Source organism: Xenopus laevis, chromosome 8S (assembly GCF_017654675.1).
Source record: "Xenopus laevis strain J_2021 chromosome 8S, Xenopus_laevis_v10.1, whole genome shotgun sequence".
NCBI lineage: Eukaryota > Metazoa > Chordata > Amphibia > Anura > Pipidae > Xenopus > Xenopus laevis.
The window spans coordinates 87455487-87513257 of record NC_054386.1 but is presented as its reverse complement, the minus strand read 5'-3'; the positions used below and the strand labels follow the sequence as shown (position 1 = coordinate 87513257).

Here is a 57771-nt window from a genome sequence, read left to right as displayed (position 1 = left end):
GCGATGCCCATTTGAAAGCTGCAAAGTGTCAGAAGAAAAAGGCAAATAACTATAAAAAAAATAAATAATGAAAACCAATTGAAAAGTTGCTTAGAATTGGCTGTTCTATAATGTAATAAAAGTTACCAAAAGGTGAACCACCCCTTTAAAGGAGAAGGAAAGCCCCAGGGCGCAAAAACCCCTCCCCCCCTCCCCTGTGTTGCCCCCCTCCCTCCTCCCCCCTGGCCTACCTGTCCCCCTGGGCAAATGCCCCTAACTTGTTACTCACCCCTCTGCGCAGGTCCTGTCCACGGAGTTCGCAGTCGCCATCTTCTCCCACGCGCGTCTTCTTCCTGCTCTGACCGGCGTCTTCTGGCGCATGCGCAGTAGGAACAGGTACTGGTACAGCTCTATTGCGCATGCGCCGAATGTCACGAAGTTTTCCGATTTCACTTCGTGACATTCGGCGCATGCGCAATAGAGCTGTACCGGTACCTGTTCCTACTGCGCATGCGCCAGAAGACGCCGGTCAGAGCAGGAAGAAGACGCGCGTGGGAGAAGATGGCGACTGCGAACTCCGTGGACAGGACCTGCGCAGAGGGGTGAGTAACAAGTTAGGGGCATTTGCCCAGGGGGACAGGTAGGCCAGGGGGGAGGAGGGCAACACAGGGGAGGGGGGGAGGGGTTTTGCGCCCTGGGGCTTTCCTTCTCCTTTAAAGGAACAGTTTAGTGTAAAAATAAAAACTTGGTAAATAGATAGTCTGTGTAAAATAAAAAATGTTTCTAATATAGTTAGTTAGCCAAATATGTAATGTACAAAGGCTGGAGTGACTGGATGTCTAAAATAACAGAACACTACTTCCTGCTTTTCAGCTCTCTAACACTGAGTTAGTCAGCGACTTGAAGAGGGACCACATGGGACATAACTGTTCAGTGAGTTTGCAATTGATTAGGGATGCACCGAATCCACTATTTGGGATTCAGCCGAATCCCCGAATCCTTGGTGAAAGATTCGGCCGAATACCAAACCAAATCCTAATTTGCATATGTAAATTAGGGGCAGGAAAGGAAAAAGTGGAAAAAAATTCTTTTGTGATGAAAAGTCACGTGATTTCCCTCCCCGCCCCTAATTTGCATAATCAAATTAGGATTCGGTTCGCCCAGGCACAAGGATTCGGCCGAATCCAAATCCATCTGAAAAAGGCTGAATCCCAATCCAAATCCTGGATTTGGTGCCTCCCTACAATTGATCCTCAGCATTCAGCTCAGATTCAAAAGCAGACAGTTGTGACCCATGTGCCCCCCCCCTCGAGTCACTGGCAGTGGACCTGTCACCTACACACAAAAGTTGCATAATGAAAGTCCTTTGCAAATTAAATATGGAACACATTTTTTTTCCCTAAAACATCCATACCTGTTATAAAAGGTGTTTAAATATCTGAACTGTCATATCAAATATTACCTGCCCCGTCTCTATGCCCGAGGCATAGAGGTGGGGAAGTCAATTACTTTCAATTTCCATTCAGCAATTCCTAGATGTCACTGCTCTGCACACATTCCCCCTTCTCTCCTCAGGCTCTATAATTGTGTAGGGCACTGCAGATGGGTATTAGGTCCCCCATTCTGGTGCATACACAAGATTTTGGGGTGATACACAATTTCCCTTAATAACCGTGTCCACAAAATGGCTGCTGCCTGCTTGCTGTGATTGTATAATTCCAAGACAGAAGGAAACAAAATGTAAATAATTAACAGTGTAACTAAAGTTTATTTTGCTCAACTAACATGATAGAAAAGAATTTGGAATTATTTCTTAGGGTGGCAGGTCCCCTTTAACAGTCTGTATTTGTGCATCAGTGCAAAGCTACAGTAACCAGACTCCAGGGCCCTCACCACATTTCCATGTCAGTCAGATGTGAGAGAGCCACCAGCACTGCTCTAAGGTGTAGCCACATTCACATACACTGGATTTATGTGCTTCCCTAAATTACCTCACAGATAGGACCCCAGGGCCCACCAGCCTTTCTCACTCTATGATGTGCACTCACAGGCCAGCTAAGGCCCAGCTACTCTCACTTCCCCAGGGAGAGGGCCCTCCTGCCTTTCTCAGTGTAAGGTGGTGTCATACGCTAATATTTCTGTTCCCAAAGCTCTACTTCACAGAAAGAAAGGTAGATACAGGGAGCAACCTTCCAGCACTTTATCTTGAACCATTATATACCATCATCCCCTTTGGCTCAAACTGCTGTGCATGGGCTAGATCTCCCCTTCACAGCCCACAGCCTGGAGGCCAGTGAACCAGGAATTGGGAGTGAAACATGAGAGTGCTGACTCTCTGCACACAGTTGTTATTAGAAATCTCTGCAATCAAAGCCACAAAGCAAATGAAAGGAAACACTGCTATGTGCGTGGGATAAAGCTTCCCCCATAGAACCTGTCAAATCCCAGTAGCAGCCACAATATTTAGCAAAGAGTGAAATGACAGCCTGTGAGACTTTTGGGGTCTATTTATCAATGATGGGAGTGAAAGCTTACGGATAAATATTCCCCATGTTACTTTTCTGACTGAAAGTGGAGGAGCAGCTATGGATTACTGCACTGCTGCACAGTTACAGGAAGATTTGAGGGAAATGCTTATCTACGCCTCCCTGACAATTCAGCTTAAAGGAGACCCTAATTTTGTAGGCAATTATAAGTAATATATGGTGTTGCTTTTACATGGTGCTAAAAATGTATATTATCTTTAAAAATAGCCCGTTTATTGGAGCTCCCTATAGATGTTCTCTGGTCCCTGTCTGTGTTTCAAATGAGGGCCGGGCATGTCCCAACGGTCCCTGCCAGAAGCACAGTAGGAAGGGGACAGCCAATCACAGCCCTGCAGTCACACAAGCACAGACAGGCTTCAGTGCCCCATCAGGTCCTGCTAGCTGCTGATTGGTTCCTGTCCTACAGTGCAGTGAGCTGAGTGTTGCTGGCTCCCCTGCACAGCCTGGGAATTCAGGGAGCAGGAGCCGGAAGAAAAGAGAGGGATTATTAGGGTTTTTGCAGAAATATTCAATAAATCAGCCTGCTTTTTTAAGCACAATTCTTCTATATCTAAATGAGTAGAACGCACTGGTACATTCTTATTTTTTAAACAAAATGTCTCCTTTAAAAGACAGTTGGGGTGATTTCTGGGGTTAACGCCTATTTGCTGACCCAAGGTTGGAATCTGAAGGGGCTTGAGCTCAAAGCAGGGGTGCAACTACAGAGGAAGCAGACCTTGCGGCTGCAGGGGGGCCCCATGAGGCCCTACTTAATGAGCAATTTCAATATATATTGGTAAAACAGGACAATATTTTGGGGGCCCTAAAATAAATTTGCTGTGTGACCCAATAACATCTAGTTACGCCACTGGCTCAAAGTCTGACATACACTGATGTTGCAGGTAAATGAGCAAGGACCAGTATTTGTGGGCCCCCATAGCTGGCAGCCATAGAGAGAATGCAGCACATTGTCCCTCGTGTAAGTGGGGGCTCAGGTTTGGGGGACACATGGTCCTGCAGCATGTGTTCGTTGGTGCCATAATTGCTCAGATCCAAGGGAAGAAATGATACCTTGCATCACTTTATACAGAGAATGTGTGCTTTTATTAAAAGTGTGACATAAAGTGCTACTGGGATGGATTCTGTGCCAGTCTCCGTTGGCAGGGAGATTATAGGGCAGCACAGCAGGGGAAGGCCCTGTAAGAGGCAAGAGCCGCCATATTATCAGTTTCTGTAGTAGTTCCTGTGACCTGCGCATTCTCCCATGAAGGGCAGGCTACTGGGCACAGAAATGTCCTGGTCCAACTAAGAAGGTGCTGGAGGATATTCCATTTCCTGGGCCCACATCAGGCCCTTGAGATTCCAGACCCACCCATTATGATTTGTTGGGGTCCTCATGAAGAGCCATATCCCTGAGAGATTAAAATGACAACTCTCTACTCCCAGGAGGGGTTAGTGCCCACATGCCACGTCAGGCACCGGGTTCCCACTTTATAATTCGAACAGGTCCCGCATTGGCTGTCCCAGACTCCTCGTGGGCGGGGCCTGATCCAATCAGCAGCAGGTCACACGGGCAGGGCCTTGGTTACCCCTTTCCGCAGAAAGCTCCCGCACAGGCTACCGATGTAGCGCCTGCCAACGGCCCCGCCAGGAATCAAGCCCAAGAGCAGCCCGGCGGCGGTGATGATCTGAGCGGCTGCCCCGAGCACAGTGAGGCCAGTGCTGCGCATCCCCAGCGCGGCGTACAGAGTCCCTCCCAGGGCAGCCACGTACATCATACTCCACGGCTCCGGTTCCCGTAGGAGGCGGCTGGGGCCTTTCAGGAGAGCGGCAGCAGCGAGGCCCAGCACCGAGCCCAGGGACCAGAGCAACGCGAACTTGCGCGCCCGGAGCAGGAGGATGGGCACGTAGATACCGGACAGACCGAAGCACAGAGCGGCTACAGCCACGCACAGTCCCGCTCCGATCAGTCTCTGCGAGCTGGATAAACCGGGCAGAAGGGGGTCGGGCTCTAGAGCGCTAAGCGTCGGTACGTGATGGCCAATCCATGCCTTCCACGCAGGCTCCGCTCGTTCCCCAGCCGGGTTATTGGCTGCTGTTACCGGAACCGAGACTTTTTTCCCCGATTTGCTTTGCGCCACGTACTCCTGCAGCTGCCGGCCCAGCTCCGCCATCACAGCTTTCGTTTCCGTCAACGTAACGTCATCAATCGGCGTCTGAATGTAAGACTGCTGTCTTGGCAACGCGTGGCTGCGCCCCCAGCATTGATTGGCCCGGCTTCACAGTTTCGCCATTTCCTCCCTGGACTTTTTTCACGGCGGAACTCTACCTGCTCAAGGGTCTTGCTTTGCTGCTTGTGGCAAGTTAGTTCTTGTTGGTAGGTTCTTATTCACCGGAGTATTACTGACCGATTCTCCAGTTCCCTTGCTTTCCCCGCTCTCCCGACTCCCCAGCCAGTACTGCTGGGGTTGCACAGACACGTGTGTATAGAGATGACAGAACTGCATGAATACCTGCTGTATATGGGCCAGTGCCGGCCACGTTGCGCCCAGGACGAAGACGCGCGTGCGCACAACGCTAACCCTAACACAGGGTTCCTTTAAATGGGCAGGTGGCATTATACAGTTGGGCCCATAAATCTTAAATGAAACAACTCAGATGCAGTTGAACTGCAGACTTTTAGCTTTAATTCAGTGGGTTGAATAAAAAGATGGCATAAAAATGTGAGGAACTAAAGCCTTTTTTTAACACAATCAGTTCGTTTCAGGGGCTTTGCATCTGAGTTGTTTCATTTAAAATTCATTGTGGTCATGTACAGAACCAAAATTAGAAAAAAGTTCTCTGTCCAAATATTAATGGAGCTGCCGGTGCGCCATTGCCATTGCTTTGGCTGATGCAGAGTTTCTGTATATAGGGCAGGAGGCATGTACCTACCCGTGCACCGCTGTGGGGCTCATAGCTGTGTGTATGTTTATCCCACAGGCACAAACTGCCCAGCATGGGTCGCTCATCCAAGGACAAGAGAGATATATATTATCGTCTGGCCAAAGAGGAGGGCTGGAGGGCCCGCAGTGCATTTAAATTGCTGCAGCTGGACGAGGAGTACCGCCTCTTCCAAGGTATGTACCCCAAAGACTGGGTTTTACTCAAGCTTGTAACAGTTAGTTTGCCCTCTCCAGTTGCATTAATCCATCGGCCTGTCCCCCAGGGGTGCAGAGAGCAGTGGATCTGTGCGCAGCCCCAGGGAGCTGGAGTCAGGTGCTCAGCAGAAAGCTCCGGTAAGTATCCCATGTCTGTTTGTGGCTGGGTACCTACCCATAGTATCCGGCTGTGCTGGGGTAACTGGCACCGTTCTCTCTCTCTGCAGGGGCGGTGATGAGCAGAGCAGGGGGGTAAAGATTGTGGCAGTGGATCTACAGGCAATGGCGCCCCTCCCAGGGGTCATTCAAATTCAGGGGGATATCACAAAGGTCAGTGCAAAGAGATGACTGGGAATTGGGCCCTCTCTGGATAATGACACTTCATCTTTCTTTTGTACTCTCACTTTTCCTTCTGTTAGCGCCTGGTGCACTGCTCACTGCATGCACGCCCATCATTTAGTTAACCCGTGCATGGCTGCATTAAACGAAGGGCCCACATCTCTGTAGAATAGGAGGTAATGCTCGTGTTATGGGGTCCTGGGCTACCCTTAGTCTGGAGCTGATCCTATCAACACAATATAACTAGAGGGGAGGCTATTCTGTCTGTACCTGAATGGAATGATATGTGGGACTGATGGTCACTTTGTACCCCACAGGTCTCCACTGCCCATGAGATCATCGGGCACTTTGAAGGACAGCCGGCTGATTTAGTTGTTTGCGACGGCGCCCCCGATGGTAATGTAGAGAATTCCTATGGACCAGGGATATTTATTTTCCCATTTCTGCTCCCAGATTAGACTATGTTGTGTATATTCTATACAGGGGCGGCTTCAGGCACCTAAACCTTTCTATATGGCAGCACTCTGAGTCTCCCAGTTGCACTATCCGCATTAGCAAGTCCCATTTAAAGGGAAAGACTTTGAATAAAACTATGCCCAACATCGGTCCTGATATAAACCAGGGGTAGGCTGTATAGACACCAGAGTTCTATACTTGGTTATTTACAGGGGAAGATAGAATTTGCTTACGTAGGGGAGGGGTTAAGGTTGCCTGACCATGGGAAAGAGAGCAGCCCAGGAAGTGCAGAGAATCAGAGATCTATACCTGGTTATGTACTGGGGTATATAGACTTTGCTTAAGGTGGCCATACACGGGCCGATAAAAGCTGCCGACAGACCGTGTCGGCAGCTTATTGGCCCGTGTATGGGGCCCCGCGACGGGCTTCACCGATCGAGATCTGGCCGAAAGTCGGCCAGATCTCGATCGGATGGGACAGAAAATCCCGTCGGATTGCGGCCGCATCTATTCGTTGATGCGGTCCCGCGATCCGACCGCCCGTTTGGGCATCGTTAGGATCCGATCGTCGGGCTCTAGGGCCCACGATCGGATCAGCCCGATATTGCCCACCTCAAGGTGGGCATATCGGAGGGAGATCCGCTCGTTTGGCGACATCGCCAAACGAGCGGATCTCTCCATGTATGGCCACCTTTACACAGGGAAGGGCTTCTTGTCTGACGATGGGAAAGAGAGCAGCCCAGGAAGTACAGAGAATCAAGAGATCTATACCTGGTTATGTACTGGGGCAGATTGGATTTGCTTACACAGGAAAGGGGTTCTTGTCTGACCATGGGAAAGAGAGCAGCCCAGGAGTAGAAAGAATCAGAGCTCTGTACATAGGTGAATTCTGGGGGGTGGGGTTCATGCAGAAGCAGGTGTCACTGCAACATGACTTAACCTTGAACTGGTTCAGCTAAAAGCTAAAGGCCTGTCTTTCACTTGCAGTGACTGGATTACATGACATTGATGAGTATATTCAGGCACAGCTCTTGCTGGCGGTAAGTGCTCCCCCATGTAATGGTGCAGTGCCAATACCCCCATCATTGTGTATTGGAATGTTCTTTCTTCTCCTGTCCAGGCCCTGAATATCACCACTCACGTGCTCAGAGACGGCGGCACTTTTGTGGCCAAGGTGAGACACACACTGCTGCCCAATGGCACCACTACCACTTGCCCTCCTCCCTTCCAATCTAAGCCAATTGGAGCTGTGCGTAAGAGCAGTTTTATCCTCCTTTAGATATTCCGGGGCAAGGATGTGACCCTTCTGTATTCCCAGCTGCAGATATTCTTCCGAGAGGTGACCTGTGCCAAACCCCGGAGCAGCCGCAACTCTAGCATCGGTAATAAAGTGCCCAATTGTACCGGGGGCTTGTGGGCTATAGGGTACCCTCCCCCACGCATTGACAGTATCATGTTTGTAACCCCCTTTCCCTGCCTCTTTGTACAGAAGCCTTTGTCGTTTGCCAGGGTTACCACCCCCCAGAAGGGTATATCCCAAATATGTGCAACCCCCTGCTGGACCACAGCTACGGTAAGAGGAAATTGCAGGAGAGGGTGATTGACTGTAGCTCTGATGAGCCATATAATGGCCTGGGGGGGAATGATGGCCAGGCCCGGACTGGCAATCTGTGGGTTATGGCAAATGCCAGAGGGGCTGCTGTATGGTTCCATAGAAAGTTACCAACCATATAGTGGGCTGTTTGGGCTGATAGGGAGCTGTTTGGGCATCTGTGTACTTTGAATGGCAGGGCCTATTTTGACTCTCAGTCCAGGCCTGATGGTGGCTGCACTAAACTCTCTGCTCCCCCCCTCTATTAGATGTGCAATTCAATCAACTGGAGGGCCCCAATCGTGTCATCGTGCCATTCTTGGCCTGTGGGGATCTGAGCGCATACGATTCTGACCGAACCTACCCACTAAAGGTATGTTAGTACTGGGAGTCTGGTGTATAGGAATGCATAGGGGTATCATGGGGCTGTACCTGGAGGTGGTGCGTACTGTATATAGAGTACCCCTGTATACAGTACATAGCTGCCTCCTGCTGATCCATACACTCACTCAGGTGTCTCATTCCATGCAGCTGCAGCCTGATAAAGACTATACCTATGTGCCCCCCACACAGCCCCCCATCCGCCCCCCATACCAGGAGGCCTGTTTCATGAAGAAAAACAACCTGCTGGCTAAAGAGAAGCTTCCTCACCAGGGGCAAGAGGAGCAGAGGGGCCCCACATGCAGCAGTATTGGGAACGCAGAGGCCACAAATTGCACCGAACCGACAGAACAAAACCCAAAAGAGGAGGCAGTAGAACAGATTCAGAAGCTCCATATATCTGCTAGTCAAGAAGGGGCTCACAGGGGGTTTCTTCCTAATGCCCTACAGTAATACATGCAAACATTTTAGTGAAATGAGAATTTTTATTTCTTCCCAAAGAATCGTCTACCTATTTATTAGCATTTTATTTGTACAAAATAAACCGATTTTATACTGGACACAATCCGTCCAATCGAGTCTCGGCTTCATATCATTTAACAATGGGACTGTGTCGGGGGTGGGAGCGTGTAAACGAGTAGAGTGGGGGTGCACAAAGGGGCGGGTGCTACTGAATCTGGGAGTAGAATGGAGTGTAAAAAGGGGGCGGTTGTAATGAATATGGGAGTAGAATGGAGTGCATAAAGTGTGCGGGTTCTAATGCATGTGGGGGTGTAAAAAAGGTGGTGTATGCTAACAAATCTGGAGAATAGAATGGGAGTGTAAAGGGGTGCTTCTAAATCCTTTGAGGAGTGGCTACCATAGCAGACCAGTTCTTCCCCATTGGCCAGTCCAAGAGGCTCATACAACAGTTGCCTCATTGGTGCCCATATAGTTGATCTGGGCCTGTACCTGCATGCCGCCATTATCCAGGCGTCTGTCCTTCTGTATTTCCTGTGCTTGTGGTGGGCCTATGTGCCCCAGAGCCAATCCTTTGCCTTCCCTATGTGCCTGCGGGTGCCCCCCTGCAGAGGCATGCTCTGGACTACGTGGCCGTTGCTGCAGGGACTGCATGAAATCGTACTTGTCCAATGGGGCATGTTCAATATGGCACAGAGTCTCCTCCCCGTCACTCATGTAACCACTGTTAATGGCCGCTGTATCCTCCTCAGACTGACCGTAAAGCTCCTGCAGGGGCGTCTGCGACGACTTATTCCGGGTTACCAGTTGGCTGCGCTCCTCTCTGTCTGCGCATGGCTCTACCCGCCGGAAACAGTAACGAGCAAACAAGCTAATGAAGAACATCTCCAAGGTGACGGAGTAGTTAAAGATTGCTGCGGAGAGACAGGGGCAAATAAAATTCACATAGCCATGATCTAATACCCCAAGGATAATAAGTGATAGGCATGGGCCAATGGCTTGTATACTCAGGTAACACTGCTATGATACAAGGGGGGCCCTGAACAAATGCTGAGCCCCAAAGCTCTGACACCCCTATGGACACCTTGCCCTGTGTACTCACTTTGAGATCGAGTCTCCACTGTAAATGGTGGCACACACGGAATTGCTCCTAGCGCCCCCATGGTCTCCAGGATGCCATTCTGCAGGCCGCACAGGACCAGTACCAGGGTGATGCAGATGAATTTGGAGCGAGGACTGTAGCCCTGGAGGGCCTTCTTGGTGGCCTTGTAGAACAGGAGGTAGCCATAGAAGGATAGGAAGGTGGACAAGCCAATGATGACATTGATGTAGGAATTTGGGTTGGTGTAGCCAACCTGTTGGGGAAACCATGATTCGTTATTGGGAAAGCGTCAGGCTCGGCTGCCAGTCAGACATACACCAAAAGCCCAGGATGAAGTGGGCGCAACACTCACGTCTCCATAGTCATACTTCTCTTCTGTCCACAGGATGAGACCAATGAAGAACAGGAGGGTCCTGATTGCCGACAGCTGATAGACGGCAATGTTCATCCATCTGAGAGTGGACCTGAGTGGGACAAAGATGGTCATGGAGTGCACAGCCTAGTACCACTTAGCTAAGTAATAGTTATTGCAGCTAAATCCTGTTCACCTGTTCACTTTGATGTTGGGGAAGCAGCAGCAGCAACAGCAGGGCATGGGATTGGGAGGAACCATCTGCCCCTCCAGCTCCTCCAGCATTTGGGCTTTGCCCCCAAAGAAATCTGTGATGAGGTCCAGGAATTTCCATAGGGTTATGGAATGATATCTGGTGGGTGAGAGGAACCCCAGTGTAACAAAAACAAAATACCCATCCTCTCTGTCCTGGGGCATCTACCACATTGATCTATAGATAAGCCCATACCGTGGAACATCTCCCCGAATCCAACCATAGTTAACCCGCTGTCCTGGGCATCTCCCCACATTCATCCATAAGTTAACCCCCTGTACTGGGGCTTTTTCCCACATTCATCTGTAGGTAACCCCCTGTCCTGGGGCATCTCCGTGAATCTATAGGTACTCCTAATACTGGGGTATCTCCCTACATCCGCCAATAGGTACCTGCCTGCCTTGTGGAATCTTCCTGCATCCGCCAATAGATACCTACCTGCCCTGGGGTATCTCCCTGCGTCTACCTATAGCTACCTGCCTGCCCTACGGTATCTCCCTGCGTCCACCTATAGGTGCCCGTCTGCTTTGGGACTTACATGGATGCCACAAAGTTACAAATAGAGGAAGAGCGAGGAATGTACAGGCCGATAATGGAGGAGATGCAGAATACCTGAAGGGAAGAGAGGAAAAGGTTAAAAACATTGTACCAGAACCTTGCACGGCACCACTTAACCCTGTCCCTACCAGAGCACACAACATCATTTAAAGGGGACCTGTCACCCAAAAAAATTATTCCAAATCCTATTTTATCATATTAGTCAAGCAAAATGAACTTTAATTACACTGTATAAATTATTTGAATCTTGTTTCCTTCAGTCTGGTAATTTATAATAATAGCAAACAGGCAGGAGCCATTTTGTGCCCACTGTTATTAAGGCAAGCCTTGTATCATCTCAGAATCTTGTTTGTGCACCAGAATGGGGCACCTGATGTCCATCCCCATGCCCTGGTTACACAATTAAATGGTGAAGAGAACTGGGGGAATGTGGGGAGAGCAGTGACATCTAGGAAGTGCTGAATGGAAAGTAAAGGCCTAAGGCATAGAGGAGGGGCAGACAATATTTGATTGACCACTGAGATTTTTAAATGAGCTTACAACAGCTATGAATGCTTTAATAAAAAAATAGAATTTGGATTTCATGTTTAATTTGAAAAGGACTTTAACCCTTTAGGCCATTGATAAGTGTGTTTACCCCCCCTCCCCCCATACGTCTCACCGGATAAACTCCAAGTATCCAGAGGTAGAGACATATTCTGCGGTTACTGCGAAGGTTCCTCAGGAAAAAGCCCATCTCCTCCAGGAACAGAGCCAACTGGATCAGCGCCACAAGCACCGGGATAAGGAATATCCATAGTTCCTTTTTTATTACTAGAACAAAGGAGCCAGTAAGTGATGCACAGGAATTGGGGTTGGCAGGGAGCGGGTGATGCACAGAAATTGGGGTTGGCAGGGAGCAAGTGATGCCCAGGAATTGGGGTTGGAAGGGAGCAGGTGATGCCCAGGAATTGGGGTTGGCAGGGAGCAAGTGATGCCCAGGAATTGGGGTTGGCAAGGAGCAAGTGACGCCCAGGAATTGGGGTTGGCAGGGAGCAAGTGATGCCTAGGAATTGGGGTTGGCAGGGATCGGGTGATGCACAAGAATTGGGGTTGGCAGGGAGCGGGTGATGCCCAGGAATCGGGGTTGGCAGAGAGCTAGTGACAGACTGGGGCTGTGGGAAGCTCCTACTTACCATCAAAAAACTCAGAGGAGAGTGGGAAGTTTCCGCCATTGAGGGAGCAGTTAGACCGCTTGGCCATGAGACTCGCCATGATTTCCTAGTCCAGCTGGGCACCACCTTCCTCCATCTTCTTCCTCTTTTCCTCGCCTTCTGCTCCCAAACCATCGTCTTCTTACCAACCCTGCCCTGCCCACAGGATCTGACTCCCAGCCCATCCTACATTAATCATTAATAGAGTCAATAGCTCCTGTCCTGGGGCCCGACTGAAGTCCACAAGGAATTCTCACCTGCCACCAATACAATACTGTTTCACAGACGCACAGGGTATTGCACTGCCCCTATGTACCTGCCTGGCACATTGGCAGATTAAAGAAACAGTAACAGCAAAACAAGTTTCTGTGTAGTCATGGGGGCAGCCATTCAAGCACAGGATACACAGTAGATAACAGAAAAGTACTACTATAGTTTATATAAACAAGCTGTTGTGCCGCCATGGGGGAAGCCATTCAAGCACAGGATACACAGTAGATAGATAAGTACTACAATAGTTTATATAAACAAGTTGCTGTGTAGCCATGGGGGCAGCCATTCAAGCAAAGGATACACAGTAGATAACAGAAAAGTACTACTATAGTTTATATAAACAAGCTGCTGTGTAGTCATGGGGGCAGCCATTCAAGCACAGGATACACAGTAGATAACAGATAAGTACTACTATAGTTTATATAAACAAGTTGTTGTGTAGCCATGGGGGCAGCCATTCAAGCACAGGATACACAGTAGATAACAGAAAAGTACTACTATAGTTTATATAAACAAGCTGTTGGGCAGCCATTCAAGCACAGGATACACAGTAGATAACAGATAAGTACTACTATAGTTTATATAAACAAGCTGCTGTGTAGCCATGGGGCAGCAATTCAAGTACACAGGTCTAGGGTGCTTTGGAGAGGGGGATAGGGTTGCCACCTGGCCAGTATTTTACCAGCCTGACCGGTAAACTGACCCAAATCTAAATATACAGGACGGCTTAGGTCTCCCTATGCCGCCGCCTCCCCTATTGTCTTTTGACTTTCTGCTCTACGAATGGTCAGTCTCTCAGTCCTGTCATTGGCCCATATGCCCTTCAGTTATGTGTACTCTGGGAACCGATTGGCTCTTAACGCCCATTGTTTAACCTCTCCGAGAGACCTTTCCCAGTGCTGCCTCGCTAATGGTTAGGGTCGCTGACTCGCTTGTCCCATTTCATTTATGTTATTGGTTCTTTGCTGCAGGGTCACCGAGCCATTGGCTGAATTTATACAGGTGAATCGTGATTGGTTGAGCCTGGGAGCCCTAATCCTTTGCCAGACCCCCGAAAACGAGAGGCTGTAAGGAAGTCTGGAGTAGCAGGAAGTGCTGGTAATAAGGGGTGGGTTTGTATGGGAATCCTGGGCTTAATTCTCTCCCCATCTCCTCAGGAGGCCCTTGTACCCCCATATCTACAGGCTGTGTGTTTGTCCCCCAATATTCTCTCCCCCTTGTAACCATGTATTGTACCATCATTCTCCCATCAACATGTACAGTGTCCCCCCAATTGTACAGTGTCCCCCATTGCCCCATATCCCCTAAATGTACAGTGTCCCCCATTGCCCCATGTCTCCCAAATGCAGTGTCCCCCAATTGCCCATACCCCCCCAAATGTAGTGTCCCCCTATTGCCCCATACCCCCCTAATGTACAGTGTCCCCCCCCCATTGCCCCATACCCCTTCAAATGTACAGAGAGAAAGAGACAGTGCCCCATTGCCCAGTGTCTCTCCCAGTGTAGACTGGCTGGTGCCAGTTATTGCTATGTATGTGACCTATTCAAACACCTCCTTGTTCCACTTCAGCAATTACTTTGTGGGCTTTCTGTCGGAGGTCACCGCCGTGCTGTCTGGGGTGGGATTATCCGAGTAGAATGATTGCGTTCGCTGGCGAGGGCGGCAGGAGTCATGGGGGGCACAGAGATCCCACTGGTAACTCTCCTTGCTCTTCTGCTTTGTAGGGATCTGATGGTCTCTCGCCCGCTTAATGTGGAGGTGCCTCATTCTAAGGTGGAAGTTGTGACCAGCGGGATGTGCAAGTCTCACTGGTTGCATAAGTGTAAGCTCCTCCCACAAGTGCCAAGTTCACTTGTATCAGGGTTGCCAAGTTGGCTGGTTTCTTGCCAAATTGGGCTACTAATTTAGAGTCCAGGCGGGTTTTGAAAGTACAAACTAGCCAAGGTACGGATTTTGGCTACTTTTTGGGCCTTTGGCTGGTTTGTACTTTGGAAAGTTTGGAAGTTTTTTCTTGCCCTAATGTGCCAAGTCTGTCTCCCAATGCATGTTGGGTAATGTAGTTTTTGTTTAACAATTTGCAGACTGCCAAGTTTTATGTAAGACTACAATATCCAGCATGCAATCAGACTGACTTGTGTAGAAGTTGGGAATTACCAGATTTTGGGGTCTGTATTCTCGCATTTTCCGGTGACTTTCCATAATTTCAGACAATTTTGGGGCAAAAATCTGCTGGCCACCAAAATGTCTAGAGGTTGAATTGTTTTACCAATATTTATTGAAATTGTATATGTATTCGGGCCTCATGGGGCCCTTATACCTCCTGAGCCCCCCTCTGTAGTTCCACCCCTGGGGAAGGGGGCAAATCTTTCCCAATTAGCTTCATGGAAAAATGTGCAAATCAGTGAAAATTTAAAAAAGGTGCATTTTAACATATATTTATTTAGTTTTTAGACTTTTTTTTCCCACTGCACATGTTGTGTTATTTTAGGCTACTTTTAAAGTGCCTCTTGGCTAGTTATGTGCTGGTTTTGTAGCTGACTTTGACTGGTTTTGAAAATTAGACCTGGCACTCTGTATAGTTAGTGTATAGGGGAGACCTGCCGGTGAGGAGACTGGGCTAAACAGAATCAGACCAGTTTGGGGCCAATACACTTACACAGGGGCATTTATCGGGGATCCCTGGCTATGAGTGTGTGGGGACCCCCAGATACAGATGTTTTCAATAATGCCCTAAACCGGGGAAGTTCCACGCCATCATTATGACCTATGCCGCGAGCACCCTGCTCCATGTAAGTGCAGCTCGTTTACCCCTGTAATAACCCCTGAGCTGCCTTCCGGTGACTGCCATGTTGTGTGTTCTAGGGGGGATAAGCTTCCATTTGGCGGCTGTGCTTCTGTCTGAAACCTTGGCCAGATCCGCCAGCACCTTCCTGCCCTGTTCCACCAATCACCTGTCTCTTTCCCTCACACTCCTGCGCAAGAGATTGGCCGAGATATTCAGCGCCTATTTCCTCTCCAAGAAATGCCCGGACGGCAGTAGACACTGCAATAAAAAGGTCATTACCCTGGAGCTACAAAGTACTCCGTCGGTCTGTCCGAATGACAGGGGTGCCATATGACGCCCCATGCGGAAATGCGGGTGCCGGGTGCATACACTGTGACTATCTTGTGTTCCTCCCTGCAGGGGCCCCTGGTCTTCTTCTTTAACATCATTTAACATCATGTTTGGAGCCTTGGCTCTCTTCCAGCTCACCTACCTGGGTTCCCTGTTTGAGGAAGAGCTAATTCACCTGCATGGTTCCCTCCCACCCTGATCTAATGCCATCATACCTCCCAACTGTCCCGTTTTGAGCGGGACAGTCCCGCTTTTGACAGCTCAACCCACAGACCCGGATTTGTACTGAAATATCCCGAGTTTCACTATCTGCGGCACTGAACAGCCATAAAAAGATCAATTTTTCCTTTTCACTACCTGCTCCCAGTGCCTCGGACATCATTGTGCATCTTGTCGGATTACATGCCATTGCATCACTATTTCTGAACACTGTTCTGTGAAGTTTCTTCCACCGTTAACCCCTGTGACAGTAAACAAGACACAGCTCACAGACTCTTGCATAGAGAAAGATTTATTACATCACCGCTGTACAGATGATCCTGCCTGCCATAGTTGAAAGACCTAGGAGCTGGGGAGCCGGAGGTGCGTGCGGGTGAGTGGAGAATCTCGGGGAGCTGCTGTAATAAAGAAGTGCAGGGAGTGGGGGGGCCATCAGAAGTGGGTGAGAGCTGGAGGAGAGGAGGGAGTAGAAGAAGAGGGGAAAGAGTGGTAGAGAGCCAGAGAGATATAGCTGAGAGCAGGAGCAGAGGGAGTCAGTGGAGTGGGACAGCACATTAAAACACGCAGTGTGTTTTTGTACATATGATGTTTGCTCCATTGTACTGTTTTTTTTCTGATTGCACATGGCTACCTGTGTCTTTGTTTTGTAAAATGCTAATAAAAATTATTGAAAGTAAAACACGCAGTGTGGAGAATCGGTAGGAAAAAACAACATTCCACTGCTGGTATATGAGCTGTGGAGGGGAAAAAAAGGCACTGGCTAAAGTCACATAATTCTGCACGCTGGCTTCAAGCCTTCAAGTAAGGGTAAATCTAACGTTGGCATCCTCCCGCTTTATGACGTTAGATTTTGTAAGACAGCTGCAAAATATACAATCAGGTTAAGAATCTTCAAAAGGCTCTACTTGCAAATGTAGACAGTTTGTGAAAAAATGGCCAACATGACTATAGGTCATTTTTGATGTAGTTTCTCATTTCGAGAATTCTGGGTGTCAGTATCACTTTAAAAGGCGATTCACCTTCATTAGCAAAAGTGTAATAACATATAAAATGTGTTTGAACTTTCATAACTTTCATGTTGTATAATGGACATGCTAATAGGGGGCGTGGCCAAAAATTGCCGCAATACACGCAGTGAATATTTTTGTCCCTCTTTCCAGAATGTTGGGAGGTATGTGTCATTGTCCCTTGCAGCAGGTCTTCAGGATGTCCCACACCAAACACAAGTGGTCGTAGCTGGCCCGGGCCAGTCACTGGTGCTGTTCTACCGTTTGATTGGCTGGGAGAGACGAGACGTCACGGCTGTGTTGCCGCCCCTCATTCCCAATCAGCTCTCTGTGCCTCTGGTGTAACCTCTGGAGAGGGGGGCTTATCACTTACTGGCTTTCACTGGGAGTTGCTCAAGGTTTCTGCAGTTTGTGCCCCAGCCCCACCACATGCAGAAGGGAATTGAACCCCCGCCCTGTGTTTGGTCATGGGCTCAGCCTCTTGGGAGTACAGAATCCAGGCGGCTTGTGTCCCTCGGGGCCCAGTGAATTCCCGCCAGAGGGTAGGGTTGCCACCTTTAATGAAAAAAATAACCGGCCGGTGGGGGGGCGGGTACAAAAAGGAGGCAGACCATGACACAAAAAGGGGCAGGGCTACGCTGTGCACCACAAAAAAGGGCGGAGCAACATTGCAGCGATGCGAAGAAGACTACAAAAAGGTAAGTTCTGCGCAAATGGGGGCAGGCCGAGGGCTTTTGCCGGTAAATTTGTAATACCGGCCCCGGCCTTGGCAGGTGTTTTACCGGCTAGGCTGGTAAAATACCAGCCGGGTGGTAACCCTACCAGAGGGATAAGCAGCCTCCAGGGAACCCATTGATTCTGCCACTGACTTCCAACACTGGGGCATATTGATAAACAGTGAGCAAATATGCACCTGGGCAATAACCCATGGCAACCAATCAGATGATTGCTTTCAGTTCTCATCCTGCAGCTGGCTGAAAAAAAGCTAATCACTGATTGGTTGCTGCCCAGGTGCAACTTTGCCCACTGTTTATAAACGAGCCCCAGAGTCCGGCCCAGAGGCCATTGAATGTTAAAGAAATAAATAACATGGGGCCCAGGCCAATGTGCTGCCACTTCCCAGCCAGTCGTGCTGGATTTTACTAACCAGCCAGCTCACGGGGAAGAAGCAGATTAATCTGCCAATGCTGCCTCCCCCAGTCTCTGGCACTTGGTATGGCCCTTGGCTCCTGCTTAGTGGGGCGCCAGGCACGTACCTCATATGCAACCTACGCATAGTCTGCCAAGCGTTACCTCAGTGAAAAGTAGGTTCGCTCTCTAACGTCAAAGGTTGCGCACTATTGCGGCAGGGGACGAAGTGACCGTCCCGGCGGTGCTGAGGGGGAATGGAAATGGGGCTCCCTGCGCTTGCGCACTACCCTACATAAACATTTGACGGTGTCAACTCTGCATAGGTATCCAAGAACATGGCGGAGTACTCCTCTACACACAGGCCTCATATTTTTTTTCTCGCGGTTCAAAGTCCGACGCGCTGAATAATTGGTGACTTGGTCTCCAAAGCGACCCGATGAGCAGCTAGCCAATCAACGTCCATTTCTGCGCGCTCCGGCCAATGCGCCGATATGAAACGAGAGTCTTCCGATTGACAAATATCGGCTCAGGGACCGCCTCCTGCCTAAGTAGCCAATGAGAGAACTCGTAAAGGTATTGATTTTCTATCAGGGCGGGAACTCCTTGCTAAGCTAATTACTAAGACCGCGCCCAGCAGAATCGTTTCTCTCGGTGATTGGTCGCTGTGTGACAGAGGCGGGGTAAGGCAAGTGCGGGGAGTTTGTACTTGAGCTGTCAGGGCAGAAACAGAGAGAGCGCCGGGAGTGTGACATATCTGTAAGTAATGCGGGTGCTTCCTGCTAGCGGGGATCTGTAGCTGAGCATGGGGGTCATTACCAGTATTTGGGGGGGGGGTACATATGTATTGGGGGTACAGGACTGGTCCTTGTGCTTCTCATATAGACTGATATTGGGATGTTTATGATATGTATGGGGGTTCATATGCATTGGGGGTACAGGACTGGCCCTTGTGCTTCTCAGACAGATTGATATTGGGGGGGTTTATGATATGTATGAGGGTACATATGTATTTGGGGTACAGGACTGGTCCTTGTGCTTCTCGGACAAGACTTATATTGGGGGGTGCATATGTATTGGGGGACAAATGATCAACCCTTGTGCTTCTCAGACAGACTCATTTTGGGGTTCCCAATTGTCGCTATGGCTTCAGAGTCGCCCCCAGCCATGCCGCATCCGTATTGGCCCCGTGAGCTGCGCCTGGAGGGGTACCGACCCAATGACCGCTCCATGGGAGAGATCCTGGCCTTCCTCTTCTCCGTGTCGGGGGTGCTGCTGGCTTCCATGTGGCTCCTGACTGGAAGGGCCCGTGGGATGGGCACCGGACGCAGATTCGCCGTTTGCTGGTTCACCGTGTGCGCTTTTATCCACGGAGTCATTGAAGGCTGGTTCGCCCTGTACTACCAGGACCTCCCCCGGGACCAGGCCTTCCTCTCCCAGCTCTGTAAGAACCGTGTCTCTGGGCACTGCCATGTGGGGGCATTACTAGGGAAATGGGGGGAAGAGCATAGGTATCTGCCAGTTGCACCTCACACTGGGGGCTTTCTTTGACCTGGGTGGGTGGGAGAGAGGGAAGGGAACTAAGTAAGTAGCCTCTCTGCCCCCCATTCTTGCACTGATGGGGTCTCTCATCTGTCTCTTTATAGGGAAGGAATATTCCAAAGGGGACAGCAGATATGTCGCGTGAGTACTTGTGTTGTGTGCCCCCTGAGCACTCTCTCTGTGTGAGTGCCTGCACCGCCTTCTTTCCAATATCTTCACTTCTGTGTCTCTCTAATATCTTCCCTTCTGTCTCTCTAATATCTTCCCTTCTGTCTCTCCAATATCTTCCCTTCTGTCTCTCTAATATCTTCCATTCTGTCTCTCTAATATCTTCCCTTCTGTCTCTCCAATATCTTTCCTTCTGTCTCTCCAATATCTTTCCTTCTGTCTCTCCAATATCTTTCCTTCTGTCTCTCTCTCCAATATCTTTCCTTCTGTCTCCCCAATATCTTCCCTTCTGTCTCCCCAATATCTTCCCTTCTGTCTCTCTAATATATTCCCTTCTGTCTCTCTCTCCAATATCTTCCCTTCTGTCTCTCTGTCCAATATCTTCCCTTCTGTCTCTCTCTCCAATATCTTCCCTTCTGTCTCTCTAATATCTTCCATTCTGTCTCTCTAATATATTTCCTTCTGTCTCCCCAATATCTTCCCTTCTGTCTCTCTCTCCAATATCTTTCCTTCTGTCTCCCCAATATCTTCCCTTCTGTCCCTCTCCAATATCTTCCCTTCTGTCTCTCTAATATCTTCCCTTCTGTCTCTCTAATATATTCCCTTCTGTCTCTCTCTCCAATATCTTCCCTTCTGTCTCTCTGTCCAATATCTTCCCTTCTGTCTCTCTCTCCAATATCTTCCCTTCTGTCTCTCTCTCCAATATCTTTCCTTCTGTCTCTCTCTCCAATATCTTTCCTTCTGTCTCCCCAATATCTTCCCTTCTGTCTCCCTCTCCAATATCTTCCCTTCTGTCTCTCTAATATCTTCCCTTCTGTCTCTCTAATATATTCCCTTCTGTCTCTCTCTCCAATATCTTCCCTTCTGTCTCTCTGTCCAATATCTTCCCTTCTGTCTCTCTCTCCAATATCTTCCCTTCTGTCTCTCTAATATATTTCCTTCTGTCTCCCCATATCTTCCCTTCTGTCTCTCTCTCCAATATCTTTCCTTCTGTCTCCCCAATATCTTCCCTTCTGTCCCTCTCCAATATCTTCCCTTCTGTCTCTCTAATATCTTCCCTTCTGTCTCTCTCTCCAATATCTTCCCTTCTGTCTCTCTGTCCAATATCTTCCCTTCTGTCTCTCTCTCCAATGTCTTCCCTTCTGTCTCTCTAATATCTTCCATTCTGTCTCTCTAATATATTTCCTTCTGTCTCCCCAATATCTTCCCTTCTGTCTCTCTCTACAATATCTTCCCTTCTGTCCCTCTAATATCTTCCCTCCTGTCTCTCTCCAAAATATTCCCTTCTGTCTCTCTCCTCAATATCTTCCCTTCTGTCTCTTTCTTCAATATCTTCCCTTCTATCTCTCTAATATCTTCCCTCCTGTCTCTCTCTCCAATATCTTCCCTTCTGTCTCTCTCTCTCCAATATCTTCCCTTCTGTCTCTCTAATATCGTCCGTCCTGTCTCTCTCCAATATATTCCCTTCTGTATCTCTCTCCAATATCTTCCCTTCTGTCTCTCTCTCCAATATCTTCCCTTCTCTCCCTCTAATATCTTCCCTCCTGTCTCTCTCCAAAATATTCCCTTCTGTCTCTCTCCTCAATATCTTCCCTTCTGTCTCTTTCTTCAATATCTTCCCTTCTATCCCTCTAATATCTTCCCTTCTGTCTCTCTCAAATATCTTCCCTTCTGTCTCTCTCAAATATCTTCCCTTCTGTCTCTATAATATCTTCCCTTCTGTCTTTATAATATCTTCCGTTCTGTCAATCTTCAATATCTTCCCTTCTGTCTCTCCAATATTTTCACTTCTGTCTCTTTCTTCAATATCTTCCCTTCTATCCCTCTAATATCTTCCCTTCTGTCTCTCTCAAATATCTTCCCTTCTGTCTCTCTCCAATATCTTCCCTTCTGTCTCTCTAATATCTTCCCTCCTGTCTCTCTCCAATATATTCCCTTCTGTCTCTCTCCAATATCTTCCCTTCTGTCTCTCCAATATTTTCACTTCTGTCTCTATCCAAAATCTTCCCTTCTGTCTCTCTAATATCTTCCCTTCTGTCTCTCTCTCTCTCTTTCCAATATCTTCCCTTCTGTCTCTCTAATATCTTCCCTTTTTCTCTCCAATATCTTCCCTTCTGTCTCTCTCTCTCCAATATCTTCCCCTCTGTCTCTGGACTGGTGTCTGCTGTGTCTCAGTGCTTCTACCCGTGGGTGTCTCACTCATGTGCCCCTCAAATTGCAAGTTTCTTTTTTCTGCCCCTCTCTCTCCTGCCAGTCGCCCATATCAGTCAGTGTTTTGTTCTTTCCTCCTCCTCACCCACTCCCCTGTGCTCCTCCCTAATGCCCCTTGTGTGTGCTCCCCAGGGCAGATAATTTCACTGTGTGTATGGAGACCATCACGGCTTGGGCTTGGGGCCCCCTGAGCGCATGGACTGTAATTTCCTTCCTGCAGCAGAACCCACAGCGTTATGTGCTCCAGCTCATTGTATCTCTAGGTAAGTGCTCCTCAGGGGTGGTCTCATAGATCACTTATCCAGCTGCTTTTCCTGTGGGTCAGGGCACCACGGCTGAGCCTAGTGGGGTACAAGCAGGGGTGATGGCAGGGGCTGTGGCAAAATTAGGCAATGGGGAAAGGTGGCAACACTAGGGCAGGGTGGGGAGACAGGGGGAGGGCTACATTAGGGTATTTGTCTACTTTATATGATTGGCTGCTTTATGTTCCGCCCCCAGGCCAGCTGTATGGAGATGTGCTATATTTCTACACGGAGTATCGGGAGGGGTTCAGTCACAGTGAGATGTGGCACCCGCTCTACTTCTGGTTCTACTTTGTCTTCATGAACTTCCTGTGGATCATCATCCCCTCCATCCTCATTGTGGATTCCTGGCTCCAACTGAGTCGGGCACAGAGGCTGTGCGATGCCGCCTCTTTGGCCAAGGCAAAGAGGAAGTGAAGAGCCCCCTGCTGGAGCCTCTGGCACATTACACCCAATTACTGAGCATTATCCTGATTGGGCACGGGAGTCACCGGCTCTGCGGGGTCATGTATGTACACGCCCACCTATGCTTTGGGCCCCCCAGCAAGGCCAGCTGCACCATTTGCCAATGACTTGCTGCAGTTACTGGTGGTAAAATGAGTGCTGATTTGCCCTTTAAAGGAAAAAACAACCACCTTGGGGCTTGCTCTCATAGACTGGAGTCCAATGGGAAAGCTTTGCACCTTTTCTATAGGGGGGGGGGGTTACTTTGCCCTTGAACCACACAGGGTAACAATCTGCCCTATGGCCATTCATTTCCCACAATTCCCAGCACTTTGTCGGGCTCTGGGGCCCCTGCTGCAAGTTTGTGTTCAGAAATAAACTTGGAGTGTTGTGTATTCCTTGCCCTTTATTTGGGGATGGGAAGCCTCCCGAGGGCACAGTATGGGCGTTACAAAGCTGAGAACAACTGGAAATAGGGGAGCAAAGAGAGGGAAGTGGGGGGCACATCGTAATGGAAGTGGAGATAATGAAACACTAGCCAGGGACCCCCCAATTCTGACTTGGGGGAAGATGTTCATCAATTGGCCCCAACAACTAATGGGGTGGGGGGGAAGAGCAGTCAGGGTCCAGAGAGCAAATGTTGGGGAGAGACAGTTTCTCCTCCAGGAATTGCACCCCAAAACTTGTAAATTAGTTGACAGGACCAGAAAACATGGAACAGTAAGCCCAGCTCACCCCTGATTAACAGTACGGGGGGGTGATGGTATCTCCAAGGCAGTAATGGGAGTACGTAACGGTAAAGGGGAGCGGATGGTTTCTTTAGGGCAGTAATGGGGGTATGAACGGTACAGGGGAGCTGATGGTTTCTCTGGGGCAGTAATGGGGGTATGAACGGTACAGGGGAGCTGATGGTTTCTCTGGGGCAGTAATGGGGGTATGAACGGTACAGGGGAGCTGATGGTTTCTCTGGGGCAGTAATGGGGGTATGTAACGGTACAGGGGAGCTGATGGTTTCTCCGGGGCAGTAATGGGGGTATGAATGGTACAGGGGAGCTGATGGTTTCTCTGGGGCAGTAATGGTGGTACAGGGGAGCGGATGGTTTATCTTGGGCAGTAATAGGGGTACGTGATGGTACAGGGGAGCGGATGGTTTCTCCGGGGCAGTAATGGGGGTACGTAACGGTACAGGGGAGCGGATGGTTTCTATGGGGCAGTAATGGGGGTAAATAACAGTACAGGGGAGCGGATGCTTTCTCTGGAGCAGTAATGGGGGTACGTAACGATACTGGGAAGCTGATTTTTTTTTTTGCTGTGGGTAGGTTTGCCATCTTTGCTGATGGCTAAACCCAAACGGGGGGTGGGCAGATAACATTGGGGGTGGGGCAGTGATGTGGGAACAGGCATGATGACATCAGAGGTAGGCACAATGTTGGTGGAGTTATGACACCAGGGCAAGGTTATTGCATCACTTAGATGCAACTGGCTGGGTTTCTATCCAGTTTTCTCAATGTTTTAAAGTGTTGATGCCCAGTTCAAAACCACACAGGTGGCAACCCTATCTCTAGCTGTTATTCTGCTTGATGATTAAGCCCAATGCTTTAATTACAGGTATGGGATCTATTATACAGAAATCAGTTATCCAGAAAGCTCCGAAATACAGAAAATTTAGAAAAAACACTTTTTTTTTTTATTGATTTTCTTTTTTATGTATCTGTAATAATAAGAAATGAACTGTACTTGACAGTCACTAAGCCATGTTGAGGTATCTTAGTATTTAAATGGTTTTCATGTATTGGCCAGATTGTTGGGATTTCATAAGGCTGAAAACCGAACAGAAAGTTCAGACCAGAACAGGCCTTCAAGTAACTGAACTGCTCGGGTCACAACAGAACACGTGGCAACCCCAGCTGTGGGTCGGAGCCGCTCCAGGATTCAGAGGAGGCGCTGACGTTACCCAGAGGCTCCAACAAGTCCCACAGCCCGACAGACGCTGTTTATATAGTTACCCCTCCCAGGGGCGGGGCTAGGGGATTCAGCTAGAGTCACACTTTGGGTATCAGACACAGGGAGGGAAACATTACGAGGGCAGCGGAGCCAATGGCATCTCGGGGACAGAGGAGCCCCGCAGCGCGTAAAATGTTTTACAGCCGAGGGTTTTGCCCTTCCCACGGGACTAGAGCGCTCAGTGACACGCTGACGCGGAATGGATAGTGTTGCCGGAAGTGACATACCAGAAGTGACATGCCGGACGGGAGGGCGGACATGGAGGAGGAGGAACGGGAGGTGGTTCGAGTCCGTGTCCGGGTGAGTGAGGCTGGGAGTGAGTGCGGAGATGCATATCTTATCAGCTGCTTCACCGTAATCACGGGCATCTCTCCCCCAATATCCCACCCACCCTCATAATCCCACCCCTGCTTTATTATCCCTCAGGTATCTCCCCCCAGGTGTCTTACATTTCCTTAGCCCCTCCCACAGGCACCCCCCCAAACACACACATATCCCCTCCCCCCATCTTTCCTCATCTCACCCCTGTGTCTCTTCTTGTCTCCCCAGAAGTGTGAGGGGCTTCAGCAGCCAGAGTTACGCTCCTTCGCCGTCGACCCCCAGATCACTTCCCTGGATGTCCTGCTGCACATCCTCATCCGAGCCTTCGATCTCAGCGGGTGAGACACCGCCCACTGCCTAAGGGAACTCCTGTCTGGTGCCCCTGAGGGGAGGGACTCCTTCCTACACAGGAGATATGAGACCCTGCCCACTGCCTATGGGAACTCCTGTCTGGTGCCCCTCAGGGGAGGGACTCCTTCCTACACAGGAGATATGAAACACCGCCCACTGGCATGGGAAATATGATTATCTTGGATGCCCTTACAGTAAAGAACCCCATCCTATGCTGATGGTGAAATCTCCTTTCGCCCCACAAATGAATCACTCATTTCCACCCTCTTGGTAGAGAATCCATTACCTGACTGCCATAACAGTAAAAAGTTACTGCTTGCAAATGAAAGTTCAATTAGGGGATTAGGTAGAGGCTCTAGCCACTCACAGTTAATACACAATTTGAAAAAGATTGACGCCAATACCTTGTCTGCTGCAAATGAAGGGTTCCCAATCTTTATTCCATGGTGCTCATGACACTTCACAGTGATCAAACGTTTCGGGACCGCATGGCCCTTCCTCAGTGACCATCAAACAGAGAAGCTGTGCAAAATTTATAGACAAACCAATTGTGACCCCTAGTAATTACGTAAAAGGAGAAAAATTTTACCATTTGTGCCCATCTTGTTACAGTCCATAAGTGTTATAGAACATTTTGCAATACGACACCAATGTCATGCCAAAATTGTAATGGAATCATAAAAGGAGACACAGTGCTGCACCCGACACAGGGCAATAAAATTAAGGGGCCCATTTACTTAGCTCGAGTGAAGGAATAGAGGAAAAAAAACTTTGAATTTCGAATGTGTTTTTTGGCTACTTCGACCATCGAATGGGCTTCTTCAACTTCGACTTCTAATCGAACGATTCGAACTAAAAATCGTTCGACTATTCAACTATTCGATAGTCGAAGTACTGTCTCTTTAAAAAAAAACTTCGACCCCCTACTTTGCCACCTAAAAGCTACCGAAGTCAATGTTAGCCTATGGGAAAGGTCCCCATAGGCTTTCTAAGTATTTTTTGGTCAAACAAAAATCGTTCGATCGATGGATTAAAATCCTTCGAATCGAACGATTCTAAGGATTTAATCGTTCGATCGAAGGATTTAATCGTTCGATCGAAGGATTTTTCGATCGAGCGTATATCGCTAAATCCTTCGTCTTCGATATTCGACAGTCGAATATCGAGGGTTAAATGTTGATAAAAAACTTCTCCAAAGAGAGTGCTTTTGGATCTGGAAGCTAAGACACACTGTCCCCGAAAGGCTTAAATGAAAATTGGGGCCTGAACTGCTTTTTATAAATGATGATAAGTTAGAAATGTATTAATATATGATATATCTTGCAGTGTCAAGGTAGAACCCCACATATTTCAAGTAAGGTAGAGACATCTTTTTGTATCCTTCTTATCCTTGTTTATATTCAGTGAGTAATTATCAGTAAAGTAGAAAACACATATTGATTGTATTTTATATTGATATTTATTACAGGTGGAATTTGATGCACTTTATACACGATAGATATTCACATGAATGAATTTTTAGTGGCAAAGATGAAAGAAAATTGATCATGATATATTCTCTCGTATTGCAAAATGTTCTATAACACTTATGGACTGTAACAAGATGGACACAAATGGTTAAAATTTTCTTCTTTTACTTAATAATTGGGGACCACCACTAGGGGTCACAATTGGTTTGTCTATAAATTTTGCACAGCTTCTCTGTTTGATGGTCACTGAGGAAGGGCCATGCGGTCCCGAAACGTTTGATCACTGTGAAGTGTCGTGAGCACCATGGAATAAAGATTGGGAACCCCCCGTTTGCAGCAGACAAGGTATTGGCGTCGATCTTTTTCAAATTACAGTAAAAAGCCCCTTCCTGATAGTGAGATCTCCTTTCCTCTCCACCAGTGAATCACTCATTCGCTCTCTCTTGGTAGCGAATCCCATAACCTGACTGCCCTTACAGTAAAGAACCCCTACCTATGCTGATGGTGAGATCTCCTTTCCTCCCCACCAATGGATCACTCATTCCCTTCTCTTGGTAGATATGCAGGTAGTTTTGGATCGTAAGCTCATAGACAAGGTGTGTGTGTGGTACAGGTGGTGCTGATCATGTGTCTCTGGTGTCTGTGCAGGAAGAGTTTCGGGATCAGTTACCTGGGTCGGGATAAGCAAGGCCATGAGATCTACCTGTCACTGGTGTCAGAGTGGGATTTGGGCAATGCCTTCTCCACAGCCTCCAAGCCTTACCTACAACTCAAGATTGATATCAAGCCCTCTGAGGACAGTAAGTTGTTCCACGTGTTTATGTGCCCCTCGGGTTTCCTGTACGAGATCCCATCCAGTGTGGGTGCTCTCTCTTAACAAGCATGAGGCAGTGCCCTCTGCTTTATGGACCAATCATCTCCTGGGATCTCTCAGATTGCTCAGCAGTCTAAATGCAGGTACCTCCATGAGCTACATACCCCTTGTTGTACAGAGTGAGAGGCCTCATTTAAGAGAAACCTACATACAGGCACTAAAAGTTGCTCAGTGCATGGAGTGGAATATGTAGATTGCCTGAGGCACAGGCTGGGGGTTTGTGGGTAGCCTGAGGCACAGGCTAGGGGTTTGTGGGTAGCCTGAGGCACCGGCTAGGGGTTTTTGGGTAGCCCGAGGCACAGTCTGGGGGTTTGTGGGTCGCCTGAGGCACAGGCTGGGGGTTTGTGGGTAGCCTGAGGCACAGGCTGTGAGTAGCCTGAGGCACAGGCTGTGGGTAGCCTGAGTCACAGGCTGGGGGTTTGTGGGTAGCCTGAGGCACTGGCTGGGGTTTTGTGGGTAGCCTGAGGCACAGGCTGGGGTTTTGTGGGTAGCCTGATGCACAGGTTGGGGGTTTGTGGGTAGCCTGAGGCACAGGCTGGGGGTTTGTGGGTAGCCTGAGGCACGTGCTGGAGGTTTGTAGGTAGCCTGAGGCATGGGCTGGGGGTTTGTGGATAGACTGAGGCACGGGCTGGGGGTTTGTGGGTAGCCTGAGGCACAGGCTGGGGGTTTGTGGGTAGCCTGAAGCACAGGTTTGGGGTAGCCTGAGGGCATGTGGAATGATTAAAGGTCTGTTTCCTTGATGACATATCTGCTCCACTTGCAGGCCCCCTGCTGGAGGACTGGGACATTATCAGCCCCAAGGATGTTATTGGGACAGATTTGTTTCTGGGGGACAAACGAGCACTGGCCTCAGCCCTGCCATTTACACAGTCCATCCTTTCTCAGGTGAGTCAGCACCACCAGTCGACAGTCTCCCAGTTCTAAGAGTAAGAAGGGTAACTATAATCCATATTGCAAAGTTGGCAAAGTGCCATCTGTTCGCCCTTAATGGAAAAAAGCAGCACCTGTAAGAAACTTAGAGCGTAGGAGTCTGTACCTGCTGGACCAGGTGCTATTGCCGTGTTCCCCATTGTTATCAAATAAGCCCTATGGGCTTCATCTAACGGGCCCGATGCCTGGTTTTGCTCGACACCCCAGGGGGCCCAATACCACAAGTCTTAGCCTCATGTATTGCAGGTGGGCCGCACCTTAACCAGAGTGCAGCAGGCATTGAGTTGGACCTACAGCGAGGATGTAAAGCCTTTCAAGCCTCCCCTAAATGATGCTGAATTCCACACCTACTTGAACCACGAGGGGCAGCTGACTCGCCCAGAGGAACTGCGTCTGCGTATTTACCATGGAGGTGTGGAGCCGTCATTGCGCAAGGTAAGGGTTGTTGGGTCTCTGGTCTGAGCTTTACACTGATTGGCTGTGGGGCAGCCTCTGATTGGCCTGCTTAATGATTTCAGTAGGCATTTTTAATGACAGTGCTGTGCCGCCATGATTGTTTAGCCATGTGTGTGCCTGTGTCTTATCAGTGCTTCCTTTACCCTTTGCTGTATGGTTGTTGATGGGTCTCCTGTCTGTGTAGGTGGTCTGGCGGTACCTGCTGAACGTGTACCCGGATGGGCTCAGCGGAAAGGAGCGCATGGACTATATGAAGTGCAAGACGCGCGAGTATTACCAGCTAAAGGGGGAGTGGCTTCAGCGCTGCAGTGCCGAGGACCTGGATTTCATTCAGGGCAACGTGATGAAAGACGTCCTGCGCACAGATCGCACTCATCCCTATTATGCAGGTTCTGAAGATAACCCCCACCTGCAAGCTCTACATGACTTGCTGACCACTTACGCCATTACCCACCCACAGGTGTCCTACTGTCAGGGCATGAGTGACATTGCCTCCCCCATACTAGCCGTGATGGACAACGAAGCCCACGCCTTTATCTGCTTCTGTGGCATCATGAAGCGCCTGGAGGGTAACTTCCGTATGGATGGCGAGTGCATGTCCATCAAGTTCTCCCACCTTAAACTTCTGCTGCACTATTCCGATCCCCATTTCCATTCCTACTTGTTGTCCCGTGGGGCAGATGATCTTCTCTTTTGCTACCGCTGGCTGCTGCTGGAGCTCAAGAGGGAATTTGCCTTTGAGTCTGCCTTGCGTATGCTGGAGGTGATGTGGAGCTCGCTGCCTCCTGACCCCCCTGAGAAGGAGGTGGAGTTAGTAGGGCCACCGTGTCTTCCAGGGGAACGCTGTAAAAACTCCCGCACGCGACACATGATGCGGCCCGATCGTGGCCTGAATGCTGAAGGAGAGATAGAAATGGATGGGGAAGGAGGTAACTCAAAGTCAGAAGCTGCTGTTCAGGAGGAGACTGTTGTGCCAGCATGTGTCCTGCTGAAACATGGAAGCTTTGGCGAGTTGAAGTGCTATGAGGACCCCGGGGAGGAAGACAGTGCAGAGGATGACAAAGTACAACAGTCTACGGAGGAAGATGATAAAAGTGTCTTGGAGGAGGAGCCTCTTATCAAACCTCCTGACTCTCTGAGAGTGATCAAATCAATATCTGCCCCTTCTCTAAGTTCCTGCTCCCCAACATCTCAGAGTTCTCCTTCTTTTGCAGCAGAAGAAAACATTACCCCATCCTCTGACACAGAGGGTAAAGAAAATCCAGAGCTGGAAGCCGACCCCCCTGCGGTTGTGTCCCCCAGCCCTATTTGCCTCCCCCCGCCGCAGGAGTTTGGACGTGGAAACCCCTTTATGCTCTTCCTGTGCCTCTCCATTCTGCTGGAGCACCGTGAGCAGATTATGAAGCAGAACATGGGCTACGATGAGTTGGCCATGCACTTCAACCGGCTGGTTAGGAGGCACAACCTGAACCGGGTGCTGCACCGCGCCAAGACCCTCTTTGCTGACTACCTACATTCCAAGGTGTGGGACTCGGAGGAAGGTGACGAGGCAGCTGCTGAGTCCCCAAGCACCTCTTGACCACGCTCTGAGCTCCATTTGCCTTTTTACCTAATTTCCAGAGGTGCATTTAGTTTAGTGTGATGGGGCTGCTCTGCAGATTGGATGGGCCTGGAAAGGAGGAGACAGGCTGGCAATTACCTTAAGGAAATATCTCTAGAACAATTTCTATTAAACACAAGCACTACCTGCACTCGAGCAGTGAGGTTCAAGGTCTGCTCAAACTGTGCCAAGTAGCAGGTTCCTGGCATACTGATTTTGTGGCTCAGCCAATCAGAAAATATATTGTCCTTGCAGTGTCCAGTAGAAATACTCAGCAGAGAATATGGGGTGTAGTGTTAAGATATTACTGTTAGATAAGGCTCAATAGGTAAGGCTTGTACCTGGCCAGGAATATTTGAGCTTTTCCCCGGAGAGATGCCGGATGTTCTTGTAGCACCTACCAGGTACCAACCAAAAGACGTGTCACATATGTTTCTGTACGGTGAAGATGAGGAGGTGAGATTTCAGCTCAGTTCTAGGCAATGCTCCTTGGCTTCATATTGCCTTCCAAGGAAGGTCCAGCATCTCACACGTAACAGATATTCACCATACAATGGACAGTGAGTGCCGGGTCCAGTATATTCAGAGTTGGAGGCAGCAGGGATCACTTTATTCAGAACTTGGATGTGGTGGGGTGTCAGTTTATTTAGAGCTGGAGGCTTCATTGGACAGTTTATTCAGAGCTGGAGGCTGCATTGACTAATTTATTCAGAAGTGGGGACTGCAGGGCCCAGTTTATTCAGAAGTGGGGGCTGCAGGAGCCAGTTTAATCAGAAATGGGGACTGCAGGGCCCAGTTTATTCAGAAGTGGGGGCTACAGGAGCCAGTTTAATCAGAAATGGGGACTGCAGGGCCCAGTTTATTCAGAAGTGGTGGGCTGCAGGGGCCAGATTATTCAGAAATAGGGAGCTGCAGGAGCCAGTTTATTTAGAACTGGATGCAGTGGGGGGCAGGTTATTCAAAGCTTGAAGCTGCAGGGGTTATTTTCTACAGAGTGGGAGGCTGCTACATGCCATAGGATGGAAAGGAAAGGCTGAAGTTGCCATTAAGATTAAAGGGAACAGTCCCCTTTTAGTGACTCAGAATGGGCTGATCATCTCATGATCAAATGGACAATCAGAAGGAATATATAATTATGGGGGATGTGTAATAAGGGGACATGGGAATCCAAGTTAGGGGGGTAATTAATTTGCACATTCAGCCAAATATGAGTCTTGTCTGTGTATTTAATTTGGGGCAGGAGATAGGGGTCACTGACATTGAAGGGGTCACTGGCATGAAGTTGCCATTAAGATTAAAGGGAACAGTCCCCTTTTAGTGACTCAGAATGGGCTGATCATCTCATGATCAAATGGACAATCAGAAGGAATATATAATTATGGGGGATGTGTAATAAGGGGACATGGGAATCCAAGTTAGGGGGGTAATTAATTTGCACATTCAGCCAAATATGAGTCTTGTCTGTGTATTTAATTTGGGGCAGGGGATAGGGGTCACTGACATTGTTTTAAAGGAAAGGGGGATCCCAGTAGGAGAGGGGCACCCAATTGCTGGGAGGTTGCGCTGCTGTGTTACTTGCCCTTGACATTATTGTAGATCAGTCTGGTAGGGTCCTGCAGTGGATCTGGCACCCAGGAAATAACCACAAAGCAGTCAGTATATCCTTCATGTCCCAACTGTGGGGGTTGTCCGTGAGCACCCTTTAACTACAGGTGGGTAGTTGTAGGCAGACATGGGTGGTGGGAGTAAGGAACAGCAACTGACAAAAGCAATTTATGCCAACAGTGGGTCAGAGCAAAGAATGTGAGTCGGGTTGGGCTCTACAGTCTGGCACTCATTCCTAGCTGGGGGCACAATGCAATTTAATGCTGCTTTACTGTGTTATGTAACCCAACAGAACCCATTATTCTGCCTTTTTGGATTGTGCCACCCTCCTTTACATTCCTTTGTGTCTTTTGTGTTACACTTTCTGTTGATGTTTATTTATTTGCACTATACAATGAGATGTCCATGTGTACTCATATGCCCACTATTTATTCTGCCAAAGACTGTGCCTGTCACTCATTATGAATTGGAATGTACCCTCCCCCTGTCAAGTCTTGCCCTGCAGTCTACTCCTCCCTGCTTTTAATTTTTGGGAGACAGGTTATAGGATACCTTGTACCTGGTGCCAGTGGGACACTAAAGGGAAAGTGAGCAATGTCGGGCACAGCCAACGCAATGTGGGCATTATGTGAGTATCCCTTTATCTGCCAGCAATGCCTATGTAGGCTGCCACAGATAGGCCTCATCTTTGTGATTTGTAGAGAAGAATGTGATTGGTCAGTCAGTCAGTATGTAGGGTCCCGGTCTTTTGTCTTGTGTGAGCAGTTGGTAGTTGCTCCAGGACAGTCTTTGTTATGAAATGTGTTGGCCCAGCAGTGGAGCCAGACCAAATTCCGTCTCCTTTTTTGTGCAAGTGTTTGATGCCTATTAGTGCACTGGTGTGATTTTATGACCTTGGGGGTAACTAAGCAGTTGGGTGCTGTGCCATTGCCTTTGAGTGCTCATGCAAAGGGGTTGTCCATTCGGGGGGGGGGGTAGGGAATTCTGGCGGCACTATATTAGTAGTGCCTATACTGGGTGGCCAATCAGATGGCTCATTCATTGGGTTGTGTGCCTTGAGTGGCCACTTGAGTTACCTGTGAGTTTGTGGTGTGAGCCTTTATTAAGGGTCCGCACTACTTGGATGGTTTATTCATTGGCGGATGCTGTAATGGTACCGGTAGAGTGGCGCGCCAATGTGGTGTATTGTAAGAAGGCAGAGACTGTGCTGAGAATATCTGTGTTACACACATTGTTACAAGGGACGTGACTGCAGGGAGGCTTGTGTCCATTTCTTCCCATCATTTCTATAAATGGTTCCTTGAATAAGACTTTCCCATTGAGGGGTCTAAGAACCCAGTTGGGCCAGGGGCAGAATCTGGTATGGCTGCTTGGTACAATAAGAACTGCCCCTTCTGGTTCTGTCAATAGCTGAGAAATAAAATCATTCCTCATAAAATCTGTGTGTTGTACTTTCTGATCCCACTGGGTACGATATGGGGGGGGGTCTTTAAAGAGCAAGTAGCTGCGGCAGCCAAGAAAATGATTGCTAAGATGGGGGTGGAAAAATTACTACCTTGCCTACAGGTACTGTATGTGATCTGGCAGCCAAATGCCAAGAAAATGGTCAAAGGGATATAACTGAGTGTCATGTTTCCCCACTGGGTGCCCCATTATTCTCACCCACCATTCACATTCCCTCCCTTTATGTAGCCCAGTGGGATTGAGGCTGTTAGCACCTCTTAACACAAAGTTATAGGGATACAGGAAAATATAGGGATGCCCGCTATGAAGGAACACCAGAAGCTCCTGACGGTTTTCCGTGCAAAGGGAATGGCAACATTTCAGCAACAACAAATCATGATTCCGATCCGTTGAGGGGTAATAAAGAGGCCAGAGAGCTTTAGTAGAGAAATGCTGGAAAGACTTTATTTTAAGTGGAAATAGGATAAAAATGGAATTAGGGAAGAAATTCACATTTTGCAAATTTCATCTTGTGCATAGGGGGTGGGGCTTCTATTCCTCGCTGTCGCCTTTCTGTTGGAGGAAATGGAAATTGTCAGAGATGAACTTGTGCCGTGGTTATGGGCCAAAATAAAGTGCAGGAAGCACAAGAGCCCCACGCCCTAAATGGCCATCTATATCTATATATATCTATATATAGATAGATAGATAGATAGATAGAGATATATATATATATATCTATATATAGATATATATATGAGAGAAATGTGGAGGAATCATTATGTTACCCCAAGCCCTTATGTACCCCAGCTTGTGCCCACCTTGCTGCCAATGTCTCTGCTCTTGGCTCGGAGCTTGTTGACTTGGGACTCTGCAATGTCAGCCCTCTCCTCGGCCTCCTCCAACTCGTGCTGAACCTTCCGGAAGCGGGCCAGGTGGGCGTTGGCTTGCTCCTCCTATCAGATGAAGAGTTGAGAAACTGTAAGTCACAAGCAGAGTTCTAGTGCACATGGAGCACCCCCCAGTCTAACCAAATGGTCCGGAGTCCAACCAGCTTTTCTACTAATATACATGAAAAGATGACTAAACCAAGTGCCCCTTTAATAACCCAGAGTGCATGTTGATGCCTACTTACAGACTCCTCAGCCTGCCTCTTGTAGGCCTTGACCTTCAGCTGCAGTTTGTCTACCAGATCCTGCAGTCTCAACACATTCTTTCTGTCTTCCTCTGTCTATAAGAGAGAATGCCATAGGCTGATTAGAAACCATGTGACTGATCATACAAAGTGTGCAGATACAGGGGTATCCCTTGCTGCCATGTGCTGGCAGGGATCAGGAGTGTAGCCAATTGGATGTACCTGGTAAGTGAGTTCCTTCACTCTCCTTTCATACTTGCGCACACCCTTTACTGCCTCAACACTGCGTTTCTGCTCATTGTCCAACTCATTTTCCAGCTCTCGTACCTGCGTGTGGAGTGGGGGAAACACAGAACAGAGTTAAGTACCTGGCACCCACCTGCTTCAACAAGCCTTTCCAAGCTGCTGTTCACCCTGCTTACCCGAGTCTCCAGTTTCTGGAGTTGCTTCTTGCCTCCCTTCATTGCTAGTTGCTCAGCTTCATCCAAGCGGTGTTGTAGGTCCTTCACGGTCTGTTCCAGGTTTTTCTTCATCCTTTCTAAGTGGGCGCTGGTGTCCTGCTCCTTCTTCAACTCCTCTGCCATAAGGGCAGCCTAAGAAAGGAGGGGGAATGTCAGAAATATGGAGGTACAGCTCCCAAACATGCACCTCACCAGAGGCAGAAGCTTACATCTGTGATGGCTTTTTTGGCTTTCTCTTCAGCATTTCTGGCTTCCTGAACAGACTCCTCCATCTCATTCTGTAGCTGACCTGCATCAGTCTCCAGCTTCTTCTTGGTGTTAATGAGGCTGGTGTTCTGGGCCACAGGAAAGTAGAAGAAGGTTATTTTACACATTACTAACCTCATGACCTGCTTGTTTGTATGTTGTGTAGGGTTCTACCTGTGAGTGCAAGAGCTGAACACGTTCACTTGCATCCAGAAGTTCCTGCTCGGCCATCTTGCGAGATCTCTCTGTTTGTTCCAGAGCCACCCTCATCTCCTCAATCTCAGCTTGCTGTAGGGTGGTTCTGCGTTCCACCATAGCAAACTGTTCCTTCAGGTCTTCCTGTGCCCTGATTGAATCATCCAGATTTATCTGTGTGTCCTGAGTGGGAAATAAAAGCCAAAGTTTTGTGTTTGGCACAAATCCCAGTTTTGCAGTGGGATTGTGATCTTTCCTCTCCGGCACTGGATCCAAAAATATATAAAGAGCCCAAAATTCAGCTGTGTTTATTCAGCTTTAGGTCAGATGCCCTTGGCAAGTACAACACAGACAGAGGTATAGGCTACCCAAGTTTCCCAATTACTAAGGACATTGCCCTTATCACTTCCCAAGATTTGCCATTTGTACCTTAAGCTGTGCCTGCACGTTCCTCAGCTGCTTCTGTGCCTCTCCTGCTTGGCGATTGGCATGACCCAGTTGAATCTCCAGTTCATTCAAGTCACCTTCCATCTTCTTTTTGAGCCTGAGAGCATCATTTCTGCTTCTGATCTCTGAGTCCAATGTGCTCTGCATGGTGTCTATGACTCTCTGACTGTTCCTCTTCAGCTGCTCAATCTCTTCGTCCTTCTCTGCAATCTTGCGGTCTACCTCTGATTTCACTTGATTTAGCTCCAGCTGGATACGCAGGATCTTTGCTTCCTCATGCTCAAGAGATCCCTATGTGAGCAAATGAAATACATTAAACAAAGTACACCCCTCAAAGGACACCAAAGTATGTTAGTGAAGCAGAAGACATTCTTGCCTCAGCTTCCTCCAGAGCAGCTTGCAGGTCTCCCCTCTCCTGCTCCACCTGCTTCTTGGCCTTTTCCAGCTCAATAGTTGTTTTGGCCGATTCCCCGATCTGTTCACTGAGATCAGAAATCTCCTCTGCAAAATGACAAAGCAAAGAAGCCAATGAGGTACAAGTTGCTAGATTAGACAAGTAGAAGCCCCAGGAGTTACAGTTCAGACACTCCACTAATTTCAGGCACCAATATATAGATATACAGTAATATAGAGTGCTTACGCTGCAAATTCTTGTTTTCCCTTTTCATGGTTTCAAGATGTTCAAGGGCCTCCTCATAAGCATTCTTCATCTTGAAGATCTCTGTGCTCAGTGATCGGGATTCCTTCTGAGATGCTTCCAGTTCAGCTTGGCTCTCTTCAAACTTCTGTTTCCATTCTATAAGCACCTGTACAAGAGTAAAGGTGGCCATACACTGAGAGATCCGCTCGTTTGGCGATGTTGTCAAACGAGCGGATCTCTCCCCGATATGCCCACCTTGAGGTGGGCAATATCGGGCTGATCCGATCATGGGCCCTAGGGCTCAACGATTGGATCCTAACGCATGGGAAACGGGAGGTCGGATCGCGGGACCGCATCAACGAATAGATGCGGCCGCGATCCGACGGGATTTTTCGGCCAGATCTCGTCGGGGGGCCCCATACACGGGCCAATAAGCTGCCGACACGGTCTGTCAGCAGCTTTTATCGGCCCGTATATGGCCACCTTAAAGTTCAGTGTCAGAATATGTAACAGACAGGACAGTGGCGTAACTATAGAGGAAGCAGACCCTGCGTCTGCAGGGGGCCCAGAAAGTATAGGGGCCCTATGAGGCCCTAATTCGTATACAATTTCAATAAATGTTGGTAAAACAGGTCAACCTCTAGACATTTTGGGGGTATTAAAAAGGATTTACTGTGGTAAATTTCTAGTTACGCTACTGAAGCAGGAATTTTATCTCACAAAGTTAAGGTGTTTGATGTTACCTTATCAAAGTTCCTCTGCTTCTTATCTAGAGCAGCAGCTGCACTGTTGGCTCTCTCCACATCCACCAATAGGTCCTCCACTTCAGCCTGGAGCCTCTGTTTGGTCTTCTCCAAGGAGGCACATTTGGAGTTCACGGCCTCCACTTGCTCCTCTGCTTCTTGCAGGCGCTGGGCAAGTTTCTTCCTAAGAACAGATTTACACAATATTGTGAGTATATTTAGAATTTGTTTCTAGTGTTCATAGTTTATATATCTACTATGATCATACTTGGCCTCTTCCAGCTCCTCCGTGCGTTGGATGGCGTCTGTCTCATATTTCGTTCTCCACTGCGAGACTTCGCTATTTGCCTTAGACAAGGAGCGTTGAAGCTCAGCCTTTGCCTCTTGCTCCTCTTCATATTGCTCACGGAGCAAGTCACAGTCATGGCGAGAAGACTGCAGGGCATGTGCCAGAGCACTTTTGGCCTGTAAATTCAGAGTTCAGTGTTACAATCTGAAATCAAAGTATTTTTTGGAACATGTTTTGATAATGCAAAGTAGAAAAATAAGGCAGAGGATGGAGCAACTTTCCGGGGGCTTTTACCTTTGTTTCCTCCTCCAGTTGTCGCTTAAGCTCCTCTGTCTGCTGAGTGAAACCTTGTTTTCCTCTTGTCAGCTGAGAGACCAGTGATTCCTTCTCTTCCAGCTGTCGACTTAATTCACCTGTGCAATTAAATAGGCTGTTTATTATTTCAATTATTCATGGCTTGGAGAGACCAAGCTCTTTTGTATGGATCTTATCTGGAAGCTCATATTTTTGTTTGGTTTTATACATTATATGCAGTTATTAGATGTGACGGTATGGACTGGTGTACATACCGTTCTCAGTCTGCAACCTGGCCTTCTGTGCGGAGAGGTCATTAATAATACGTTGGTGCTCATCATCCTTTGACTTTATCTCACTGAGCTGGTCCTCGAGCACACGACTCAGCTTTTCAAGATTGGCCTTTGGGAGAAAAACTAAAATATTAGGACTGTGATATATCGAAGTACTATGCCTGACAGCAATTATTGTTGTTCAGGTACCTTTGATTTGGAGACGTTCTCTAAGTTACTTGCAAGGTCATCAATTTCCATCTTTATTTCACTTTTCTCTTTCTCTAGCTTCTGTTTTACTCTCTGCAGGTTGTCAATTTGTTCTCCCAGTTCGGCAACACTATCTGCGTGCTTCTTGCGCAGAGCAGCAGCAGTGGCCTCATGCTGAAGGGTGGACTCTTCCAGGTCCCGTCTCAGTTTCTGGAATTCAGCTTCACGCTTCTTGTTCATCTCAATCTGAGCAGATGTTGCACCTCCAGCCTCTTCAAGCCTTTCACTGATCTCTTCAAGTTCCCGGGATAGATCAGATCTTTGTTTTTCTACTTTAGCACGGGCAGCTCGCTCAGCTTCAATCTCTTCCTCAACTTCCTCTATACGAGCCTAGAAAAAAGTAGAAATATATTAATCAAAGAAAGGGAAATCATTTTGCATAATTTAATTTATAACACTGTTCTACATACCTGAAGTTCCTTGATCTTCTTCTGCAGCTGGCACCCTATGGACTGCTCATCTTCAATCTTTCCTTGCAGCTGACTTAATTCAAAATCTTTCCTGTTTTAGAGAAAAGTGTTAATAATTTGGTTTTATTTCAATACTAAACTAAGAAAGTAACAGTTGATGGACTGGACTCTCACTTTTTGAGTTTTTCATCTGTTTGCTGTTTGTCATTTTCAAGATCCATAATTGTCTCCTGGGCCAACTTCAGATCCCCTTCCAGCTTCCTCTTGGCTCTCTCAAGGTCGAGACGAAGTTTCTTCTCTTGCTCCAGGGAACCTTCCAGCTGTTGGTTAACAAAATGAGAACTTCAATGCTGCTCTATATTTTCTGCAGTAATTTCATGAATTCGAATTATCATGTGCACTTACATCATCTACTTGCTGCTCCAACTTAGTTTTAGCTTTTGAGAGAGAATTGACCTTGTCCTCTTCAGCCTGAAGGTCATCGAGTGTTTGCTGATGCGCCTCTTGAAGGGCTTTCTTCTCCTTTGAGATCTTGGATATCGTCTCATCAAGAGCAGTCATTTCCTCTGTAAGGTTTTTAACCTGTATGCATTGATGGAAAGCTGATGAATGATTTTTACTTTACATAACGGAACCCTAAGTGTTTGGAGAGCATCCCTGATCCACTCACCTTGTTTTCAGTGGCATGCTTTTCCTTTTCAACTTTAGCTAAGGTCAGTTCCAAATCATCAATGTCTTTCTTCAGCTCAGAGCATTCATCCTCCAGTTTTCTCTTCTTGGCTGTTAGCTCAGCATTGCTTTCCTCCTCATCCTCAAGCCTCTCAGTCAGCTCCTTAATCTTGGATTCCAAATTTATTTTGTTTTTGATGAGACTTTCACATCTTTCTTCGGCATCAGCTAGACTTTCATTTTCCTATTAGAACATAATATTTTTTCATGAATTTATGAAATGTAACCAGCTTTTTTTTTTTTAATATAGAAGAACCTGTCTTCTGCTTACTGTCTGGCACTGCAATGCTAGATCGTTCTTTTCCTGCAGAAGAGCCACCATCTTCTCTTCCAATTCTTTCCTCCTTGCTTCTGACTTAGACAAAGCTTCCTTGGTCTTCTCAAACTCCTCTTTCATGTTTGCCATCTCCTTTTCAGTCTCTGCACTTTTCAAGAGAGGCTTGATCTTAAAGTACAACTTCATCCATGGCCAGTGCTTGACATTCATGAATGACCGGACATTATACTGAATTATAAAAATGGCATCTCTGTTGGACAATAAATGAGAGGAGATTAACTTCAAATCAAACAAAAACTTTCTGACAATATGGTGTCACTACAAGAGAATATACTTAAATGTGTACCTTCTCTCCATCATCTTCTTAAACTCAACCCTCATCAGAAATCCTCTACACCGAGCCTGAGTACGTGTGATAAGTTGTGCCAACTTGTCATCTCTCATTTCTTCAAGTGTACCCAGAAGACCAGCTTTAAAGAACACCTGCAAAAATGGCAGGTTAGTTAGGTATCGCCACATGCTGACATATCTATGCGCAGTACTAAAGTGAAAGCGTTCCAAACCTTGGTGTGTCCAAATCTGTACTGAGTGTGATCAATATCAATTGAACCCAGCAATTTCTCACAAGCCTTTTTGCTGTCAATAAATTGTCCATCAGGGATGGCGCTGGCATTCAGGATCTTGTAACTGCAAGTCAAAAACACATAGCATTGTCCTACAGTATTCAACAAAATAAAGGTACTACTGGGCATGTTACCAAGATCAATCTACTCTTGTTTCATAGTGTTTATAAGGAGCAAAGACAACTCGTGAACTTAAGCAAATAAAGATTGAATGTTTGAAAGTGAAGGAAGACAAAAGCCATGCTATATTAAATGATATCCAAAAAATATACCGTTGCTTAAAATCTCCATATAGGATTCTGCTTGGGAATCCCTTTCTGCAGATTCTTATACCTTCCAGTACACCGTTACATCTCAGCTGGTGAATGATGAGATGATTCTCCATGATCCCTGAGGGAAAGACCATAGAAAATGCCATATTGAGGCCAGTGGGGGAGATTCTTATATTGACACAGCCCCATAGATTTGTATTTCCATTGTATCAGTATAACATTCTTTTTTAGAACATTGTATAATATAGGAATACTTTACCAGGAGTCTTGCTCTCATTGGGAATCAGGCAACGCACAAAGTGAGGGTGAGTGCTCCTCAGATTGGCCATCAGCTTATTGAGATTTTCCTGGTTTGAGAGCAAAGATGGCATGTCTTAGTTTGATATAAAAAAGTACTTATCTAGCCAAATTGTAAATAATGCAAAAATACTTACTCTGAAGAGTGCAGACACGGTTTGGAAAGAGGAACCTTTCTTTTTCTTTCCTCCTTTTGCACCAGCATCACCTAAATAAGAAGACAATACCTATTAAGATGTGTACAAATTCAAATGATAAACAAAGCAGTTTGTAGAACAGAATAATTACCTTCAGCTCCAGCATAGGCGGAGTACAGGAAGGATAGGAGTTTAAGAGGAGACTTCTGGTACAGCCCCACAACTGTCTCGTTCAGTGGGTCCTTGTTTTTGTCCAACCAGCCGCAGATGTTGTAGTCCACAGTACCGGCGTAGTGCACCAGAGAGAAATGAGCCTCAGCTTTGCCCTTGGCTGGCTTTGGTTTCTCAAAGTTCTTGCACTTGCCCAAGTGCTGGTCGTATAATTTGTTTTTGAAAGAAGTGTCGGTGGCCTTGGGGAACATGCACTCCTCTTCAAGGATGGAGAAAATACCCATGGGCTGCAAATAACAAAAGGCAGAATCGTGAGTTTTAGGACCTGGTCGGGAGTTTTAGGACCCTGTAGGTTTTGCATAAAGGCCGCAGACACCAACCTTTTCAATGAGCTCAATACAGGCAGCCAGATCCATGCCGAAGTCAATAAATTCCCAATCAATGCCTTCCTTTTTGTATTCTTCCTGTTCCAGGACAAACATGTGGTGGTTGAAGAACTGTTGGAGCTTCTCATTGGTGAAGTTGATGCAGAGCTGCTCCAAGCTGTTTAACTGGAAATATACAATATGGATTGGTAAGCCAGTGGTTTATCTACTGGGTAATGACACAGGCTACATATCATCTCCAGTTACTTACATCAAAGATTTCAAACCCAGCGATGTCCAACACACCAATGAAGTGCTGTCGCGGCAATTTGGTGTCCAACTGTTGGTTGATACGAGTGACCATCCACAAGAAGAGCTTCTCATATACTGACTTGCTGAGGGCACCAATGGAATTGTACACCTAAGGAGAAGGGCTATTAGTTTTCTGAGACTTTTTGACATCATTTGATGCTTACTCTGTTTGTTTCCCTTACCTGCTGGACAGTTTGTCCTTTTGTGACAAATTCATTTCCAACCTTTACCCTTGGGTAGCAAAGAGCCTTCAACAAATCAGCTGAGTTCAGTCCCATCAAGTAACCGATTTTGTCAGCAACTGCAAAGTTGAATTTAAGCTCATTATTGATGCATGCGACTTTGCTAAAGAATGCATCTATGACAAAGATAGAGCTTGCTTATGTCATGTACCTTCTGTGCCATCGGGCTCAGCTTGTTCCTCTCTCTGCTTTTGCTTAAATTTCATGTTTCCTGTGTGCATGACTGCTCCAGTCATCTTGTAGATTCCCATCTTTTCTTCAAGATTGAAGCCCAGAATATCTATGGCACTCTGTGAATACAGACAGAAGTAAGTGTCCAATCAGCCCTACTACTAATCATTAGCATTCTAATTAGCTCATGGATATTACTACTTACATCAGTTGCTATCAACTCCTCTTCATCATCAATACTCTTTACTGAAATTTCACCTTGGCTGATGAAAGAATAGTCATACGGGTTGGTGGTCAGAAGGAGCATCTCTAAATAGAAAAAGAAACAATGATTTAGGGAGATGAATCCAAAACATCCCTTTTAAATTCCAACAAATGTTCTCTTGTTAACTTAGAATTACCAACAATCTCTGGTTTCTTGTTTGTCAGGATCTGGTAGAAAATGTGGTAGCTTCTCTCTGCTGAGAGCTGGAATGTTACTCTGGATTTTTCCAGGAGATCTGTAAAAGTAAATTATCAGGTACCAGTGGGCTAAATAAAAGTTCCGAGTGACATACATGCTCATGAGATGAACAGGAGCTTACATGTTTCAATATCAGCAGAAGACAGTTTCCCTGTGGTTCCGAAGTGAATTCTGATGAATTTACCCTGTGGATCAGGATAGTGGAAAAGTAGGTTAGTACAAATGACACTATGAGAGGAGAGAACAGAGGAGAGCTGAATCTTTTCAACTTACAAAGCGAGAGGAGTTGTCATTTCTGACTGTCTTGGCATTACCGAAGGCTTCCAGCAGGGGGTTAGCCTGAATGATCTGATCCTCCAGTGTCCCCTGGAAATAGAGCAGTGGGTGATGTTATTGATTATGAAGCTGATGCCCCATCTGCAGTTAAGCAGTTATAGTAGTTCCCAAACTGTGGCTGGGGTGCCCAGACTTAAGGTAATTTACAATGAAATTTGGGTAGATTTGTGCTGAACACTGATTTGCTGCTAGATATTTGTGGAACTGTTACTAAATGGCTCAAATACCTTAGTAAGTAGGTAATGGATACCAAATATTGGCAGTTAAAGGTAGGCTTAAACCCAAATAGTCCAAAAGCACTGGTTTATAGCTTCTAGAATAGCGGCCTGTTGTGCTAACTGTAGCTGGACCTTCTAGGGAAATTGCTTGAGGCAGTTACACATAAAATAGCACGTAGGCTCATAAGACCAAGAAATATTGGAAGGGAAGTGGACGAGATAATGACACTGGGCACCTAAACCTTTCTGATAAAGAATTGCGCCTCCTTAGATGCTGCATATATAACGGTGGAAATACAGTATGTTGTTCCTGTTTGATACACCAGGGTGTGGATACTCAAGGAGAAAGGTCTAGGCAGGAGACATGCATTACCTTCAAACTCTTGCTCTGCTCCTTCTTCTTTCCACTGTCGCCAATAGCTGCAATTGTTGCAAAGTACTGGATGACACGCTTGGTGTTCACAGTCTTTCCAGCCCCAGATTCTCCCCTGTGGAGCAGTATATGAGACATAGAATAATGAAGGACATGTTTAAAACGGGCAGTGCCACATTATAGCTTGGGGGAAGCAGTACTTACGTAATCAAGATGGACTGGTTCTCCCTGTCTGTGAAAAGAAAGCATATGATAAGTGAATGGCAGCAATTATCTCACTTGGGGGCAGAGATGGGCAACAATATCACAATGCTACCTTGTAACATGAACTGATAGGCATTATCAGAGATGGAGAAGATGTGGGGTGGAGCTTCTTGGCGCTTCTTTCCTCTGTAACCAGCTACAACCTCAGGGTTGTACACTGGCAGCCACTTGTAGGGGTTCACAGTGACACAGAAAAGACCGGAGTAGGTCTGAAAGGGAACAATATAATATGAGTTTGGGGCACAATACTGGCACTTGGGGATGGGTAGCATTTACAGTCACACAGTAGTCTGCACCTAAAAGCTATTGCTTAAGTGGAAATAAATAGAACAAGAACCCTGTTGAGGAAAATGAGAATTGACCAGCAGAAATAGAGCAATGTCACTGCACATGCCCAAAATGCCCAGGCCTGGATTTGTGGAGAGGCCACCAATGCCCGGACCTAGGGTGTCAGGATTTTAGGGGACGACATGCTGCCCAATCAAACTCACATTGGTTCAGAAGCACTGGGGATTTTTAAATCTCCCATATGCCAATCCCCATTGCTCCTGTCCCAATGATGAAAATTTGATTGAATAAATGGGAGAGGCCGTGGGCGACAAATGACAGTGGGCCTAGGGATGCCTGCTTTGTAAATCCGGCCCTGAATATGCCTTTACTGTCTGACAGGACAACGGCTAACCAAAATGCACAGCTAACAATGTATGCGGCTACTCACGTAGATCATCCAGGCTGCGTAACGCTCTTTGAGGTTGTACAGCACCGAGGCCTCGTTCAGATGGGTCATCATGGCCATGTCTTCAATTTTATCATATTTGGGAGGATTCTGGGGGTACACCTGGTTGTCTTTCACCGTTAGAGTCTGCGAGACAAAAAAGCAGGAAATAGTTTGCGTGAAAGCCCAATACCCAATACACTCTCTGGTTTTGTTTGCCCCAGATTAGACTTAGTAATTACCCTTGCATCTTCAGTCTTCACAGTGACTTTGCCACCATCGCGGGCAGTAATTAACCCTTTAACATACAGCTCTTTCTCATCTTCTACAAAGCAGTTGTTTTTGGCATCAAAAGGCTTGTTCTGGGCCTCCAATCTTTCCATCTCAGATTTACGCAGGTAGGACGCGGCCTCGCCAAACACTGACATTTCTGCGTCTCCCATGGCTGCGTCAGTCTGCAACAAGGAACATTTAAACAGTCACAAATATTCTGGTTTCACTGAAGCATTTTTCGCTTAGTAATCACTGTAAAACTGTGCCCCACTAACCAGATCCATTTATGTGTCACTTATTGGCCCATCTTTTAGTTGGCTAATAGCTAAACATATACCATTTTGAGGGACTGCTGCAAGAAAATGACTCCTGCTGTTAGCTCAGTGATTAGAAAGGGCAGACAAGACGAGTCATTTGGTAGCACAGAAATAAAATATGAAAGAAACATAGTCATTCTAGTGAATATATCTTTTTGTATTCTCCATATCAGGAATATGAACAGTATATTATCAGGAACCCCAATAACTACTGTATGTGGCAAACCACAGGGCTGTGATACTACAATTACCATATTATATATATAACCCTCATACACATAAACTTACCTAGTAGTTCTGATCCAAGAGAAAATAAAGCAGAACCCCCTGTACAGGAAAGATGGAAGGAATTAGCAGTGGTAAAGCCAGAAACACGCTCTTGCTCTAAATTGCACTAATAGCAATAAAATAATTGCCACTACAGATTCCCTGCAGTTTTGGCAGACAAAAGCCTCTTGGGCTTTCCATTCAGATATCATAGAGATCCATTGTTGGGGGTGAGAATCACTGTACAGTGCAGAGTCCATAAGCAGGTGGAGCCCAAAGAAGGAATGGAGCTTTCTCCTAGAAATTAATGAATCTCTTGTGCATGTGACTGGAAACAGAGGTTCTGATCCGGCCAAGCTGTGAGCCTGTCATAGACTAGATACAAGCAATAATCACTCTGCTAGAATGTTAGAGACATGGGGGCCCCAAGCAGGCATAATAATATTAATAAATACATGATTACATGTCGCAGGGAAGCAAGAGTACAGAGAGACACTGGCATAAGCACAGCGCTGGCACATTGATGCACTAGGCAAGTATTGAACAGTCCAAATGGCACCAATGAGTGTTACAGTGAATTGAGAATTAGAAAAAAGCAACATTGAATAAGGAGACAGAAGCAATAGTGTGAATTCAGAGGGAGAGAGAAATGTTAGAGTGAGTTATACTAGACTTAGGAGGAAGAGAGAGAGAAGCATGAGAGTAGAATAAGCTGAAGAAGATGATAGGATAAGAGGCAGCAGAGACATAGCTTGTGAGTTAGTGGGAGAGAGAAGCATTATAAGAAGCTGCAGAACAGAGAGATGTTGAGGTAGGAGTGGGCTAGTTAGTATGGGCTAGAAAGCAGGGAAAAAGAATAAGTGAGTTAGAGAGAGAAAAGCATTCAAATATGGTGTCGGTCTAGGAGGCAGAGACAGAAGAGTTACAATAAGTTAAGTGAGAAAAGCATAGGAATGAGTGGGAGAAAGAGGCAAAGGAGAAGCATCAGAGGGAGGGAGAGAGAGAGAAAAGAGAATAAGACATACAACAAGCTGTGCTAGTGCATGAGATGCCTGAAGATGTTCTGTAGGGTCCTGGCTGCCAGTTCCCACCCTGCCCAGTAAATGCCCAAGTTACTCACCAGAAGCTCGCTGCTGAGAAGTGCCAGTGGCAGTTTATATAGACAGAGCAACTGCACCATTCCCCTCCCCATTTACCTTAACTGTGCATAGAAACCCACCCAAAAATAACCAGACAATCACTGGCTTACTGACAGCTCACCCTCTCATCCAGCCTCTATTTCTCTCCATTCAAAATAACCCACACAAATGCTCTGTTTTTTTACAGAGCAGTTGCTCTCCACATGTGTCAGTCTGGGAATGTGCCTCGACAAACTCTTGTTATCCCTCCTGCACAAATAGTGGGTCTCCCATTCCTGTCTATAGCACCCCCATCAGCCCATCCCTGTACCCCCCATCTCTGCCTATAGCACCCCCATCAGCCCACCTCTGTACCCTCATCTCTGCCTATAGCACCCCCATCAGCTCACCCTGGTGTCTCCCATTTCCCCTGTACAAATAGTGTGTCTCCCATCCCTGTCTATAGCACCCCCATCAGCCCATCCCTGTACCCCCATCTCTGACTATAGCACCCCCATCAGCCCACCCTGGTGTCTCCCAATCCTCCTGCACAAATAGTGTGGCTCCCATCCCTGTCTAAAGCACCCCTATCAGCCCACCCTGGTACCCCCATCCCTCCTGCCAGACCCGGACTGGCAATCTGTGGGTTCTGGCAAATGCCAGAGGGACTGCCATAAGATGCCATAGAAAGTCACTATTTAGTGGGCTGGTGAGGAGCTGATTGTGCCTCTCTGTATTGGATTGCCAGGGCCTATTTTGACTCCCAGTCCAGACGTGCCTCCTGCCCACCCTGGTGCCCAAACTATAGAGGTGCCACACCCCAGTCCTATTCTCAAAGTACAGGGGGGCCTAAATGTTTTCCTTGCAGGCCCCAGTAACTTGTAGTCACTTTCTCATACAGATCCTGAGTGTATGGGACAGTACCATGTAGTACCAACTCCCCAGTATAACCAACCCCTTCCAGTAATCAGCCCAGTGGGTACCTACTGTATGGGATCATTTTGGGGTCCTGTGCTGATCATCCTGAAATCAAACAGCCAATAGTAGGGCTTATTTAATATGCTACACTTGCACTACATTTTTTACCCACAATGCAAGGTGATTACCCAGCATTCCATTGTGCACACACCGTTACTTGTTCCTGATACGTCAGTCCAGGTGCAGAGCTTGTGCCCATTGTGAGGTGCAGGTTGCATGGGCACTGATGTGGCTGCAGCGTGTGATTCAGACGGCGCCAGTGAGCAGGGGCAAGGCTTTAGCATATTAGTAAAGGGTTCAACTGGTGCCCAGTTTAGCCGCTACTTATAATACATTAGGACATTAATTATTGTAATGAAATTAATTGCAGTGCCCATGTGTTACTGAATGCTGTCAGCTTATTGGCTGTGGCTCCTGCTCGATGCCCATATGCGCCCATTGTCTTGAGCTAAACTTAGCCCCACTGATCATATTCTAAGGAGATGCTTTAAGGGCCCATTTGTTATTGCAAAGTCAAGGACATTTCGAGACATTTATAGATCAGGGAACAGAAGGTCCCACCTCGGGATGCTGAACAGACCCCCACCCAAATGTGTCTCCTAATAAGCACATGGGACAATTATTTTGAGACATTTACTGCATTATGGTGGCGATATGGGAAACATGTGCTGCCTCACTGTAAGTACAAAAGCAGTAGGGATGCCCCAAACTCTGCTTTTTAGGGTTCAGTTCAATCTCCAGGTCCCAGGGTACAGATTTGGCCAAATCACGAATCTGATCCCTTGTGCCTGACTGAAACTGCCAGCGTGCAGGCGGAAATAATTGGCGTGAATCTGCAAGCGCCCCCCCCCCCATGTATCCCACTGATCATCCTTTCATTGGCCTGGGGCCACATTATGGATTATGCTCTTTTTAACACAGTCAGTGATGGACATTTTGGGGGGCAATATGGGATTATGGGTCAGAAGAAGGAATGTGCTGGGTGTTGAGTAATGTCAGTAAGGTGGGACTGAGTGCAGTTAATTACTCATTATTGCATGGGAGGGGGAGGCATCACATGCACATGAGACTTTACAAAAAACAATTATTTTATACTGGAGAGGGAAGAAGGCAGGGTATGAGAGGGAAGAAGGCAGGGGTATGAGAGGGAGGAAGGCAGGAGTATGAGAGTGAGGAAGGCAGGAGTATGAGAGTAAGGAAGGCAGGGGTATGAGAGGGAAGAAGGCAGGAGTATGAGAGGGAGGAAGGCAGGAGTGTGAGAGGGAGGAAGGCAGGAGTATGAGAGGGAGGAAGGCAGGAGTATGAGAGGGAGGAAGGCAGGAGTATGAGAGGGAGGAAGGTCGGGGTATGAGAGGGAGGAAGGCAGGAGTATGAGAGGGAGGAAGGCAGGAGTATGAGAGGGAGGAAGGCAGGGGTATGAGAGGGAAGAAGGCCGGGGTATGAGAGGGAGGAAGGCAGGAGTATGAGAGGGAAGAAGGTCGGGGTATGAGAGGGGGGAAGGCAGGAGTATGAGAGGGAGGAAGGCAGGGGTATGAGAGGGAAGAAGGCAGGGGTATGAGAGGGAGGAAGTCAGGAGTATGAGAGGGAAGAAGGCCGGGGTATGAGAGGGAGGAAGGCAGGAATATGAGAGGGAAGAAGGCCGGGGTATGAGAGGGAGGTAGGCAGGAGTATGAGAGGGGGCAGGGGTATGAGAGGGAGGTAGGCAGGAGTATGAGAGGGAGGGGGGCAGGAGTATGAGAGGAGGGGGGCAGGAGTATGAGAGGGAGGGGGCAGGGGTATGAGAAGGAGGGGGGCAGGGGTATGAGAGGGAGGGGGCAGGGGTATGAGAGGGAGGAAGGCAGGAGTATGAGAGTGAGGAAGGCAGGGGTATGAGAGTGAGGAAGGCAGGGGTATGAGAGGGGGCAGGGGTATGAGAGGGACGGAGGCAGGCGTATGAGAGGGAGGCAGGGGGGCAGGGGTATGAGAGGGAGGGAGGCAGGGGGTATGAGATTAAGGGAAGAGTTGGATTGCACAAAGGCAAATTGGACACCAGGGAACTGTAGGGGGCACACAGGCACAGCAATAGTAGAGCTGGGAAAGGGTGAACTTTGTACGGAGCAACTAGGGTTCAATGCCAAACTGGTTTGTTGTGTTGCCCCTCCCTCGTTGCTTGTGCCGGGGCCACAGCTGTTTCCCAGTCAGTTCCCTGAACTTGTGCAGAAGGAAGAGCTTGAGTGAGATGGAAGCAGCTGCCTGTTTGTTTGCCTTTGCTGCTACTTGCCCTAGGCTCACTCACAGCCTATTCTTGCTCTCTCTGCACACACTACACACTATTCCTTCAGTGGCCCCTGCCTTTCTCGAGGCCTCTGTACAGCAGTTCTCTATCAAGAAGCTGCTGCTAATGACCCCCTGCACTGGTGCCACCTGTATCTTCCTTACTGCCTGTGTCACCTTCATATCTGCCAGGGAGCCCTTGCCTTAATGTTGGAGCTGTGACCTGTGGCCCTTGTGCTGCTGTACAGCTACAACTCTCACATGCCTTTGGCTGTTGGTGGGTACAGGGGGTGTACTGGAGGGGATGTGGCTTGGGGAACATTAATGCAAAGTGTCCTCATCTTGTGCTAAAGGGAGATGTGATGCTATGATTGGGGTACAAGGGCTCTTGGCCTCTCTTCCATATTCCTGCCAATGCCAGTTCCTTCCACTAGAAGAGAATAACAGCCTCATCCATCAGGAAGCCATATTGTATACATGTGCCTGTTTAGTTGGCTTGTCTATGGCTGCCCCTTCCCCAGATAATGTATTTGCCATTGTAACAAATGATAACCAACAGGGAGTTGTTGAATGGGTGCAGACATTTTTTTTCCCCTGTTAGCTTCATGGAGCTGCTGCTGCTGGGAATTGTAGTCCTATAACAGCTAGGGTTGTCAGGCTGAATAACAGTGATTCTTCTCACCAGCAAGAGCATAGCTTTTCTGCATTGCCCAGGCCTCTCTAATTTAAATGGACCCCCCTGCCACTTTGGGGGAGTGAGAGTACCCAGTCTGGCAGAAGACCTGATGCTCCTTGCTATTTCCCCATTTGCCCTTTATAACTTCTATGGCTCCTTCCATTTGTGGAGGGTCCATTAGCTGCTGGTGACAGCTGGGGGGGGGCACTGGGAGAGGCTTCATCATATTCTGGTGCTGACAGCTCTGGGCTGGGGGGCAGATCCTCCCATTTGACTTAGTGAAGGAAGTTGCAGGAAGGTTCTTGGTATTTGGGAAATATTTTGGCAGGTTTGTCAGCTGTTGCCCCCCCCCCATGAGGAACATAAAAGTGTGGAAATATTTTCAGTAAGGAGCAGCCGGCTGGAACCCGTCTCTTTAAGAAGTGTGGCATATTAAGCATCATAACCTTATGCCCCGAGAGAGTTGACAGGAGATGGAGTTATCCCCTGCTATATCCCTGCCGTTAGTGCTCTCAATAGGGAGCAGCCCTCCTGCAAATGGGTGGTCCTTTGTTATTAAAGGACAAGGATGCAGCGCTTACCTGCACGTAAAATGCACAAAGCACTTCATTTTTATGCCTACAATGGATCTCCAGCTCTGAATTAATATGTTGTCCTGCTATTTTCATTAAATAAAAGTGTTTTTTCCTGACCTGCCTTCTGCCTTGCTCAGTGCATTCACCTATTGCTCACAGAGCTTTTGGGCAGCCAATCAGAGGGGTGAGTGAAACATGACTACCGGTTCCAGAGAGGGTTTCCGTGTGGAACAGTTATGTGCTTTAGTGATTCCTGTACAAACCTTGTATCATTAGGTACAGTAGGTAGAGTATCACAGGCTACTGGCGTAACACAGCCCGGCTACAACATAGTGCCATCCTGGCATCAGGTCTTGCCACTTCTATATCAGGTACAATTTTGAATTGCAGTGTGTTGCTTTAATGTGATGCACTAAATGAGTCAGTGTGCCAGTGTATATGATCCATGGTACACAGATACACCCAAATTCCAGGAGTAATGGTAAGTGCCAGAGATGTGAGTTTCCAGTTAAATGCACATTTATTGTACAAACAAACCAAGAAGAGACCAAGATGCAAATGATGGAAAGAAATCAATGGCGGAAACCTGCACTTTGTGTTCCTCCCAGGCACCTGTATTCCAGGTCGGATTTACTCATTTTCTCCTTTCTGTAAGAAAAAACAAAATAGTCCCATCAGGGTGATGGTGCATTCCTGCAGGAGCAACCATTCAGCCGAATATGCCAGCTGCCACCAATAAACATTCCTTAATGCAGCACAGTGGAGTATATGGGATCCAGAACCTAATCTGTTCCTCATGTTACGTTACCTTTCCAATGTCCCGACTCTTAGCTCTCAGCTTGTTAACCTGAGATTCGGCAATATCAGCCCTCTCCTCCGCTTCCTCCAGCTCGTGCTGCACCTTCCTGAAGCGGGACATGTAGGCGTTGGCCTGCTCCTCCTTAATATTGAGAGAGAATTGGAATTGGGAACTGACATCTTTTACCCAGCATTCCTAACAGCTCCTGGCGGATGCTACCCCTTGGTTTCTAATAAGGCTTACAGTACAAAGGGGGTACTGTGTGAAGTATCAATGTTTCCCTCTATATTTCCCCTTTAATGAAAGTGCAAGGGTTGCTGGAAGCTTCCAGGAAGAGTTGGGTATAGGGATTTCTTCAGGGGACTTGGCTGTGCAGATACTTAGCTGTGCATGATCAGGCACAGACTTTCCTACTATAAAAATGAGAGGACTACGCAATTTAGGGGCAGTGATACCGCTCCCCATTAATAAATGAGTCTCTTGATTCTAACCAGCAGGAGTAGAAAACTGGATCTTCCCCTTGGTAACAAATGTATAGATACTGTATTTCACACTGTCTGAACTTGGCATAATATAAACATACCGACTCCTCAGCCTGCCTCTTGTAGGCCTTGACCTTCAGCTGCAGTTTGTCCACCAGATCCTGCAGTCTCAGCACATTCTTCCTGTCTTCCTCAGTCTGTTGGGGGAATCAGAAGGAGTGTAAATTGCTTTGGTAGGTGGGCTACAAACCCAGTACTGGAAAAGGAATTCAGTGGTACCTGGTAGGTCAGTTCTTTCACTCGTCGCTCATACTTCCGCACTCCTTTGATACCATCTGAGCCGCGCTTCTGTTCAGCATCCAGTTCATTCTCTAGCTCACGAACCTATGATATTGATTATTATTAGCGAGCCTTAGGAAAGGAAATCTGTGATATTTTTTTCTATGGTTAGTCTACTGGCACAAATAAAAACTGGGAAAGAAATCAGCCCACCTTTGCATTACTGTACATGCCTGAGCCCCAGATTAAGCTTTCAGACCTAATACACTATTGCACATATTTGATATAAACAGACTTACCCGAGCCTCCAGTTTCTGGAGCTGCTTTTTGCCTCCCTTCATTGCCAGCTGCTCAGCTTCATCCAAGCGGTGCTGTAGGTCCTTCACGGTCTGTTCCAAGTTCTTCTTCATTCTCTCTAAGTGGGCGCTGGTGTCTTGCTCCTTCTTCAGCTCCTCTGCCATCATGGCAGCCTACAATACCATCATTAGTTTAGAGAGAGGTTGTGCTTTGCCAAAAGTCAGTACCAGGTTTGGCAATGTAGAGGTATGCGAGCAGAAATCCTTACATCTGTGATGGCTTTTTTGGCTTTCTCCTCTGCGTTCCGAGCCTCCTGAACGGTCTCCTCAACCTCACCCTGCAACTGAACCATGTCACTCTCCAGCTTCTTCTTGGTATTTAGGAGACTTGTGTTCTGAAGGGGGAAATAAAGGACACATTTTGTAAATGGTGCATTTTATTACCTAAAAACATTTGGAGTGCTCAGCCATGGCACTGAAAGATCATACCTGTGAGTGCAAGAGTTGAACACGTTCACTTGCATCTAGAAGTTCCTGCTCTGCCACCTTGCGAGATCTCTCTGTCTGTTCCAGAACTGACCGCATCTCCTCAATCTCAGCCTGCTGTAGGTTTGTTCTGCGTTCTACCACAGCCAGCTGCTCCTTCATATCGTCTTGGGCCCTGATTGCATCATCTAACTGAAGCTGTGTGTCCTTTAAGGTAAAATGGGGGCTTTATTATCTTTACTAATCAAAGTAGAACCACGTGACTAAAGGAGCTAGTGAAAGTATCCTGCTCTGTACTGAACACATGCTTTCTTATTTCTAGCTGTTTATAGTTACATTTTTGATTATACTGTACTTTCATTTCATGATAGACTTGTCAGTTGTACCTTAAGCTGTGCCTGCACGTTTCTCAGCTGCTTTTGTGCCTCAGTAGCCTGGCGGTTAGCATGACCCAATTGGATTTCCATCTCATTCAAGTCACCTTCCATCTTCTTTTTGAGTCTCAAAGCATCATTTCTGCTTCTGATCTCAGAGTCCAATGTGCTCTGCATGGTGTCAATGACCCTTTGGGTGTTTCTCTTCAGCTGCTCAATCTCTTCGTCCTTCTCTGCAATCTTGCGGTCTACCTCTGATTTCACTTGGTTCAGCTCCAGCTGGATACGCAGGATCTTGGCTTCCTCATGCTCAAGAGATCCCTATGTGAGCAAATGAAATACATCCTACATTAAACAAAGGACACCCATCAAAGGACACCTAAGTGTGAAAGTTAAGCAGAAGACATTCTTGCCTCAGCTTCCTCCAGAGCAGCTTGCAGGTCTCCCCTCTCTTGTTCCACCTGCTTCTTAGCTTTCTCCAGCTCATGTATATTTTTTACTGTCTCTCCCATTTGCTCAGTCAGATCTGAGATTTCCTCTAAAGTAAAGAAAAGTGCAATGCGTTTATATTGCTATAATGGCCAAGCAACAGAAATAAATGGGCTCTTCTAACATCCCAAACATACGTTGCAAGTTCTTGTTCTCCCTTTTCATGGTTTCGAGATGTTCCAGGGCCTCCTCATAAGCATTCTTCATCTTGAAGATCTCGGTGCTTAGTAAACGGGCTTCTTTTTGGGCTGCTTCCAACTCAGATTGGCCTTCCTCGTATTTTTGCTTCCATTCTACAAGCACCTGTACAAGAGTGGAGAATTAAATGTGCCACTGGCCTGGGAGTTCATTTCAATGTTTATGTAATAATTCACATTTCTTAGTCGCAGAAGGAATGTCTTTCACTTACTTTATCAAAGTTCCTCTGCTTCTTATCTAGAGCAGCAGCTACACTGTTGGCTCTCTCCACATCCACCATTAGATCCTCCACTTCACCCTGGAGCCTTTGTTTGGTCTTCTCCAAGGAGGCACATTTGGAGTTCACGGCCTCCACCTGCTCCTCTGCTTCCTGCAAGCGCTGGGCAAGTTTCTTCCTGAGAAAAGATTTACACAATATTTAATTCAATTTTTTCATTCTACATTTCTGAGACTTATTTGTTCTTCAGAATCATACTTGGCCTCCTCTAGCTCCTCTGTGCGTTGGATGGCATCTGTCTCATATTTTGTTCTCCACTGGGCAACCTCACTATTTGCCTTAGACAAGGAGCGTTGAAGCTCAGCCTTTGCTTCTTGCTCCTCTTCATATTGCTCACGGAGCAAGTCACAGTCATGGCGTGAAGACTGTAGGGCATGTGCCAGAGCATTTTTGGCCTGTGAATATTGTAACAAAGATATTTATTATTTACTCTTAAGTCTTTTATTTTATGTTGTCTGCATTTCAAGAATACCTGCTGCTTATTGTACGGAAATAAGTTTGCAAATCTATTCCTCCAGGAAATCAAAATGGTTATTGTTAGAAGGTCATTTAAAAAAAGCTTACTTTAGATTCCTCCTCCAGCTGCCTCTTCAGTTCCTCAGTCTGCTGCGTAAAGGCCTGCTTTCCTCTACTCAACTGCGAGATTAGAGACTCCTTCTCTTCTAGCTGACGGGACTGCTCACCTATGGTAATATTTATACCAGATCACTTTAACATGAGGTAATGTGAACATTTTTCTATAAAATGATTATATACACTTAAAATGTCCCTGAAGAACTTTATATATTGTGCAGTCTAGTGATTAAAGCACAAGGTACTGTTGGCTACAGGCAGTTGGTCTTTTATTGTAATGGGGTGAACATGCGTACCATTCTCAGTCTGCAACCTGGCCTTCTGCCCGGTGAGGTCATTAATAATACGTTGGTGCTCATCATCTTTTGACTTTATCTCACTGAGTTGGTCTTCAAGCATACGGCTCACCTTTTCAATGTTGGCCTTTTGGATACAAATAACCATGTTAGAACTGGAATTATTTTACAGGGCTCTAGGCGCAAGTGAAAGCGCACTAAGGGCTGCAAGAGCGCCTACATGCCTCCCCCTCGCTTTTCCCTTTTGAATATTATACAGCCTAACACAGGCCGTACTCGATTTGTATTTCACTCCACAGGTCTCTGCACTCCAAAATGGAAAGAAGAGTGCTGCGGCTATTGCAGACTTTTTACTTTTTAAATGTGCCCTCAAGTCTTATGCCTAACAAAGCAACTCTGTTTTTCCAGTACCTTTGATTTGGAGACATTCTCTAAGTTACTTGCAAGGTCATCAATTTCCATCTTTAGTTCACTCTTCTCTTTCTCTAGCTTCTGTTTTACTCTCTGCAGGTTATCAAGTTGTTCCCCCAGTTCAGCAACGCTATCTGCGTGCTTCTTGCGCAGAGCAGCAGCAGTGGCTTCGTGTTGAAGAGTGGATTCTTCCAGGTCCCGTCTCACTTTCTGGAATTCAGCTTCACGTTTCTTGTTCATCTCAATCTGAGCAGATGTTGCACCTCCAGCCTCTTCCAGCCTTTCACTGATCTCTTCAAGTTCCCTGGATAGATCAGATCTTTGTTTTTCTACTTTAGCACGGGCAGCCCGCTCAGCTTCAATCTCCTCCTCAACTTCCTCTATACGAGCCTAGAAAAAAGGAGAAATATATTAATGAAAGAAAGAGAAATCATTTTGCGCAATTTAAGTTATAACACTGTTCTACCAATTCTACATACCTGAAGTTCCTTGATTTTCTTCTGCAGCTGGGATGCCAGTGTCTGCTCATCTTCAATCCTTGACTGAAGCTGACTCATTTCAAAGTCTTTTCTGGGTAAAAGGAGAGGGTTTTATGCAAATCAAGTGCTTAGAAGTTGAGCTATCTAATGATGATTTTTAGACAAAGGGCACTCACTTTTTGAGTTTTTCGTCTGTTTGCTGTTTGTCATTTTCAAGATCCATAATTGTCTCCTGGGCCAACTTTAGATCCCCTTCCAGCTTCCTCTTGGCTCTCTCAAGGTCGAGACGAAGTTTCTTCTCTTGCTCCAGGGAACCTTCCAGCTGTTGATTTACAAAATGAGAAGTTCAGCAGTAATTTTTTTGCAGTAATTTCATGAATTCTAATTATTATGTGCACTTACATCATCTACTTGCTGCTCCAACTTAGTTTTAGCCTTTGAGAGAGAATTGACTTTATCCTCTTCAGCCTGAAGGTCATCAAGTGTTTGTTGATGTGCCTCTTGAAGGGCTTTCTTCTCTTTTGCAATCTTTGAGATGTTATCATCAAGAGCAGACATTTCCTCTGTAAGGTTTTTAACCTGTATGCGTTGATGGAAAGCTGATCAATGATTTTTACTTTTTATAACGGAACCCTGTTTGGAGAGCATTCCTGATCCACTTACCTTGTTTTCAGTGGCATGCTTTTCCTTTTCCACTTTAGCTAAGGTCAGCTCCAAA

At 47.2% G+C, this 57771-nt stretch overlaps 6 protein-coding genes across 12 annotated transcripts in view; 3 read left to right on the top strand and 3 right to left on the bottom strand.

The window, feature by feature from the left end:
• The first annotated feature begins 4812 nt into the window (after positions 1-4812).
• On the top strand, positions 4813-8989 carry ftsj1.S (FtsJ RNA methyltransferase homolog 1 S homeolog). The gene is given in 10 exon segments (NM_001087347.1): positions 4813-4881; positions 5487-5623; positions 5713-5782; positions 5872-5974; positions 6301-6779; positions 7133-7613; positions 7719-7821; positions 7929-8012; positions 8300-8403; positions 8562-8989. Coding segments are annotated over 4 exon segments (393 nt in total). The 5' UTR covers positions 4813-4881; positions 5487-5502; the 3' UTR covers positions 6400-6779; positions 7133-7613; positions 7719-7821; positions 7929-8012; positions 8300-8403; positions 8562-8989.
• LOC121397793 (organic solute transporter subunit alpha-like) lies at positions 8834-12639 on the bottom strand. Its single transcript, XM_041575368.1, has 7 exons — positions 12311-12639; positions 11797-11948; positions 11116-11189; positions 10521-10676; positions 10325-10436; positions 9973-10225; positions 8834-9784 (listed from the first exon to the last, which is right to left on the bottom strand). The coding sequence occupies exons 1-7, from the start codon at positions 12387-12389 to the stop codon at positions 9312-9314; spliced, it is 1299 nt and encodes a 432-aa protein (XP_041431302.1). The 5' UTR covers positions 12390-12639; the 3' UTR covers positions 8834-9311.
• A 3097-nt stretch (positions 12640-15736) lies between these two features.
• On the top strand, positions 15737-23132 carry ebp.S (EBP, cholestenol delta-isomerase S homeolog). Of its 6 annotated transcripts, none has more exons than XM_041575366.1 (5): positions 15737-16308; positions 19186-19514; positions 19717-19753; positions 22124-22254; positions 22490-23132. In XM_041575366.1, exons 1-5 carry the CDS (start codon positions 16250-16252, stop codon positions 22708-22710), a joined length of 777 nt encoding a protein of 258 aa, XP_041431300.1. In that variant the 5' UTR covers positions 15737-16249; the 3' UTR covers positions 22711-23132. The 6 variants fall into 6 exon arrangements, with proteins under 6 accessions (XP_041431300.1, XP_041431301.1, XP_018088872.1 ...); XM_041575367.1 differs by having other exon boundaries at positions 15758-16308; positions 19182-19514; XM_018233383.2 differs by lacking the exon at positions 15737-16308 and adding an exon at positions 17133-17640 and having other exon boundaries at positions 19182-19514.
• Positions 23133-24555: 1423 nt separating this feature from the next.
• On the top strand, positions 24556-33785 carry tbc1d25.S (TBC1 domain family member 25 S homeolog). 2 transcript variants are annotated; one of them, XM_018233381.2, is made up of 6 exons: positions 24559-25041; positions 25291-25400; positions 27531-27682; positions 28520-28641; positions 28933-29121; positions 29327-33785. In XM_018233381.2, exons 1-6 carry the CDS (start codon positions 24979-24981, stop codon positions 30719-30721), a joined length of 2031 nt encoding a protein of 676 aa, XP_018088870.1. In that variant the 5' UTR covers positions 24559-24978; the 3' UTR covers positions 30722-33785. The 2 variants fall into 2 exon arrangements, with proteins under 2 accessions (XP_018088871.1, XP_018088870.1); XM_018233382.2 differs by lacking the exon at positions 25291-25400 and having other exon boundaries at positions 24556-25041.
• A 448-nt stretch (positions 33786-34233) lies between these two features.
• LOC108700302 (myosin-4) lies at positions 34234-46093 on the bottom strand. Its single transcript, XM_018233380.2, has 40 exons — positions 46036-46093; positions 45400-45612; positions 45161-45304; positions 44495-44651; positions 44383-44410; positions 44179-44293; positions 43525-43617; positions 43373-43436; positions 43190-43288; positions 42994-43097; positions 42769-42907; positions 42558-42676; positions 42335-42484; positions 42079-42249; positions 41679-41985; positions 41528-41598; positions 41353-41440; positions 41094-41211; positions 40762-40885; positions 40545-40681; positions 40193-40448; positions 39863-40105; positions 39598-39774; positions 39367-39512; positions 39193-39283; positions 38723-39112; positions 38516-38642; positions 38241-38359; positions 37926-38122; positions 37658-37841; positions 36915-37080; positions 36651-36775; positions 36257-36565; positions 35807-36010; positions 35596-35721; positions 35348-35518; positions 35148-35252; positions 34926-35021; positions 34612-34746; positions 34234-34363 (listed from the first exon to the last, which is right to left on the bottom strand). Exons 2-40 carry the CDS (start codon positions 45598-45600, stop codon positions 34343-34345), a joined length of 5817 nt encoding a protein of 1938 aa, XP_018088869.1. The 5' UTR covers positions 45601-45612; positions 46036-46093; the 3' UTR covers positions 34234-34342.
• Positions 46094-52115: 6022 nt separating this feature from the next.
• Positions 52116-57771, bottom strand: part of myh13.S (myosin, heavy chain 13, skeletal muscle S homeolog) — a 14949-nt gene continuing 9293 nt past the window's right edge. Inside the window, exons 23-41 of the mRNA XM_018233379.2 lie at positions 57717-57771; positions 57456-57632; positions 57230-57375; positions 57054-57144; positions 56575-56964; positions 56164-56290; positions 55859-55977; positions 55493-55689; positions 55229-55412; positions 54957-55122; positions 54744-54868; positions 54343-54651; positions 53960-54163; positions 53740-53865; positions 53474-53644; positions 53175-53279; positions 52997-53092; positions 52423-52554; positions 52116-52262 (exon numbers count right to left, since the gene is read on the bottom strand). The exon at positions 57717-57771 is cut by the window's right edge and continues 188 nt beyond it. Coding sequence (XP_018088868.1) covers positions 52245-52262; positions 52423-52554; positions 52997-53092; positions 53175-53279; positions 53474-53644; positions 53740-53865; positions 53960-54163; positions 54343-54651; positions 54744-54868; positions 54957-55122; positions 55229-55412; positions 55493-55689; positions 55859-55977; positions 56164-56290; positions 56575-56964; positions 57054-57144; positions 57230-57375; positions 57456-57632; positions 57717-57771 — 2938 coding nt within the window. The 3' untranslated portion in view covers positions 52116-52244. The remainder of the gene's footprint in view (positions 52263-52422; positions 52555-52996; positions 53093-53174; positions 53280-53473; positions 53645-53739; positions 53866-53959; positions 54164-54342; positions 54652-54743; positions 54869-54956; positions 55123-55228; positions 55413-55492; positions 55690-55858; positions 55978-56163; positions 56291-56574; positions 56965-57053; positions 57145-57229; positions 57376-57455; positions 57633-57716) is intronic.

Coding starts and splice junctions, on each gene's coding strand:
- LOC121397793 (XM_041575368.1), bottom strand. CDS start 12,389: ATGGCGAGTCTCATGGCCAAGCGGTCTAACTGCTCCCTCAATGGCGGA. Junction 11,949..12,310: donor CTCCTCTGAGTTTTTTGATG/GTAAGTAGGAGC, acceptor CCTTTGTTCTAG/TAATAAAAAAGGAACTATGG. Junction 11,190..11,796: donor GGATACTTGGAGTTTATCCG/GTGAGACGTATG, acceptor TCTTCCCTTCAG/GTATTCTGCATCTCCTCCAT.
- ebp.S (XM_041575366.1), top strand. CDS start 16,250: ATGATCCTGCCTGCCATAGTTGAAAGACCTAGGAGCTGGGGAGCCGGA. Junction 16,309..19,185: donor GGAGCCGGAGGTGCGTGCGG/GTGAGTGGAGAA, acceptor CTTCTCAGACAG/ACTCATTTTGGGGTTCCCAA. Junction 19,754..22,123: donor GGGGACAGCAGATATGTCGC/GTGAGTACTTGT, acceptor TGTGCTCCCCAG/GGCAGATAATTTCACTGTGT.
- tbc1d25.S (XM_018233381.2), top strand. CDS start 24,979: ATGCCGGACGGGAGGGCGGACATGGAGGAGGAGGAACGGGAGGTGGTT. Junction 28,642..28,932: donor CACAGTCCATCCTTTCTCAG/GTGAGTCAGCAC, acceptor CATGTATTGCAG/GTGGGCCGCACCTTAACCAG. Junction 29,122..29,326: donor TGGAGCCGTCATTGCGCAAG/GTAAGGGTTGTT, acceptor CTGTCTGTGTAG/GTGGTCTGGCGGTACCTGCT.
- LOC108700302 (XM_018233380.2), bottom strand. CDS start 45,600: ATGGGAGACGCAGAAATGTCAGTGTTTGGCGAGGCCGCGTCCTACCTG. Junction 44,652..45,160: donor ACGCAGCCTGGATGATCTAC/GTGAGTAGCCGC, acceptor GTTCCCTTTCAG/ACCTACTCCGGTCTTTTCTG. Junction 40,886..41,093: donor TATGGAGATTTTAAGCAACG/GTATATTTTTTG, acceptor TTTGACTTGCAG/TTACAAGATCCTGAATGCCA.